This window comes from Papaver somniferum, chromosome 2, assembly GCF_003573695.1.
Source record: "Papaver somniferum cultivar HN1 chromosome 2, ASM357369v1, whole genome shotgun sequence".
Classification (NCBI taxonomy): Eukaryota; Viridiplantae; Streptophyta; class Magnoliopsida; order Ranunculales; family Papaveraceae; genus Papaver; species Papaver somniferum.
The window spans coordinates 133,087,630-133,159,718 of NC_039359.1; the positions used below are offsets into that span (position 1 = coordinate 133,087,630).

Below are 72,089 nucleotides of genomic sequence, written 5' to 3' on the forward strand. Positions count from 1 at the left end.
GCCAACAAGCAATTTGCGTGTCTAAAGTGAACCAAATAGCCACGCCAAAAAGAAATTTGCGTGTCTATGGTGAATCAAATAGCCACGCCAAAAGAAATTTGCGTGTCTATAGTGAACCAAATAGCCACGCCAAAACAATAAATCGCGTGTCTATAGAGTACCAGTACTTAAGTTTTTGGGACCCTATATAGCAACGCCTATAAGCTACCTAAAACCACGCCATGTTACCTAAAACCACGCAAGCAGAAGTCACGCCTAGTCCAAACCGAAGTGGCGTGACAAAACCCCTATGGACACGCCAATTTGGCGTGGAAAAAGGGTCTCTGTGTACTAGTGTACATAGCTAAGTCTAGGACTAAGATAGAAAAGTGTAGATGAGCTCAAGGACTTCATGGCGATTCATCATACAACGACGAAGATCTATACAAGGAACCGTGGAACTTCATCAACAAAAAGGTATGTGGAGACTTGAACTTATCTATCACTCAAAAGTCTATCTCTTCTATCTCCTACTTCTTATGAGACAAAAGTCGTATGCTATATAGACTAGATCATACACATTTGACATTTCGAGCTGAGCATTCATTGCTTATCTTTTATCTCGAAATCGTGTGTTGGTAAAGCGTTTCGCTTTGATCAAATTTATCTTCACTTAGTGATGAACTCATGAAAAGTTTCAATCTCTTTGAGAATTGCTCTGACGTGAATCGGTCTGTGAATAACGGCTACGTAGCGTCCTCTGAGAATGTCTCAATGATTGAAATGAGAGTTTAGATTACATAACCATGTATTCCTTGAACCGAAGTCTTCAACTTTGTTGATCAAGAGAAATCGGGAGGATTGTGGAATTGGCTTGCCAAATCCGCGAACTGTCGGAAGTTCTCGACCGAGAATTTCTGCTGAATTTTCCAAAACTCGTTTGTGTGCTAAGTCCGTGAACTCAGTCCGCGAACTGGCGGAAGTTTTCTTTCCGAGAATTTCTCACTTGTGGAAAACAGGCTATTTGAGACGTAATGAACCGACACACAACATGTATCGGGATACAAAAAACTGAATCAATGTCTGGAAAGTGTAGCTGACTAAAGTCAAGACGTCGTTGTGTCGGTACTTTAGTTGACTTGCATAACGACGTTTGAATAGGATAAATTCTGTGGAGAGAGAAAATATATTACCCAACCTTATCTATCCCAGAGGAAAGAGAAAACATTTTATTCTCTCATCCCCCATCACTCTCTCCTTCTTCCTCGCCTTTACTTATTTCACTGATCTCTGCTCCAACGAAAAAAAAATACGGTAAATCATTCCCACTTCCGCTATCACCAAAACACCACCACTATGAACTAAGCTTGCAGATTTTTCTCGGTGATTGAAGGTGTTTTTTACACAGGTAAGAACCCATTCTTTTTAGATCTAGGTTCTTACTAATTTTGCAGGATTTAAACCATAGTCTGATTTCTTCAATGGGTTTCATTTGTTAGTAATTTGCTAATATTTTTCGTTTTTAGATCTGATGGATTTTTTACAGGGAGGACAAGAATGAGTAGAAGTTGGTTTTAGTGGCGGTGGTGATGAAGAATACTCAATCATGGCTGAACAGGTATTGCATCTCACTATATCTATCTATCTCGTTTCATTTTGATTTTGTTTAGCTTTATAAAACCCTAATCTGTGTAGATTGATTTTGATTTAGGGCTCAAACTCAATGTTTATTTTCTATTATTGACTTTTTATTCTAATTGGGTTTGTATTTTTTGATCGATACATACATACGGAAAAGGTTTATTGGAAGGAACTTGAGGTATCCCAATGGTGAGAAGAACCAAAATATTTCATTTCAGGATGTTTGTATGTATATTTGTGTTCTTACTGATTGTATGATTTATTTTATGTAGATCGAAAGCCTCCTGGAAAGGGAGGAAACCAATAATACAAGAATGCTGGTTTGGGATTCAAGACTTCCAAAGAGGCCATTGAAGGTTTGTGTTAACCTTTGAATACTTAAAGTGCTATGCATCCGTCAAGTTTTTATTTTCATCAAAAATCAGAGTCTTAAATTGGGTTTCCAAACTTGTCTGCTACCTGTTTGATAAAATGACTAAATAGAGTTTCCTTAAACTTTCTACTTTACTTAGTTACTGATGGATTCTTGTTTGAACTGAATATAACTTCATTAGTTTCATTACCCGTTACATCATCCAGCTATAAGAGTTGTTTCAATTTGTTTTTGTTTGTCGTTAATTTATTTGGCATTATAAGCCTTGCCTATCCTAGAATGACCGACTTATTTAATGACACATTTGGAGATGTTGCCCTCGATTATCTTGAAGGATGTCTTAATGATTCATTCTAGAACTCATGTTCAATGGGGAGCTCCTAGGATCTGTGATTTTTTTTTCATGGTGAAGCAAGTCATTGACATATTTAAGGCTTAATAGTGCATAACTATCATGACACGGCATTGACAGGTCTGCTCATAGTGCTCACTCAAGCCTCTTCAGTCCTTCTATCTCCTTTACAAATTGTGTGACAATCGTATGTTAGCTGACGAGTTCTGAATTTTGCATCTCCTTTACAAATTGTGTGACAAGATTGAAGATGCTATCCTTAACTACTTTATAATCTGATAATTGTAAGTGATTCACTTACCATGAAGTACTTCTTTCTTTTTTTAGTATGCTCTTTCCGCTATAGTGATATCTTCTGTAATGGGTTTGGTAATTAGGCTTCTATATGTAGTGAGTATTGTGGTAGTTCGAAAACTTTTTTCTTGTAGTGTATGTTTTGATTCTGTTTGCTTCATAGGTGCATGAATGGCTAAGTAGATCAAGACGTTGGAATGAATTGTGTTTCTGTTATTAAAGCTCAATGATTACACTCCCTTTTCATTAAAGAACTTGTTTGCTTACAGGTCATATTGAATTCAAAGTTTCTTTCAACAATATTAAAAATGACTAATACAGATAGAAAGTCTTTCTCCTTCAATACGGCATTGCATACATATTTTAGTGTGAGCATCCTATTTTTTAACATTTTGTATATCTGTTTTATATCTATAGTTATCTGCATTTGGTACAGATTGATTCACTGATAGCAGTTACTATTCCTGTTGTGTAGGCTTCTGTTATAGTGGCCTTAGTGGATGCTCGCCTAGGTTATAGGACGCTGAACAAGGATCCAGACCCTATGGCTTCGTTTAGTCTCGCTTACTTGTTCATATTGTTTCCTTTTCAGGGTATATGCTCTCTACGTGACACAGAACAAGATGTGAGTCTTAACTTTCAATGGTTAATGAAATTCAACCTTGCTTAAACACAAGAAGAGATGCTTTATAGAGATTGATCATATTCTTCCTTTCTTGGTAATACTTCAATGCAGGATAACAAGTGGCCCCTTGTCATGACTAGTTGGAAGGTAAATTTCATATCACTGTGTACTTCCATTATGTGTTGCCTTATAAGTTGTAAGTGCTATCAAATTCAATCAGCCTCTAACTGCTCATTGTGTTTCCTAGGTAGATGGATGGTATTGATAAGTCTGGACTAGATTGTCTCTCCCTAGATTTGCAATGTTGTTCCCAAGCATTGGGAACTTGTCAATAGTTTGGGAGTATTTGGTATCCTTTTGTAGTTTATTTCTGTCATATGGATGCAAATAAAATAGCATAGCAAATTGTAATAGACTCTTAAGTGTGGTGTGTAAGGTAGTAGTTTCTGCACACTGGGGTGTTTGCAAAATTTGCCAAGGTTTAGGCTTTTATGTTCTACTTGCTGTGCAGTTTGTGTATTCACGATGATCCACTTCAGGATTTTAATACTTTGGTTTATGTTGGTAAAGTGCAGATCCTACAAGAATGTTGATTTGGGATTCAAGACTCCTGGAGAAGCTACTGAAGGTTTGTGATAACTCTTGTATTGGATAGCTTGGATTCTTAGAATGGAAGGAGATAGTGAGAGCTGCCTGTTTCCATGAACTTACTTGCTTTGTTATTATTCGAATTTCATCCTAGTATACTCACTTTTTAGTGATTTTTTCAGTATTGTTGACACCTTTTGTTGGTTTTAGGTATGTTGTTCTGAAATTGTTGGCTCAATTCATCATCCGGAAGGATCTCGTTTTGCTAGTTGCATTTGTCTTTATGAACCTTAGAACTTAAATATATGACTTGTATGAATTCAGGACTTGATCATTTATTTTCTTTTGTGATTTAGAACCCGACTGTAAGTTGAATTTAGTTATGAATTGTGTAACAAATACAATGATTTTTATATAATGGCCATTTGAGTTTATAAATCCAAGTTTCATTTCAGGGTAATTTGAGTTTAAGTTCAGATTTATTTCATCCCAGTACTGCAGTCAGCCAGATCTGATCTGGAATTCAGCTGAATTTCTAATTTTTTTAATATTATAAAATTAAATCTACGACGTTATCCAGGTGTTGTGCCTAGCGACAACGAGAAAGTATCGTAATTGAAATTTATTCTGAGTCAACTTGAAACTGTCGTTCCAGAAAGACACTGAATCTACGGCATTTTCTGGGGCATTTCGAAAGTGTCTTATATATCGGTAATATGACACTTTTCAACCATCTTAAAACGGCCATTTTCCACTAGTGTCTGCTGAGTTTGGAAAACTCAACCGGTCAACTTAAGTCGCGAACTTGTTTGTGAACTTAAGAGGTTATGATCTAAAGATGTGCTCTGAACATGAAACATTAAATTACTAAGAAATGCTTTATGCAAACCGTGGCTATAATGTTCATGAGCCGATTCAATTCAATTGTGTCTTGTGTAGTTACATAAGATCTCATAGCAATTGATCAACTCTTTAACTAGGTCATTTGAGTCAATTGAACTAGTTGTGGTGAAGAAGAACAAGGTTAATATGAAACGCTCATATGGTTAACCTTTTGGGTTACTATGTTGAACCAACATACACGTACACGTTTGGGCATGGATTTCACGAACCCAGTAAACGTCTACCCAAGTGTGTGTGACAAGCTAAGTTTTCGATCTAACGGTTGAGAAATATTAGCTTGAATCTAAATCAGGTTTTCATCTGACGGTGAATAAGGATTGCTTTGTACCTAAGGAAAAACCCTGATTTGAAGGCTATATAAAGGAGACATCTAGCATTGTGCAAAACTAATCCCCACACGTCTGTGTGCTACTAGTGCGCCCGCTAAAGTCGATCTCCATTAACCTTTGATTTACTTCTCTAAAATCAGGTTAACGACTTAAAATAATTCATAGGGATTGTGAAGCCAGACCGATACTACTTTATCGTAGTTGTGTGATCTGGTCTTGCATCTTCTATCGTACGAGTACAATCGATTGATTTGCTTGAGATCGTGAGAGTTCTCTGATAGGCAAGATAAAGAAGTCACAAACATCTTCGTCTCGCTGTTTGTGATTCCTCGACAATCCGCTTGTGTAGTCAGGAAGGATTGTAGAGAGGTGATTGATTAATCTAGGCTGTTCTTCAGGAATATAAGACCGGATTATCAATTGGTTCCTGTTCACCTTGATTTTATATCAAAAGACGGAACAAAACTTAGGGTTTATCTGTGGGAGACAGATTTATCCTTTGATAGACTTTTCTATGTGTGACAGATCTGTTTATTATCAAGTCTGTGATTTTGGGTTGCAACAACTCTTGGTTGTGGGTGAGATCATCTAAGAGAATCAAGTGCGCAGTATCCTGCTGGGATCAGAGGCGTAGGAGTACAACTGTACCTTGGATCGGTGGGAGACTGATTGGGGTTCAACTATAGTCCAGTCCGAAGTTAGTTTGCAGTAGGATAGTGTCTATAGCGGCTTAATACAATGTGTATTCAATCTGGACAAAGTCTCAGGGTTTTTCTGCATTTGCGGTTTCCTCGTTAACAAAATTTCTGGTGTCTGTGTTATTTCTTTTTCGCATTATATTTTATATAATTGAAATAATACAGGTTGTGCGTTCGTGATCATCAATTGGAAATCCAACCTTTGGTTGTTGATTGATATTGATTGATCCTTGGACATTAGTCTTTGGTACCGTCCAAGTATTCCTTGTATTTGATAAAGACTCGCTATTGTTTTTAGCTTGAGTAAAAATCAAATCAAGAGAGAGATATTAAATCCTTGAGATACTTTTATCTAGATTGATTCTAACTGTCTAGTTGATTCTCTAGCAAAGTATTTCGGAGTTAGTCCATACAGATTGCTAAGCGAAATATTGGGCGGTGTTGTTAGACCCCCGCCTTTTCAATTACTTACCTAGCCGATTCTGATCCTCAGACATATAGAGAAGCCATGACTTGTCCAGAAGCTCCTTGGTGGAAAGAAGCTTCCATTAGTGAAATGGATTCCATTCGAGAAAACGGTACTTTTGAACTTGTGGATTTACCTGTAGGGCCTAAGGCCATAGGTTGTAAATGGATTTTTAAGAGAAAACGTAATATAAATGGAACTATTGAAAAAATACAAGGCTAGGTTGGTAGCTAAAGGTTATAGACAAATAGAAGGTATAGATTTTTTTGACACATATTCACCAGTGAGTAGAATTAACTCCTGTTAGAGCATTGCTCGGTCGAACTCGCATGCGTTGCTATCTCAAGCATGTTTGTCAATGTTAGTGATCAAAACTATAAGTCTTGATTTCTAGCCAATATAGCTAAAGGTCTCGGACTAGGATAAAAAGTGTAGTTGAGCTCAAGACTCCATGGAAATCATCATATAAGACGAAGGACTACTCAAGGAACTGGTGGAACTTCATCGATTAAAAGGTATGTGGAGACTTGAACTTATATGTCACTCAAAAGTCTATTTACTCTATCTCCTACTCTTGAGACAAAAGTCATTTTGATATATAGACTTTGTTTATACACATTTGCTATTTCGAGCCGAGTTTATCTCGCCTATCTATTTCTCGAAATATGTGTTGGAAAGCTTTCGCTTTAGCCAAATTCATCTTTACCTAGTGAAGAATGTCATGTTATGTTTCAATCACTTTTAAAATTGCTCTGACGAAAAATGGCCTATGAATAACGGCTATATAACGTCCTCTGAGAATGTTTCAATGATTGAAATGATAGTTTAGATTACATAACCATTGGTAGGATATAAGCATTGTTGTGGAAACACATATATGTATAAGTCCTTATTCCTTGAACCAAAGTTTGCGAACTTTGTTGATCAAGAGAAACAGAATGTGGCGTGAGCCCAGTCCGCGAACTGGCGGAAGTTCTCGACCCGAGAATTTCTGTTGGAGTTTGTGAACTCCTTCCGTGAGCTTAAGTCCGCGAACCCAGTCCGCGAACTTGAGTAGGTTATATCTAAAATCGGTTGTTCTTGAACTCATGTTTATATAAACTAAGGAATGCTTTTGCAAACCATGGATATAAAGTTCATGAACTGACTCGAGTGAATCAAACCGTTTTTGTTTCGATTGTGTCTTGTGTAGTTACATAAGATATAAGCAATTGAACAAATCTCTAACTAGTTCATTTGAGTTATTTGAACTAGTTATGGTGAAGAAGGATATGGTGGGTATGAAAGTGATCATATGGCTAACCATTTGGTTAAATATTGTTGAACCAACAAATGTTAATGTTTGGGAACGGTTACATAAACCCAAAATTGGACATTTCATTTGTGTGTAACAAGCTAAGTTTTCGATCCAACAGTTGAGAAATATTAGCTTGAATCTAATCAATTTTTCATCTAACGGTGAATATTGAATGCTTTGTTACCAAGCTAACATTGATTGCAAACCATGATTTGAAAGGCTAGATAAGGGAAAACTCTAACAACTGGGAAACCTAATCCCCACACCTTACGTGTGATACTAGTTGCATAAGCTAGAGTGGATTCTCCTTTAACCTTGGGTTTTCTTCTCTAAACCAGGTTAACGACTTAAAGACTTCATTGGGATTGTAAAGCCAGACCGATACTACTTTTCTTGTAGTTGTATGATCTGATCTTGCCGATTCTATCGTTTTGAGTACGATCATAACGATTGGCTTGAGATTTATATCTCTGATAGGAAAGATAGAAAAGCAATCACAAACTTCTTCGTCTCATCGTTTGTGATTCCACAATATTTTTTTTCGCTGCGTCGATTAAGTCTATTTTGAGGTGATTAATAATACTAGGTTGTTCTTCGGGAATATAAATCCGTGTTATCAATTGGTTCCTGTTCACCTTGATCTATCAAAATACGGAACAAAACTCGTAAGTATATTCGTGGGATACAAATTTATCTATTACCGTAGACTTTTCTGTGTGATACATATTTGTTTATTAAAGTCTTCGACTTTGGGTCGTAGCAACTCTTAGTTGTGGGTGAGATCATCTAAGGGAATCAAGTACGTAGCATCCTGCTGGGATCAGAGGCGTGGATCATAACTGTACCTTGGATTAGTGTGATATTGATTGGGGTTCAACTACAGTACAGACCGAAGTTAGTTTGGAGTAGGCTAGTGTCTGTAGCAGCTTAATACAATGTTTGTTCAATATGGACTAGGTCCCGAGGTTTTTCTGCATTTGCGGTTTCCTCGTTAACAAAATTCTGGTGTATGTGTTATTTCTATTCCGCATTATATTTATTTATATAATTGAAATATCACAGGCTGTGCGTTGTTCAATCAATTAGAATATCCGACCTTTTGGTTGTTGATTTAAATTGATTGACACTTGGATATTGGTCTTTGGTACCATCCAAGTTATCTCTCTTTGACAAAGACTCGCAGATTTCTATTTGCTTGAGTAAAGATCAAATTGAGAGATTGAGATATAAACTTTTTGATATACTTTTTATCTAGATTGAGTCTGACTGTCTAGTTGATTCTCTAGAAAGTATATTGGAGTTTGTCCATACATATTGCTAATCGAATTGTTGGGTGTGGTTATTGTACCCCCGCTTTTTCAATTGGTATCAGAGCAGGCAAACACCTTAAACCTAACAAGTTTGTGTTTGTTCGTTCCTTAAAAATTGTCCCATGGGAAATTTCTCTGGAAAACTTGCTCTTGGCATCTGTAACGCACGCCAGAATTCCTTAAAGATTGCTCAAAGATTATTATGGTCAAAACCTCTGGTTTCTCATGATAATCTCTCTTCATCTAAAAAGGAAGATTTAGATGATAAGTATCGATCTAAAGGAAAAAATAAAAATAAAGAAAGATTAAGAAAACGTTCATCACGCTCAAGGATATGGACCCTCACTAGATAAACTCTTGATCTCTTTGAGGAATACTATTATAATGAATCAATTGATAAAGATCTATTCAGAGCGTTCAAAGGCATTTTTAAATTCTTAGAAAAACTTAAGTCTGTTAAGTCTAAGAATCATTCCGAAAAAGGTTATGTACATGTTAAACCAAATAATACTGTGCAACCTAGGAATCAGAAGAATTTTCCTTCTAACCAGGTTCAACAAAGGAGAGAAAGCTCTGACTGCCCTGATTATCATCATTATTTTGATTACACAACGGGGACTGTTCACACATATCAACCAGAAATGTTGCATGAGAATTCCTCTGCACATTATGCCTCTTGGTAACAAGCTTGACACTACCCCATTTGTATATATCTTGTAATTGGGCAAGAAATGGTTTGAACTGTGTACAATTTTTTTATTCTCTTTTAGAATACCAAATAAAGCTTTCTTCTGCATCCATCGTCTCTCACAAAGTGTGTTGTCACGGGATGCATAACCTTTGATGTGAAAACGGCTAAGAAAACCACACTTTCCTTGTGTGGGTCGCGGTTCACAAACGGGTCCAAGCCCATGTTTGGTATTATAAATAAGAAGTTCGCGCACCCTCTTCTTCTTCACCCGTCCGCGTACATAACCTCTAGGGTTTTGTGTATTTCCTACATTGAAGCCTCCTTGGAAAAATTTGAAATAAAGGGTGTTCAAGTTTCACTCCAGGTAAGTAAATTCCTCTTGTTCCTTTCAATTTCTTAGATCTCATGATGAATTCTAAAGGCTCAAAAAGAAGCTCCAAAAGCTCAAATACCTCTAGCATGGATTTTCCTTATGACCAAAATTCTCTTAGGATTAGGTTTGTGGATGATTCTTGTGCTAGAATTTTTGAAAAAATTTCATCTAAAGGTTTTATCCTAGAAAAGAAATTGGATCTCTCTAGTGGGCATGAAGAGGATTTAGCTTGCTTTAAAAAATTCAAGCTTGGAAATATCTTTGATGGTCAAGGTTTTGATTCTCTCTCACAAGAATTTTCTATGCCAACATTCATGATGTTGATCTTAATAAGATGGAATTCAAATCCATGATAAATAGAGAAAGATTTCTTGTTGATAGAAAATTAATTTCGAAGATTACCAACATTTCGTTGGGGAACGTGCGTCTTCCTAGACCAAGTGATGAACGTCCATCATGTGATGAAATCTCTCTTGGGCTTTGTGGCAAGAAGGTAGCTTGGAAACAAGGAAAGTTTCCTACTAATGATCTTAGTATCCCGTTGTTGACGGTTGGGAAACTTGGTATTTTTTTTTTTGTCCCTCCACAATTGAGAATTCTTGGTGGAGTCATGAGTTTGCGGAATTAGTCTATTTCCTTGAATCGGGTGTTCAAAGTCTCGATATTTGTGGTTTTATCATTTATCAAATGACTTCAATGACTTCACCCATCAATATGTTAGGTTAGCCTTGCTTGATTGGACAAATTTTCCGTGATCGTGGTCTTGATTCGATTGGCAACTCTCACGGGGTTCCTAAACCGGTTCGCCCGTGTACCTTTAGATGCATAAGGGAGAATGTGTGCAAAAGACAAAGAGATGCTTCACTTAAAGATTGTGACCCTACCACTTTGAGTCTTCTTAAAAAAATTCACAAGGGTGTGTGTCAAGTCGATTCAAGGGTGAAGTGTGTCCAAGAAAAATTGTCTTTAGTTTCAACGAAGTTTCCCGAGCTCAAGGAAGAATTGAACACAATTCAAGCATCTTGGAGTATCTCCGATGAGGAAGAAGATGAGTAATTTTTGTTTTTATTTTTCTAGTAAATCTTCTATTTTTTTTGCTTAGAAGAATAACTAGAGTTTGGAATAGTCATGATTGTGATTACACATAACTATGTCTAACGTTTTCATCTTCATGTTTTTAGATTTATTGGTTTAAATTCTAAATTTTTTGGGAAGATGATTTTTGCAGTATTAATCTTTATGGTTTTGTATATTTCAATTTCTTATGGGATATGTGTGTTTGCGTCCGTGAACTATGATTGTCCCATATCTTGTACGAAGTAAAGTCTTTCGTAAGTCGATATTCATATATTGATAAAGGAATGAATGGACTTTTGACATATGCAAAAGTTAAGCCTATATTGGCAATTATTGATTGAAGGCAGGTTAAAATCTTTTGTTTCCAAGGATTATGTCTATTGTATGTCATGGTGCAAATTGTGATGGAAAATAGAATGAATCCTTGTGTATTCCGCAATAATTGATCTCCCTGATCCATATTCTATGTATTACTGTGAGGCTCCGTAACGTGTCTTATGTTGAGCACTAAACAACCAAGTTGATTTTTTTATGATTAGCTTTGTTGTTGTTCAGTAAGGTACTTTATGTCGAGCATTCTTGAACTAAATTAATCATCTTATTTGGTTATTTAGTTATGACTCCGTAAGTTTTCTTGTGTTTGAGCGTTTTTGACTGGGTTGATTATTTTCATGATTAACTTAGTCATTGCTCCATAGATTCTCTTATGTCGAGTATGACCAATTAAATTGATTACTTTTTGTGATTAGTTTGGTTGTGTATTTCGATTAGATTAATTATGGGTTCTCTTGTTATTAATCTAATTGAGTGTCTTTGAGTCTCCATAAGTTCACTTATGTTGAGCATATCCGATTGAATTAATCATGAATTTCTTGTGGTTAATTTAATTGAGTATTTTGGATTCAAATTCATACTTGTACGTGATTTGTTATATCCAAAGAAATCCTTCTTTCTTTCGAAATTAGGGTCGCTCTTGTTGTTCTTTCGGTAATGACATATTATGGGAGAGAGTTCTTTTTGAACTTACGCTTAATTGCCAAATCTTTGTGGGGAGTGCGGCTGTGGAATATTATAGGGGTTATCTTGTATCTTTAAACTCCTTGATGAATGCATATAGCTTCGGCTTTATGATTGCATCTAAATAAGATGATATGTGTTTCTTTCTTTTGGTCATGAAATGTCTCTTTCGGATTTTCATTAGGATCCCATTCTTGTACCTTTGCCAATTTTATTGACAAAAAGGGGGAGAATTAATATGTAGTTCACACTACAAATACATATGGTTTTCGGATCATTATATAAGGGGGAGTGGTTTCCATGTGAGATGGAATTTTGACTAAGGGGGAGTGATACATATCACCATAGTATTGTTGTTGAAGTTGTGATATAATTGAACTTTGACGATGTATAATAATACTATGACACTGTATAACAATGATTGAGAACTATTGTTTTCTTGTTGTTATAGCTATGGATTTTCAACAACGATGATGCTAAACTTACAACCTTTGTGATCATTGGAGTACTTGGAAGTGACGAAGATTTCGAGTAATGTTGAAGATTAGACATGTGGAATAGGATCTACAAAAGTTAATTTATTTATTTTTTGTATTCCGTATGTATTAATAGTTTTGTCACTAAAATTGACAAAGGGGGAGATTGTTAGAGCATTGCTCGGTCGAACTCGCATTCGTTGCTATCTCAAGCATGTTTGTCAATGTTAGTGATCAAAACTATAAGTCTAGATTTCTAGCCTATATAGCTAAAGGTCTCGGACTAGGATATAAAGTGTAGTTGAGCTCAAGACTCCATGGAAATCATCATACAAGACGAAGGACTACTTAAGAAATTGGTGGAACTTCATCGACTAAAAGGTATGTGGAGACTTGAACTTATCTGTCACTCAAAAGTCTATTTACTTTATCTTCTACTCTTGAGACAAAAGTCGTTTTGATATATAGACTTTGTTTATACACATTTGCTATTTCGAGCCGAGTTTATCTCGCCTATCTATTTCTCGAAATATGTGTTGGTAAGCTTTCGCTTTAGCCAAATTCATCTTTACCTAGTGACGAATGTCATTTTATGTTTTAATCACTTTGAAAATTTCTCTAACGAAAAATGGTCTGTGAATAACGGCTATATAACGTCCTATGAGAATGTTTCAATGATTAAAATGAGAGTTTAGATTACATAAGCATTGGTAGGATATAAGCATGTTGTGGAAACACATATATGTATTAAGTCCTTATTCCTTGAACCGAAGTTTGCGAACTTTGTTGATCAAGAGAAACAGAATGTGACGTGAGCCAAGTCCGTGAACTCAGTCCGCGAACTGGCGGTAGTTCGCGACCTGAGAATTTCTGCTGGAGTTTGTGAACTCCTTCCGTGAGCTTAAGTCCGCGAACCCAGTCCGTGAAATTGAGTAGGTTATATCTAAAATCGGTTGTTCTTGAACTCATGTTTATAAAAACTAAGGAATGCTTTTGCAAACCGTGGCTATAAAGTTCATGAACCGATTCGAGTGAATCAAACCGTTTTTGCTTCGATTGTATCTTGTGTAGTTACATAAGATCTAAGAAATTGAACAACTCTCTAGCTAGTTCATTTGAGCCATTTGAACTAGTTATGGTGAAGAAGAATATGGTGTATATGAAATTGATCATATGGCTAACCATTTGGTTGACTATTGTTGAACCAACAAATGTTAATGTTTGGGAACGTTTACATAAACCCAAAATTGGGCATTTCATTTGTGTGTAACAAGCTAAGTTTTCGATTCAACGGTTGAGAAATATTAGCTTGAATCTAATCAGGTTTTTATCTAACGGTGAATATTGAATGCTTTGTTACCAAGCTAACATTGATTTCAAACCCTGATTTGAAATACTATATAAGGGAGAACTCTAGCAACTGGGAAACCTAATCCCCACACCTTACGTGTGATACTAGTTGCATAAGCTAGAGTCGATTCTCCTTTAACCTTGGGTTTTCTTCTCTAAAACAGGTTAACGACTTAAAGACTTCATTGGGATTGTGAAGCCATACCGATACTATTTTTCTTGTAGTTGTGTGATCTGATCTTGCTGATTCTATCATTTTGAGTACGATCATAACGATTGGCTTGAGATTTATATCTCCGACAGGCAAGATAGAAAAGTAATCACAAACATCTTCGTCTCATCGTTTGTGATTCCGCAATATCTTTTTTCGCTGCGTCGATTAAGACTATTGTGAGGTGATTGATAATACTAGGCTTTTCTTGCGAGATTGATAATACTAGGGAATCAAGTACGTAGCATCCTGCTGGGATCAGAGGCGTAGGAGCATAACTGTACCTTGGATCAGTGTGAGATTGATTGGGGTTCAACTACAGTACAGACCGATGTTAGTTTGGAGTAGGCTAGTATCTGTAGCGGCTTAATATAGTGTGTGTTCAATCTGGACTAGGTTCCGGGGTTTTTCGGCATTTGCGGTTTCCTCGTTAACAAAATTCTGGTGTCTGTGTTATTTCTATTCCGCATTATATTTATTTATATAATTGAAATATCACAGGTTGTGCATTGTTCAATCAATTAGAATATCCGACCTTTTGGTTGTTGATTTAAATTGATTGACACTTGGATATTGGTCTTTGGTACCATCCAAGTTATCTCTCTTTGACAAAGACTCGCATATTTCTATTTGCTTGAGTAAAGATCAAATTGAGAGATTGAGATATAAACTCTTTGCTATACTTTTTATCTAGATTGAGTCTGACTGTCTAGTTGATTCTCTAGAAAGTATATTGGAGTTTGTCCCACTAGTAGAAAATGGAAGTTAAACCACTGCCAGGACAGGAGGTAATATCACCAAAAACGACTGTGTTCATCATCTCTAATTTAGAAGTGGTTTTTTCCAAAACGACTGTGTCTCATAAACGTGGAATTCTTTAAAAAAACTACTTCTCCCGACAGTTACACGTAGTACTAATGAACACAGTAGTTTATTTCGATTATATTTAATAAAAAAAAGGAATTGATTCAGCCGATTCTTAAGCTGATTCAACTGAATCTAAGATGGAATAAGAAGTAACAACAAAGCTAAATTAAAAAGGAAACCAAATAAAAATTTATATTGAAAGATAGATTCAATGTACAATTTAACCACTTAAAATCACCCAAGTTTAAAATGTGAAAATTTCAATACCTAGAACAATGTTAAATCTGAGTCTCTTTGACAAACCTAACAACCAAAAACTTCAACAATCTATCTCATAGACTCATACCCAGTTTAGCATTTAAGCCACAAGACTGTGCCAACTATACCAAGTAATATGAGAGAACTAAAACAAAACATAGGTACCCAAAAGACTTGTGAAATTGGATAATGGTGTGAATTTCCACTCTGCAGCTAACCACCATGACTCTATATAGCTTGTCTTGCACCAAGCTTTGACTGATGTAGTTGTAGTTATTCTTCAACAATGGCTACTCCTCTTGTCCCTTTCTGGTTCATTCCATATAACATGCTTTGCATTATAATTTTTGAGTGATCACTGAAAATAACCATCAAACAGACATTAGGCTACATATCAGGATGCAGTTAGGTTGGCTAACAGTTTAAAGCTGGGAGAAATTTATGTTAAAATTAACATGTAGAATGTCTGCAAGAGCCTGACTCTGTTACTTAGGAGCTTGCAAGCAGCAAGATATATATTCAGAGATGAGTGAAATAGGTAAGATAATATCTATTCTTGTAAACATCATAAACAAGTCGAGAATGAGTTAAATACGTAAGCTAATACCTTTTTTATGGACTGCTAAGTTTTATAACCAAAACTACAGGAATGTAGCGTTTTCAGCTGCACCAAATCCATTGTTCTGTCTGTTATATCTCCACCAATCAAAGAATGTCACCGTGTTAATTTCAAAAAGACAAACATTAGTACACTGCTGCTCAAACTTGACTGAAAATGCAAATAACTCATGTGATCCATCTCAAATCAAGATTATCTATATTTATAGTTGGCACGATGATATATAATGATATAATTATAATTAATGGAAACAAATCAATCAGACACTACTCTGTTCTAGCAACAAATTACATCCCTACGAGAGAACTTACCCCACTCCTTTCAAACATCTATTTGCCACCAATGCATAATCAGGGATAGGCTAGTGACTAGCAGCACTAAGCTCAAGGGTTCACCATCTTCACAAAGAAAAGAAAAGACACGGTTAAATGACTTAAGGCAGACATGGTGTGATATTCGAATCCAACAAAATAAATAAAACGAATTAGTACAATCTCTTTACCGGTTACGCTGAAGGATGCAGCCATTTGTTCTTCCCCTTCAACTTCTTGTTCTCCTACACATCATCACGTAAATGAAATTAAATCCCTGACCATCATATCCTCATAAAACTGAAAACATATGTAAGCAAAACTGCATATGAGCACCTCTTCTGACTTCGCACTTTCCTGGTCTCGATGAAATGATTATGAAGCGCGGTGAGGCAGATGCTTTTAGAACCCTTTTGGGTTTGGAATATTCTGGCCATACAAACGATACTGCATGGAAATATTATCTCTATCGTTTGGGTAGTGATCTGGTGCAGATCCATTTAGGTAGGATGGACCTGCCTCAGACTGCTGCTCCTCTTTAAGTTTAGAAAATATCTGCTGAAGCCCCAGATAGGTTTGAAAAGGTGGAATCATAGTTCCATAGTCTTGTTATCATCCCTGCACAAGAAGAAAGAAAAGGAACATTTATTTCAAGTAATTCCTAATGACATTCCTTAGCTAGCTCGGGTGCAATAATCTGAACAGAGAGACTTAAAAAATAAACTCTATAAATTCCAGCTGCTTTCCAGTTTCCCATCAAGCAAGTAACAAGTCACACTTAAAAAATCAAAAGTGAAAGATGGAACAAGCATACGAAACAGATTTCCTAGATCATCAAAAAAGCCTTACTAAATTCGTGTTGCTGAACAATCTCGTCTACCTTTCTCCCAACAAGTTGTAGATAATTCCGAATCCTGGAAAGCACCTGGAGGAAATGAAAAGATGGCAATATAAAAAATTGATCATGCAACAAAAAAGAGCGAGGAAAGCTGACACACCTTCAATATACCTTTTCCTTTGGTAGATTTGCACTTGTATACTGCAACTTATCCAATCATTTGAGGATTCTCTCCACATCAATCGTTTGAGGATATACGCACTGCATTAGCCTGTAAACTGAATCATTTTATGCTACTTATTGCAGCACTGAGTACACACAACAGGGAGTTGCGGAATAGCAGCAAATGCGATCTGACGCCTTGGATACAAATCCATTTATCTCCGGAACACGGCAGTGGTTAACCCATCCATGTAACAAAGATATTTAGCTATACCATACATGTAAATCATAGATGGTTCAGTAAACTATCAATTATGAGTGCATAGTGCACAATTTATGTCCATATAGACATAAAGGTGTTATGTATTTATTGGACAACCTTTACGAAGTTCAGAGATCACATGCTAAGTTGTGATTTTGTTCCTGTGTTCATAAAGGTGTCATCATGCCTTACGTTGGTCAACACATCATGGTCTTATATATGGTCTTCCAACCAAGAAGGAGTTACAGTCCCACGTACAAGATAAAATTCAAAGATTTCTATTTTCAATGACTAACCAAAACGTAAGTGTATAACTAACTGGGGAGAGTCAAATAAGAATCACACACGTATGTCGAATATTATTAAATAACATGAAATGTAATCAACAAATAGTCTAAACAACACCCAACCCACTACAAAAGAGAGATTGTAGAATTTAAGAATGTGACTGATGTATTTTAAGTCTACTTTTCACTCAAATTACTGCTAAAGAAGAATACCAACCATGCAGAGCCAAAAGGAACACAGGTTTAGAAACCGTCATCTCTTCCGCCACCTCCATAACCACCGCCACCATTGTTCCCATAGCCACCACCACCATTATTATAGCCACCGCCACAAAAGTTCCCGGGAGGTCTCTCATTAGCATAGCTTACACGGATTTGTCTTCCACCTAGATCCTGAACAAACAACAATGTCCTTTATGCATCATTAGAGATGAACCACAGCTAATTGAATCATTGCAGATGATTTCATTCACATTTATACCTGACCGTCCATCGTAAGAGCTTGACTAGCATTTTCTTCATAGCTGTAGCTGAAAAATCCAAAGCCCCTTGACCTCCCAGTTTCTCTTCTGACTTCGCACTTTACTGGTCTCGATGAAATGATTATGAAGTGCGGTGAGGCAGATGCTTTTAGAACCCTTTTGGGTTTGGAATATTCTGGCCATACGAACGATACTGCATGGAACTATTATCTCTATCGTTTGGGTAGTGATCTGGTGCAGATCCATTTAGGTAGGATGGACCTGCCTCAGACTGCTGCTCCTCTTTAAGTTTAGAAAATATCTGCTGAAGCCCCAGATAGGTTTGAAAAGGTGGAATCATAGTTCCATAGTCTTGTTATCATCCCTGCACAAGAAGAAAGAAAATGAACATTTATTTCAAGTAATTCCTAATGACATTCCTTAGCTAGCTCGGGTGCAATAATTTGAACAGAGAGACTTAAAAATAAACTCTATAAAGTCCAGCTGCTTTCCAGTTTCCCATCAAGCAAGTAACAAGTCACACTTAAAAAATCAAAAGTGAAAGATGGAACAAGCATACGAAACAGATTTCCTAGATCATCAAAAAAGCCTTACTAAATTCGTGTTGCTGAACAATCTCGTCTACCTTTCTCCCAACAAGTTGTAGATAATTCCGAATCCTGGAAAGCACCTGGAGGAAATGAAAAGATGGCAATATAAACAATTGATCATGCAACAAAAAAGAGCGAGGAAAGCTGACACAACTTCAATTATACCTTTTCCTTTGGTAGATTTGCACTTGTATACTGCAACTTATCCAATCATTTGAGGATTCTCTTCACATCAATCGTTTGAGGATATACGCACTGCATTAGCCTGTAAACTGAATCATTTTATGCTACTTATTGCAGCACTGAGTACACACAACAGGGAGTTGCGGAATAGCAGCAAATGCGATCTGACGCCTTGGATACAAATCCATTTATCTCCGGAACACGGCAGTGGTTAGCCCATCCATGTAACAAAGATATTTAGCTATACCATACATGTAAATCATAGATGGTTCAGTAAACTATCAATTATGAGTGCACAGTGCACAATTTATGTCCATATAGACATAAAGATGTTATGTATTTATTGGACAACCTTTACGAAGTTCAGAGATCACATGCTAAGTTGTGATTTTGTTCCTGTGTTCATAAAGGTGTCATCATGCCTTACGTTGGTCAACACATCATGGTCTTATATATGGTCTTCCAACCAAGAAGGAGTTACAGTCCCACGTACAAGATAAAATTCAAAGATTTCTATTTTCAATGACTAACCAAAACGTAAGTGTATAACTAACTGGGGAGAGTCAAATAAGAATCACACACGTATGTCGACTATTATTAAATAGCATGAAATGTAATCAACAAATAGTCTAAACAACACCCAACCTACTACAAAAGAGATATTGTAGAATTTAAGAATGTGACTGATGTATTTTAAGTCTACTTTTCACTCAAATTACTGCTAAAGAAGAATACCAACCATGCAGAGCCAAAAGGAACACAGGTTTAGAAACCGTCATTTCTTCCGCCACCTCCATAACCAGCGCACACATTGTTCCCATAGCCACCACCACCATTGTTATAGCCACCGCCACAAAAGTTCCGGGGAGGTCTCTCATTAGCATAGCTTACACGGATTTGTCTTCCACCTAGATCCTGAACAAACAACAATGTCCTTTAAGCATCATTAGAGATGAACCACAGCTAATTGAATCATTGCAGATGATTTCATTCACATTTATACCTGACCGTCCATAGTAAGAGCTTGACTAGCATTTTCTTCATAGCTGTAGCTGACAAATCCAAAGCCCCTTGACCTCCCAGTTTCTCTGTCCGTGATAACTCGAGCTGCACATTATATGGTCCAATAAGTATTGAACATTTCATTTAAGTTAACACAAGCGAAAATCTCCTTATCTCGGCAATAATTCACATTTAAACCTCAGGATCTCACAATAATAATAACAATAAGAGAAGGTTCAATTTCCTATTTAGGGCTTTTATTTCTTACACTAGGAGAAGAGATCTTCAACCCACTTGAAGACTTGATTTTGCAGGCAAAAAATATATAAGGAAACACCTTTCTGCAAAATGGAGATAAAATGAAAGAGAAATTAAATCATTAATGATATTAAAAGTCTATCATATTTAGCAAATAAGGACATGATTGATAATACCTGATGATTTCAGGAGCAGAAAACTAATCTACGGTTACAATTTCTTTTTTAGATTTCTATTGATACATGCGTTTTAATTTTGAGATAGGAGTTACGAATTTGGGACAGTGAGTTTCGATCTTTGATGTGAGAGTGAGGTTCGTCTTCAATTTCAAACTTTGATTTCTAATTATTGAGAAACAAATTGGATTTTGAATCTAGGGTTCTTGGAGTTTTTGTTGAATTTGATTAATGGAAGAAAATAATAATAAATCTTGTAAAAAATCTTGTTAAGATCGAGTTGTCGATGAACAAGAAGGGAGTTTATGATTTGAGGACATATCTGTGGATGAACAAGAAGGGGATATTATCTTAGGAAGAAGGGGATCTCGTGCTCTGTGAAGGAGTTAAGAAACATAAAAATGAAAAGATATGTATGGTTATTGTCGTCTAGAACCGGGGCTATAGAAAGTAGTTGCTCTCAAAGTGGTTCTTATACTCGATAAGCGAGCCCATCTTTATTACAAAAATACCAACCAATATAACGACTGTGACCGAAAATTGTTTAATTTTTATCTGAAAAACTACTGTGTCTCACATCTCATATAAGTACTACCAGCCCAAGGAAGTTGTTTCTTTAAAGCCTAGGAAGTGGTTAAAAATCCATTTTCCACTAGTGTCCATACAGATTGCTAATCGAATTGTTGGGTGTGGTTGTTGTATTCCTGCTTTTTCAGCTCCATTAGGATGTTAATTGCTATAACTTCTGTCCATAATCTAGAGATAAATCAAATGGATGTAAAGACAATTTTTCTTAATGGTGAGTTAGATGAAGAAATTTATATGGAACAACCTGAGGGATTTGTAGTTAAAGGTTGTGAAAAGAAAGTTTGTAAACTGGTTAAATCTTTGTATGGACTGAAACAAGCACCTAAACAGTGGCATGAGAAATTTGATCATGTGATGATTTGTAGTGATTTTAGAATTAATGAATCTGACAAGTGTGTTCATACTAAACTTGTCAAGGATGCATGTGTCATTGTATGCTTGTATGTTGATGATATGCTTATACTAGGTACAAACATGGATGTTATTAATTCCACTAAGAAATTGTTGAATGAGAACTTTGATATGAAAGACATAGTCCCCCGCTGATGTCATATTAGGGATGAATATTAGAAAAACTTCTAATGGTTATAGTCTGAGTCAGTCTCATTTTGTTGAATCCATACTTAAGAAATATAATCAGTTTAACTGCAAACCTGTGTGTACTCCTTGTGATTCTAAGTGTCATCTCAAGAAGAATAAGGGTGTAAGAGTTAACCAACTTGAATACTCGAGAGTCATAGGAAGTCTGATGTATTTGATGAATTGTATGAGACCAAACATTGCTTATGTTGTGAGTAGGTTAAGCAGGTATACTTGTAATCCAGGGAAGATACATTGGGATGCACTTATTAGAGTACTAAAGTACTTGAAGTACACAATGACCTTTAGTTTGAATTACGAATGGCATCCTGCCGTCCTTGAGGGATTTTGCGATGCAAACTGGATAACAGGCTCAGAGGATTCTAAGTCTACGAGTGGATATGTATTCACTCTAGCAGGTGCGTCTGTATAGTTCCAAAAAGACATGTATAGCTCGTTCCACTATGGAATCAGAGTTTATTGCGTTAGATAAAGCAGGAGAGTAGGTTGAATAGCTAAGAAACTTTTTATAAGATAATACTCTTTGGCATAGGCCTGTGCCAGCTATATTTATGCATTGTGACAACAATACTGCGATAGGTAGAGCTAAGAATAGCTTCTACAATGGAAAGTCTATACATATGCATAGAATACATGATTCTTTGGAAACACTAATCTCAACAGGTGTTATTTCCATAGATTGAACACAGTCCAAGGAGAATATCGCAGACCCTATGACGAAAGGTTTGTCCAAGGAGATAGTTAGTAAAGCATCGAAGGGGATGGGGCTTAGGTTCAATAATTAAACTTTCCATGAAGGATACTCAACCTTGCTGATTGGAGATCCCAAGATCAAGGTTTCGAATGAGACAACTAATTTGTGGTGGGTAAAGGTAAACACTATCAGATAATTTAATTCTCTGTCCCTTCCCTATGGTGTTGATGTGATAGTGTGACTGCATGTGGAGGATGGCTTTTAAATAAGTCTTAATGAGTTCCATAGTTTCAAGTTAAGATTGAAGTAGGGTGTAGCAGTAAACATGGAACTCACCTATCTGAATGAGGAAGTGGGGCCGCTTTCTATGAGAATTGAGCCGATTCTCTAAAGCATTCTGAGAAACATGATATGTCCAGGGCCAAATTGGACAAAACGGCACAAACTTAGCAACACCAGGAGAATATCATGCGTGGTTGTTGTCGCTAATTACACCAAATGCTATAGTTCAAGACTAGGTTCACTGTTTAGCAAGTAATTCCGGTAACTTCTCACTAAGTAAGGGTTCAAGACCTCATGAACACCTTTGCCTAAATGGTATTTTCCTTACTCTGATTTTTTCGTTTTCCGAGATTTCGTTCATGTGGGGGATTGTTGGAGAATTGTTGGAGAAAATGAGTTTTAATAAAAAATATTTATGGTCTTGGTGTGGTTTGATCTAATGACCTAAGGGTTTAAGGATACTCACTCATTTTTTGAGTGAATGAAATGGAACCTTTAGTCCCACATTGTGGAAAACTAAAGAGGTGCTCCACTATATAACTATATTCTTATGGATATGTTGTACAACAATGTGGGTGGAGCGGGTGAGGCGAAATATACATTTTTCTACACATATTTGTGCGCGTAAACCATGCACCAAGTCACATATTTAATAGAATTTAATTTTGCAAGTTTTTTCTTTAAGGAATTAATTCTAAAAATATTTTCTTAAGAGTTTTATTTATGGAAAAATTATTTTTACGTATTTAACTTGTTTTTGAAGAAAACAAATACCTAACTTGATTTGCAAGTATCTTCTCCTTTAAATATAACTCGAAAATTTGTTTTTAACACACACCGAAAATTCTTCTTTCGCTCTGGGTTTCTCTATACGCTTTACTTCCATCCGTGTTGCTAAGTTCAAGTTTGGGTAGCTTGCGTTGTGCTAACACGAGCTATATCGGGCAGTCTTATCCTGGACACATCTTCGTTGTGAGGGGTTTAGCATTACTCAACTCGAGTATACCTGCGAACTAATGTGTTAAGGACAACTTGTTGAACCTGTGATTCTTCCCTCGTCAAGTTATTTCGGCAGAGTTGTTTCGCATTAGTTCTTTACATATTATTTTTGATACATCTAACGTGTTGTTCATTGTTGCAAGATTCCAACAATCTTAACACATTAGTATTCCTTATAAAAATAGGAAACAACGACGTAGAACGACCACAAAAGTTTAACGGAAGGGATTTCAAGAGATGGCTATCCAAGATGTTATTTTATCTGAGCCATCATGAACTGGACTATGTACTGGTTCCAGGTGATGAATTATACAATACTGACAATTTGACTGAGGAGGAGGTCAATATTAACACGAGGTCTAACTTTCTGTCTAACAATCATATCATGAATGGTTTGGAGGATGCGATGTATGATTGTTACAACGCTAAAGATAATTTCAATGCTTATGATTTGTGGACTGCGTTAGAGCGAAGTACCAAGCAGAGACTCCAGGAAGCAAGAAATTTCTGGTGACAAAGTTTGTGGAGTTCAAGATGACGAATGATAAGTCTGTTGTTGATCAATTCCTCGAACTTCATCAAATCATTTACGAGATTCATGCTGAAGGTATGGTCATTGATGAGACGTTTCAAGTGTCTGTGGTGATTGAGAAGTTATTATCTTCTTGGTCGGAGTACAAGAAAAAGCTGAGACATGACACTAGCGATATCAACATGGTTGAATTGGGAAAGAAGATTCAAGTGGAAGAGATGTTGTGCTCCAAAGACAAGAACGTGTCATCTGCAAGGGACATGGCTAACAAAGCTCATATGTCTGAACACAAGTCGTCTAAAGATGGAAAAGGTGACAACAACAATCGCAACTCGAAGCATGGACCTAATAAGAAAGGCATGTTTCGCAAACCGGATTATGGCATTACTAAAATTAAAGGTCCTTGTTGGGTTTGTGGAAATACTGGTCATATGGCAGTTCACTGTAGACAACGTAAGGATAAGAAGAACAATGCTAACTTAGTTGAGAAGAACAAAGATGAGTTTTTTGTTGTGGTGTCTGAAGTTAACTTGGTGACCAATGTGATGGATTGGTGGGTAGACTCTGGATCTACCAAGCATGTTTCTGGGAACAAAGACCTGTTCACCTCCTACCAGAGGGTAGGGGAAGGCGAAAAACTCTATATGGATAACTCACCTGCATCAGAGGTTGCAGGAAAAGGAAAGGTCGGTCTGAAGCTCACATATGGAAAGAATCTCACATTAAATGAAGTTCTTCATGTTCCAGACATCTGCAAAAATCTTGTTTCTTGTTCTGTTTTAGATGATAAGGGTTTTAAACTTACAATTGAGTCTGGAAAACTTATAGTAACCAAGGGAAATGATTATGTGGGTAAGGGTTAAAAGACTGGGGGTCTATATAAACTTAATGTAACCTATCCTGAATTGAAATTGAATGATTCTTCTGCTTACATGTGTGTGTCATTGAACGTTTGGCATGGTAGACTTGGTCATTTAAACTATAAATCAATGCATAAACTGGCTAGCGTAGGCTGCATAACCAAATTCACTTTAGATAAAAATTATAAGTGTGAGATTTGCGTAGAATTTAAGCATGCTAAGAAATCATTCAATAAGAATGTCCAGAGAAACTCTAAACCCTTAGATTTAATCCACTCAGACCTTGTTGATATGAAGTCAGTTCAAACAAGAGGTGGTAAGGAATGGTTTATTACTTTTATAGATGATTGTACGAAGTACTGCCTTGTTTACTTAGAGGGAAGGACGATGCCTTCGAAGCCTTTAAGACATATAAACGTGAAGTCGAAAACCAATTGAATACTACCACTAAAGCTATTAGGTATGGCAGTGGTGGTGAGTATGAAATTCCCGTATGAGATTTCTGTGAAGAACATGGCATAATACATGAGACTACATACCCTTATTCACCTCAGTCCAATGGTGTAGCTGAACGTAAGAACCGTACTTTTAAGGATATGATGAATGCCATGTTTATTAGTTCAGGATTACCTTCGAATTTGTGGGGGGAGGCTATCCTCTCCGCCAATTACATCCTGAACAGAGTACCCTTTAAAGGGTTAGATAAAACTCCATATGAGTTATGGAAAGGTAGACAACCATCTTATGATTACTTCAACGTGTGGAGGTACTCGGAAAAGGTGGGAATCCCTCCTCCAAAGAAAAATAAGATAGTACCCAAAACCGTTGATTTTGTTTTTATAGGATATCCTGAGCATTCTAGTGCTCATAGGTTTATGGTTGTGAGTTCTGAAATTTCTGACATAGGGTTGAATACTATCATAGAGTCTAGGGATGCTGAGTTTTTCGAAATTGTTTTTCCTTTGAAACGTGACTCTCGAAAGAGATGTTTAGATGATCCCCTAGATGTTCCTTCAACTAGTCAGTTATTACCTTTAGAGGAAGATGAACCAGAAGTAGAACCTAGAAGAGGTAAAAGGGTTAGAACTGAGAAAACCTATCCTGGTTGCATTACTTACCTAGCCGAGTCTGATCCTCAGACTTATAGAGAAGCCATGACTTGTCCTGAAGCTCCTTGGTGGAAACAAGCTTCCATTAGTGAAATGGATTCCATTCGAGAAAACGGTACTTTTGAACTTGTAGATTTACCTCCAGGGTCTAAGGCCATAGGTTGTAAATGGATTTTCTAGAGAAAACGTAATATAAATGGAACTATTGAAAAATGTAGAAGACATGATTCTTTGAAAATACTAATCTCAACAGGCATTATTTCCATAGATTGGACACAGTCCAAGGAGAATATCGCGGACCCTTTGACGAAATGTTTGTCCAAGGAGATAGTTAGTAAAGCATCGAGGGGGATGGGGCTTAGGCTCAAAAATTAAACTTGCCATGAAGGATACTCAACCTTGCTGATTGGAGATCCTAAGATCAAGGTTTCGAATGAGACAACTAATTTGTGGTGGGTAAAGGTAAACACTATGAGAGAATTTCATTCTCTGTCCCTTCCCTATGGTGTTGATGTGATAGTGTGACTGCATGTGGAGGATGACTTTTAAATAAGTCTTAATGAGTTCGATAGTTTCAATTAAGATTGAAGTGGGGTGTAGCAGTAAACACTCTTGATGGAACTCAAACTCAAATGTCAAAAAGGTATAAGAAGAAGTTTCTACAATAGATTCGTAAACTTACCTATTTAGGTTTGCGAACACAGTTTCCTTAATTGACTTCACCTATCTGAATGAGGAAGTGGGTGGAGCGGGTGGGGCGAAATATACATTTTTCGACCCATATTTGTACGCGTAAACCATGCACCAAGTCACATATTTAATAGAATTTATTTTTGTAAGTTCTTTCTTTAAGGAATTAATTCTAAATTTATTTTCTTAAGAGTTTTATTTATGGAAAAATTCTTTTTACGTGTTTAACTTGTTTTTGAAGAAAAAAAATACCTAACTTGATTTGCAAGTATCTTCTCCTTTAAATATAACTCGAAAATTTGTTTTTAACACACACTGAAAATTCTTCTTTCGCTCTAGGATTTCTCTATACGTTTTACTTCCATCCCTGTTGCTAAGTTCAAGTTTGGGTAGCTTGTGTTGTGCTAACACGAGCTATATCGGGCAGTCTTATCCTGGACACATCTTCGCTGTGAGGGGTTTAGCATTACTCAACCCGAGTATACCCGCGAACTAATGTGTTAAGGACAACTTGTTGAACCTGTGATTCTGCCCTTGTCAAGTTATTTCGGTAGAGTTGTTTCGCATTAGTTCTTTACTTATTATTTTTGATACATCTAACGTGTTGTTCATTATTGGAAGATTCCAACATCAACTGATGGTTTGATTGCATCCAAAGTTAGTAGGCGAAGTGTGTCTATGCAGGTTCGGAGTTGCTGGAGGTAGTCAGATGGCTCCTCGATCGCCATATCATGAACGTTCTCAGCTATCGTGTCAGAACCTCTGGAAGGTGACGGCTGTGGCCTTGGCCCCGGTAGGGAGGCAATATTAGCATCTACATCGCAACCACAATGATGTGACTTGTGAGTATACTAAAGAAAACCAAGGGAGGAAACAAAAACTCGATTATCATGCCCCTGAAATTATAGCTCTAATGAGAAGCAGAACAATGGCCACTATGCGCCTCAATGACCTAAAACTCTCATTAAGCAGGTCACCATTAGACTGGTGCAAAGAAAGAAAGTTTTGGCGACGGATATAAGTATCTTTCTTTATTTTCCTATTTTGTGCTTAAATTCTAAAGTTTGAGTAATTTTCTTACAAAAATCAAATATGAAGAGAGAAGAAACCTGGCTTATCCTCAGACGAGAACTGTCTGGTAAAACCAATAAACTTATAAACAGTTGCAAAGGTAAGCAAAAATAAAAATAAAAATAAAAATGTACTTTTAATTAGCATAAAACTTTCTGGGATATCCAATTACCATCAACAAGCAGAGGTGGGGCGATACTAGTTAGAAGCAGGTGAATGACCTGACGATGTGCAAGGAAATAAGATAATTCCTCAGCCAAAGTTCGCTGATATAGCCCCGTTCAAAAAAAATATATGCACCGAGAGCAGATTCAAATTTGAAAACAATCTCCACAGTAGAAGAAGCCCCATACGTTCTGGTGATCCTTGGGAATTTTAAGCTCAACAGCATGGACTTATGCACCACCACCTTTCCAATGGGACTCATGATTTTGACTAAAAAGTTTCTCACCATCAATACATCCAAGCGTTACCAATTTTGATGAGGTGGCATCTCCACAAGCTTTACGGCTTCAACCAAGCCCACAATTAATTTTGGGTACCGTGACAGCCATAATTATTTCTTTGACACCCATAATTATATGAAATTATTAAGAATCAATACATAACTCGTTATGCATATTATTTTTCAGGCATAACTCGTTATGCAGCCTAATTTTTCAGGGGTATAATTGGAAGCGCAACTTGGACATAACATATCTGAAAATCCGCGCCTTGGAATTTAAAAATTTTATATCGTTGGAAATCTTTTTAAGAGAGCTACACAACGAGTACAAACAACAATATCAAATTTTTGTTTTTCACGAAAAAAATCAGAGTTGATCATCATTTTAGGCAAAATTTTCGAAAACTTGATATATAACCATTATGCAGCCACCAAAAAAGATGCATAACACATTATGCAGACGCATAACGAATTATGCAACCATTTTCTCGACTGCCTAACAAAGTTATGCATCTATAACAAGTTATGTTGCCATTGTTTTGGTTGATTTTAGTGCGTACATAAAAAATTGATGCATAATGCATTACGCAACCATATTTTCCAATGCATAACAAGTTATGCATCAATTTTCTCGATGCATAATGCATTATGCAGCCATATTTTCGAATGCATAACAGGTTATGCATCGATTTTCACAACTGCATAACATGTTATGCAGATATTATTATTGGTGCATGACAAGTAATGCAGTTTTTGTTTTTGTTGGTTCAGATAGTGACAAAAAAGTTGCTGCATAACATGCTATGCAACCGTTTTCTGGACTGCATAACAAGTTATGCAAAAAGAAAACAAAAGAAAAAAACTGCAGATAGTGTTATGCAACCAATTTCGAGAATGCATAACAAGTTATGCAACATATTTGTAGATGCATAACCTGTCATGCATCACTATTCACACCTCCATTTTCTTTTAAATTCACGTCACACGCACGCCAAACCCATCATCCGTTGCCACCACATTACCGAAACCAATACATCGTCGTCTACGCTTGACCAGAAGTTTGGACGGAAAGGCATCAAATTCACAGAGACTGACAGCATTCCGACTGTTGAGCTTACCACTAGAAATGGCAGCTCACTGTCCCTACTAAACTAAACAGAACAATTTTTTTTTGAGTGTAAACGACATACAAAAACTAGTGCATAAGCACTCATTTACAACCAAAACATATCCACTAAATGTTCATTCATCCACCAACATCTCTGTAATTCAAGTTCATTATCATCCACTCTACTAACGCAAGATTATTTCAACCCACATCATTCCAGTTGCAACAACCCATTTCTATTATGTAACGCCCAATCAGATCATGCCTTTACACAACCAAAATCATCACTCATTCACATAATAACAAGCATGAACAGGCTCAAACTTCCTTCCTCTGTAATTAACAAACCACCAATCATTTCTATTTCAAATCTAACTAAAACCCACCTAAATTCTATAATCACAAAACAATTTCACAATACAATCTTAAAATCAATCAAGAGAAAACTCTCAAATTGAACTCCATATTACCTTTATGTTCTGAATTTGTATCACATCCTGAATCGACATCATCACCATGATTTGCCTACCAACCCTTGTTTTCTAAAATTCCCTTCAATTTCAGATCCACCACCAACCCTTTTTTTCTCCTCTACATCAGTTCTAATCATTGAACTCAAGAACACACCCTTCTTCATCGTAACGGCCAAAGCCCATCTCTAATTCGAATCAATACCATCTTCATATTCTCAATCTTCTCCATACCTAACTGTAGTTTCAGAACACCACTCTCCACATCTCAAACCCCATCTTCTAAATCTTGATACATCCAAAATATCTTCTGGATTGCAACACATATTCAGATTAGAATCGAAATTCCTTGCTGCTGTAAAAAAATTTCCTGTTCATCTGCAACCCTAACCATCACAGAAAACCATCAATTCATCATCTCAATCTTCATAGCAGCAACGGACTCAAAACCCCTGTCGATCTCATAGCATATCCATTACCAGCAACAACAAAATATTCTCTTCAATCATCACCAGATTCGGCAGCAGCTTCAACTATCTTTCTGCAACAACACAACCGTAGCTCCATCGACCTCAAATAATCGCTCTTCTCGATCTGATTCAAGTGTTGATGAAGAACTGCAGTTGGGAGGAAGAAGAACAACGAATTGAAGAAGTAGTTTCCTTTTGAAAAGAGTAAAACAGAATTTTATAAATTATGGGTTTTAGAATAATTTCTTCCCCAAAAATGGGGGCGTGCATGAAGTTTTCTGTCCTTGGGTTTCTCAGTGGAAAAGTCTGAGAGAATGGGTCTCACTGTAGTTTTCACTTTCCAAAAACTTTCTCCGCGAAGGCGAAGGGATTCGAACCACTGCCATCTCACTCCCGTAGCAGAATCTCCTCCGCTGAGCCAATGATTCTTTTATGCTAACCTTACATATATTCTATATATATAGTAGTTTGTATACACACATCACTTTACCCGAGCATACTTAAACTTTTCTTCCTATTGATGCATGCCGACTTTTGCGTATCGAACTCATATCCCTAAAACGAATTATACACGTACGTATGCCGTTCCGTATTACTGCCGTATCACGGACCGCTGACCGGATTCTTGACCGAAATCGACTTTAACAAATCTGTATAATACCCGTACGTATCCCCTACCGAACATTTCCCGTATCCCGAATTGCTAACTAGGGTGTGGATGTAGAGGTGAATTTAGGCATATTATCCTATCCCTTGATTCTTTAAGTTCATGCTTCATGCGGATCGCTATCAAAATAATAAATCAAAGTACATATATAAAAGGGAGAGGGTTAGATATAAATATTGTTAATCTTCAATATTCTTATCGGTAGAGAAAACGTGCGTAATAACGTATTATGATATAGAGAAGGAGGATAAAAAGACACAAAGTAAAGGGAGAAAGAAAAAGAGTTATCATTCGATGTGTATCATAAACAAACATTAGAGCCTTTATTTATAGGGATAGACACAAGGACATTCCAGTAATAAACGGATTCACCCTAGATATTCTTAACATAATTATACATCTAATAATGGCGACTATGTGCACCCGCACACATTCCTCCCCTTTGTATTGGCTGGATTTAATGGAGGTTATTGGTGTTTTAATCCTTCGGAGTAGTATTAATTTCGTTAATTTTAATTACAAAAAACAAAAACAAACTCAAGTTTCAAAACTGAATTTTGTATCTTTTTCTTCTTTTTTTCATCTTCTTCCACCGTTGATCTTTCTTTGTTGAAAATAATAATTTATTAAAACCGATATCTAATCTAGTATATTTAATCTCTGATCAATTTCTTTTTCTGATTTTTTTTTCTTCTTTGTCTCTGATCTTATTGGATTTACATCACTTTTTTTTCCTTCAAATAAACCAACAAATCAAAGTACCTAATTGCCATTAACAATCGCTTTGAACATTCAAAAGCTTGTTTTTTATGTTATGATGAAAATCATTCATGACCCATTATTCAAAACAATTTCATGTCTCGGAAACCCCTTGAATCTTCAATATTCAATAGAAACAAAAAATGAGTTGATCAAAAATCAATGATATTGATACTGTGTAAATATTTGACGGGCAAGATATAGTAGATCGAACTTGGTTTTAGTGGAAATATAATTGATAGGTTTATGTTTTGATCAGATTGACGATGTAATAATTGCCTCTATTGATTTGAAACTTTTTAACCATGTAAAATTTCTGATTATTTATATTTATGTGCTTGAATTAATGATGAAAATGAAAGGGATGTCGAAGAGATTGAAAACCAAATAGACATAGAAGGTACGTGATCATGAAAGGAGGTAATTAGTGTTGATTTCAAAAACAAAATACGACATCCAAAAAAAAAAGGAATATATGTTTCGTCGTTAAGGGAGGAAACCGGGGTGCACATAGTTGGACTCTAGTATTCGATGTGTTATTAACGCAGATGTGATCGGCTTATTCTAATTTCATACAGATCACCAATTTTAGGTAAATCAAAACTTTATCTGACTATGAGCCAATGACGTACCCTTTTCGAATTCATTAACTCGATGTTGAAATATTTTTTTATGTATATTGTTAACTAATCTAAGCAAATCTAAGCATATTTACTTATAAAATCGTCTAAATCTCAGTAATCTTTCATGAATTGACCTTGTAGATGGTGAAATTTGGATAAAGGGCTATAGTGTCATTTCAACCCTATAGACAGAATTCAACTCTCACGGGAGAGATTAAGCCCTTGATCCTCAAGACATCCTTAAACACGATTTCTAGTATACGTTCCCGCGAGACACTGCTGGTCGTGATGCCGTGACTCCTAGCATACATCCTCAACGAGATACTGCTGGTCACGTTGGTTCTATAGAGCGTAAACGTCCCCGGTAGACTTATGAACTAGAACAACCACAATTCCAGCATGTTTTCGCGAGACGCAGCTGATTCTGATGCCATGATTCCTAGTATACGTCCTCAACGAGATGCTGCTGGTCATGTAGGCTCTGTAGATGCGTAAATACGTCCTCGATGGACTTATGCCCCAGAGCGGAGATTTGCATATCTCCTGTAAGCACGACTCACCCTATTTGAGATCAAAGACTGATTCATAGTACATCATCGCGAGAACACTGGTCATGTCTGCTCTAGGCTCTGACTTGACTTACTGAGGTTTCCGGATAACTCCTAGGACATCCCCGCGAGATACGCTGGTTATTCTACCTCTGAGCCTTTTTGACAGACTTCTAGAACATCCTTTCGAGATACACTGGTCTTGTTGGCCCATCATATGGACACACAGTTGATTCCCAGCACATATCTGCAAGATACGCTGGTCAAAGACGAGTAAGCCAAAGTCTCGCAGAGACATTAATTCGGGCGTACAAAGCCTTTTCTCTCTCTAGGCCGAGTCCCAGCTGACCGCAAAGAGATACAAATCCGTTAAGAAAATCTTCAGAGAGATTTTTGAGCCGTCTGCAAAAATCACAGAGAGATTTTTGAGCTATCTGCAAAAATCTCTGAGAGATTTTTGAGCTTTCCGCAAAAATCTCGCTGCAAAAATCACAGAGAGATTTTTTTGAGAGGCGCGCGCCTTACCTAGCACTCAAAGCCTATTTCTCAGCCTCTCAAATATGCTCACGGCTAGTAAAATTGAGCCTGAATTATACATGGCTATCCAAAAACGTGGATAGGCTCTCTTGAGCGCCGCATGCTTAACCAAGATACCTATAAAAAATAATATGGTTTTCACATGACATGTGAGACCGGCAACAGAGAGAGGGAGATCAGCCTCAACTCCTCTCACACTCTACACGCGATTCCTAAGGAATTTCATTCCTTTTCACGTGACTCATCCTAGTCATTCTCACAAATCAGAGAAATATCTCTCTATCTTGGCCAACTCGGCTAAAGAGAATATTTCTCTCTCAAATACGTCATCACAAAGGTTGATTCAACTTCACACAAATGGGGGGATATCTTGACCATCCCTAATCCTTCTTCCCTGTGACTGAATCAACCTTTGAACGACCATTGTGCGTGGTTTAGGCGAAGACTGTTCGTGCTCAACCCCCCGAAACTCACTTTCAAAAACCTAGAATCCCATATCTAGCCTCTCAGGTAACTACATTTTGGCGACCACAATTCCAAATCAATCCCAGATCGTATTCATCAATCTTCATCATGGTCACAACTAGGGGAAAGGAAGTCGAGACGACAAAGAAGAACGATGTTGCTGCCAGCACTGTGGGGATTAACACCAACGTCGAACGTCTTGTGGTTACAGAACATCCTAACATTAATCCTGCTATTACCGAACGCCCTATTATTACGGAATGGCCCAATAGCGATCCTGTTGTTATTGAATGACCTGTTGTTACTGAAAGGCCTAATATTGGTACTACTGGTATTAATATTGGTAACAATCGTCCTGGTAATCCTAATATAGTTAACATAAGCACTAAGCGTCCTGTCACCAGCCTCGAGCGCCCTGTTGAAACCACCCAGTCAGATACACCGACTCTAGAAAGCTTGGCTACAAATCAGGAACAACTTTATGAAGCACAGAAGAATATGGGAGAAACTCTGGTCGTAATTTTGGATAGTTTGAAAGCTCTGATCGAGAAATCGGCGATCCTTGATTCTTCGCGAGTGCAGTTTAGTCCAGCGCAGAGAATCTGAGTCTTCCAGAAATAATGATAGTGGAAGCCCGTGTACACCGATCCCTATTCGTGATCACGTCAACTACCGAACTAGTGATACTCGTGAGCCCCAGAAACTTAAACAGTCACCTGAATATTTGACACTGACAGATTTGGAGAGGTTGTTGAAGGCTCGAGAAAGAGACAGAGAGAATGCTGATTTTCTACATAGTCATTATCCTTCTTACCCAGCTGAAATACAACGTATCCCTTTACCCAGGGGATATACGTCTCCGTCGTTCACGCTATACGATGGAATCGGAAATGCCCGTGAGCATGTGTCTCGATTTCTGGAAGCGTTAGGGGAACACGAGATAAATCATGTTGTGCGGATAAAGGAATTCTCCAAGCTTCTAACTGGAAGAGCTTATACGTGGTATAACAGTCTAGCACCAAACAGTGTCGCTAACTGGAACCAGATGGTGGATATCTTTTGCAAAAATTACTTTTTTGTCTCTGAACATACTACCCTCTGTGATCTCAGAAGAATGGTTTAGAGGGTTAATGAGCATCCCAATGATTTTGTGTTAAGATTGAGATCTCAGGCTTTGGATTTCCATGACCCGAATGCAACAGAATCTCATCTCTTCGAAGTATGGATTAACAACTTGCTCCCTGTATATCGATCCCTCCTCGAGAATCTAGGTTTACAGATCTTTTCGAAACTCCATGACGCTGCAAAGCGATCTGCTTCGTCAACACCCGCACTCCTGAAGAAACTAAGAATGAACAAAACAGAAGATGAACATCGAGTCGATCCTAGGAGGGGGAAGCGTTCGTCTGAAAAACGTGTCGATTTGCACCACTCAGCTATGGTCACTGAAGTAAGTAAGAGGAAGGGAAAGAATCAGGACACCAGCTCTTCGAAACGCCCAGCTTATGATCACAACAATGTCAAAGGCCCTCCAGACTTTCCATGCAAGTATAAAGAAGTGCTAGAGTTGTTAGATGCGTGGGTTCGGGATGAAACAATTAAACTTCCTTTTATACGAAGAGAGCCAACGGCCGAAGTTATGGACAATCCAAAGTATTGTCACTTTAATAGGTTCACTGTGTTAGAGCATAGCTCGGTCAACCTCGCATGCGTTGCTATCTCAAGCATGTTTTTCAATGTTAGTGATCAAAACTATAAGTCTTGATTTCTAGCCTACATAGATAAGTCTCGGACTAGGATAGAAAATTGTAGATGATCTCAAGGAACCGTGGAACTTCATCAACAAAAAGTTATGTGGAGACTTGAACTTATTTATCACTCAAAAGTCTATCTCTTCTATCTCCTACTTATTATGAGACAAAAGTCGTATGCTATATAGCCTAGATCATACACATTTGACATTACGAGCTGAGCATTCATTGCTTATCTTTTATCTCGAAATCGTGTGTTGGTAAAGCGTTTCGCTTTGATCAAGTTTATCTTCACCTAGTGACGAAAGTCATGAAAAGTTTCAATCACTTTGAGAATTACTCTGACGTGAATCGGTCTGTGAATAACGGCTACATAGCGTCCTCTGAGAATGTCTCAATGATTGAAATGAGAGTTTAGATTACATAACCATGTATTCCTTGAAACAAAGTTTTCGAACTTTGTTGATCAAGAGAAATCTGGAGGATTGTGGAATTGGCTTTCCAAGTCCGCGAACCCATACCGCAGACTCAGTCCGCTAACTGACGGAAGTTCTCGGCCGAGAATTTTTGCTGGATTTTGCAAAACTCGTTTGTGTGCTAAGTCTGCGAACTCAGTCCGCGAACTGGCAGAAGTTCTCTTTCCGAGAATTTCTTCTAAGTTTGGAAAACTCAACCGATTAACTTAAGTCCGCGAACTTGTTTGTGAACTTAAGAGGTTATGATCTAAAGATGTGCTCTGAACACGAAACTTAAATTACTAAGGAATGCTTTATGCAAACCGTGGCTATAAAGTTCATGAGACGATTCAATCGAATCGAATCATCTTTGTTTCAATTGTGTCTTGTGTAGTTACATAAGATCTCATAGCAATTGAAAAACTCTTTAACTAGTTCATTTGAGTCAATTGAACTAGTTATGGTGGAGAAGAACAAGGTTAATATGAAATGCTCATATGGTTGACCTTTTTGGGTTACTATGTTGAACCAACATACACGTACACATTTGGGCATGGTTTTCACGAACCCAGTAAACGTTTACCAAAATGTGTATGACAATCTAGGTTTTTCGATCTAACGGTTGAGAAATATTAGCTTGAATCTAAATCAGGTTTTCATCTAACGGTAAATAAGGATTGCTTTGTAACTAAGGCAAAACCCTGATTTGAAGGCTATATAAAGGAGACATCTAGCATTGTGCAAAACTAATCCCCACACGTATGTGTGCTACTAGTGCACCCGCTAGAGTCGGTCTCCATTAACCTTTGATTTTCTTCTCTAAAATCAGGTTAACGACTTAAATACTTCATTGGGATTGTGAAGCCAGACCGATACTACTTTATCGTAGTTGTGTGATCTGATCTTGCATCTTCTATCATACGAGTACAATCGATTGATTGGCTTGAGATCGTGAGAGTTCTCCGATAAGCAAGATAAAGAAGTCACAAACATATTCGTCTCACTGTTTGTGATTCCTCGACAATCCGCTTGTGTAGTCAGGAAGGATTGTAGAGAGGTGATTGATTAATCTAGGATGTTCTTCGGGAATATAAGACCGGATTATCAATTGGTTCCTGTTCACCTTGATTTTATATCAAAAGACGGAACAAAACCTAGGGTTTATCTGTGGGAGACAAATTTATCCTTTGATAGACTTTTCTGTGTGAGACAAATCTGTTTATTATCAAGTCTGTGATTTTGGGTTACATCAACTCTTGATTGTGGGTGAGATCAGCTACGGCAATCAAGTGCGCAGTATCCTGCTGGGATCAGAGGCGCATGAGTACAACTGTACCTTGGATCGGTGGGAGACTGATTGGGGTTCAACTATAGTCCAGTCTGAAGTTAGTTTGTTGTAGGCTAGTGTCTGTAGCGGATTAATACAGTGTGTATTCAATCTGGACTAGGTCCCAGGGTTTTCTGCATTTGCGGTTTCCTCGTTAACAAAACTTCTGGTGTCTGTGTTATTTCTTTTCCGCATTATATTTTATATAATTGAAATAATACAGGTTGTGCGTTAAGATCATCAACTTCTCTAATCCAACCTTTGGTTGTTGATTGTAGTTGATTGATCCTTGGACATTGGTCTTTGGTACCGTCCAAGTTATCTCTCTTTGATAAAGACTCGCAGATTTCTATTTGCTTGAGTAAAGATCAAATCGAGAGATTGAGATAATAACTCCTTGAGATACTTTATATCTAGATTGAGTCTGACTTTTTAGTAGATTCTCTAGCAAAGTATTTCGAAGTTAGTCCATACAGATTGCTAATCGAAATATTGGGTGGTGTTGTTAGACCCCCGATTTTTAATTGGTATCAGAGCAGGAAAACACATTTAAGACCTAACAAGTCCGTGTTTGTAGAAATCTGACTCTATGGATTATAAATTCTCAATTAACGTTTCACCAGGTTTGAAAAATAACTGCAAGAAAAGGTCTGACAAACTGACATCTCTTCAAAAAGGGTTGGATGAACAAATCCGGATCAACTATGGTCTTGTTGCTGAAATTGCAATTCTTAAGGATTTGATATCCGAAAATACTTCCCTTGAAAGGTTGAAAAAACTCAGTTGTTCCCCTCTCATGAAAATTCATAAGTCTGATAGTAATCAACGACAGGATGTTGAGAAAACTGATATGACAAGGAACCAGTCAGACAATCTTCAAAGCATAGGATCATGTTGTGGTCCATCCGATCATATACAACAAGTTTGTATGTCCTTTCAAAAGAGTCTTAATGTTGCAAGTAATCTTTGTAAGAAAGCTAAACAACTGTATGACTCCCTAAAAGTTCATACAACACTACCAGGAAACTCTAAATCGAGAAGTACTAGTAGTATGGGTGCCTTTGCTTTAAGATATACATCTCCTTTTCAATGGTTTCTTGATAGTGGATGTAGTCGACATATGACAGGAGATCTCACTTGGTTTGTATCATCGGTTGACTACGAAGGAGGTCCTGTAACGTTCGGAGATGGAAGTTGTTGCTACATTAGCAAAAATGGAACGATCAAGGTACGAGGTGTTCCAGAAATCCATGATGTGGTATACGTTAAAGGTATGACTGCTAATCTTCTTTCTATTAGTCAAATTTGCGACAAGGGCCATCGAGTTATCTTCAATGCGAATGGATGTGACATTGTTGACAAATCCGGGAAGGTAATCTTTCAAGGAACTCGTGGTAAAAACAACTGTTAGCTTCTTGATACTCAGTTTAGCAACCGCTGCAATTTGACTAAGGTGGAATCTACACATCTTTGGCATGTGCGTTTTGGTCACATCAATTATAGCCTTTTAATTAAGATCATTAACAAAGAACTTGTTAGAGGCATTCCCAAAATCAATGCAAAGATTGAAGGTGTATGTGGTTCCTGTCAAAAGGGTAAGCAAACGAAAGTTCACCACAAATCATCACGAGATATTCTCACTAAAGCTCCACTTGATTTAATTCATATGGATCTCTTCGGACCAATTCAACAACCTACTATTGCCGATAAGAAGTATGCTTTAGTTATGGTAGATGATTACACCAGATTCACTTGGGTTGCACTCCTATCTCATAAGAATGAAAGTGAATTCAAGATTATTGTTAAAAGGATCCAGAACAAACAAGGTCGCAAACTAAAGAAAATTAGGAGCGATCGTGGAACTGAATTCAAAGAGACCAAGGTATTCGAATTCTGTGATAAACTTGGGATCATTCAACAATACTCACCACCAATTACTCCTCAAGCTAATGGAGTTGCTGAAAGAAAGAATAGGAACATTAAGGAAATGGCCAGGGTAATGCTCCACAACAAAAACTTACCTTTAATATTTTGGGGAGAAGCTGTCTTCACAGCATGCTACTTGATCAACCGTGTGTATTTGCAGTCTAAAACCCTTAACACTCCTTATGAGTTATGGTATGGAAGAAAACCCAATCTATACTATCTCAGGGTTTTTGGAAGTAAGTGTTATATTCTGAAAGATCGAGAACAGAAAGGGAAATTCGACACCAAAAGTGACGAAGGAATATTTCTTGGCTACGCTTCTGATAGTCGTGGTTTTCGAGTTTTTAATCTCAGAACTCAAGTCATGATGGAATCTGCTAATGTTATCATCGATGACATTAGTAACTCTCGTCAAGATAGTTCTCCCACTGAATTTCCTCCAACAGAGACAATTAAGAAAGTCAAAGAAATTCCAGAATCAGTTGAAGTTATCCCAATTGTTACTGATCCTGACATTTCTAGTGACGAGGAGAAGAGCACTGATCAAGCCATTCCTGATGAACAAGTACGTGTTCCTCCACGACATCTTTGGGTTCAAAGGGATCACGACCCCAACAACATTATTGGGGGAAGGGATTCTACAACCAAAACAAGATGTCAACTTCAAAATATATGCAATTTTAGTTGTTATCTTTCTCAGGTGGAACCAAGGAATATTGATGAATCTCTGAAAGATCCCTTTTGGGTGAATGCAATGCATGAAGAGTTAAATCAATTTGAAAGACAAGATGTCTGGGAATGTGTACCTTGTCCTCCAAATGTCAATATTGTTGGTACCAAATGGATATTCAACAAAAAGTCTGATGATTATGACACAATTGTCAGAAATAAAGCTAGACTTGTCACTCAAGGATATTCACAGATTGAAGGAATTGATTTTGTCGAAACCTTTTCTCCTGTGGCACGTCTTGAGTCCATTCGACTTTTATTGGCCCATGCTTGCTTTCTCAAGATTAATTTGTTTCAGATGGACATAAAATCAGCGTTTCTGAATGGAATTTTAAAAGAGGAAGTCTATGTTGCTCAACCTAAAGGGTTCGAAGACCCTGATTTCCCTGATCATATGATGAAGCTCAAAAAGGCGTTATATGGATTAAAACAAGCACCAAGAGCCTGGTTTGAGAAACTCACTACCTCTCTTATTAGAAAAGGATTTTCAAGAGGACGAGCTGATAAAACATTGTTTACCAAATGGAGTGAGAAAGATGTTGTCATTGCTCCAATCTATGTAGATGATATCATCTATGGATCAACCTCTGAAAAAATTTGCAAAGACTTTCAAGTCTCCCTTGCTAAAGAATTCAAAATGAGCAATGTTGGTGAGTTAAAAATTTTCTTAGGATTACAGATTCAACAACATAAGGAGGGTATTTACTTATCCCAATAGAAGTACGCACGTAATCTTGTTCAAGATTTGGTCTGGATAAGTCACCTCCTAAGCTGACTCCTATGCCTACTACTGGTAAATTGCACAGGGATGAGAAAGGAGCAAAAGTTGATCAAAAATTATATCGATTCATTATAGGTAGTCTTTTGTATCTTACAGCTACTAGACCTGATATTTCTTTCAGTGTTGGTTGTTGTGCCAGGTTTCAGGCGGATCCAAAAAATCTCATCTTGGCTGCAAGAGAATCATACGATATATAAATCACACTGCTGGGTATGGTCTCTCGTATTTTGATACTAATGCTGATCTTTCTGCTTATTCTGATGCTGATTGGGCAGGTTGTGTAGAAGACAGAAAAAGTACATCAGGGGGCTTCTACTATGTAGGTCTCAATCTTGTAGCATGGCATAGCAAGAAGCAAAATTCTCAATCCCTGTCTACATGTGAAGCAGAATATATTGCTGCCGGATCATGTTGTACTCAACTCCTATGGATGAAACAGATGCTTGCTGATTATGGAATTGATACTGGGATAATGAAAATCTTTTGTGATAACTCCAGTGCGATTCGAATTACTGAGAATCCTGTTGAGCACTCAAGAACAAAACATCGACATAAGGTACCATTTTATTCGTGATCTTTATGAAAATGGTATCATCAGTATGGAATTTGTGCCTTCCGAACAACAATTGGCTGATATTCTCACCAAACCCTTAGACACTGCAACTTTTCAACACTTGCGGCAGTCTATTGGTGTTGTTTTGGTTCATTAAAACGTTTCATTGACTCTTGCCCCTATGCTTATCCTTATCTTTTGGGCAATTGAGTCTGAAACCCCAGTAGGTACTTTCCAGTTCAGTTTCTGTAGGATTGTTGTTGTTATCTTTTAGTATCTCTTTAGTGTTTCAAAATCCTTTTTTCTTTCGAAATTAAGGTCGCTCTTGTTGTTCTCTCGGGAATGACATCAAATGGGGGAGAGTTCTTTTGAACTTGTGCTTAATGGTAATATCTTGCGGGGAGTGCGGCTGTGGAATTTTATAGGGGTTATCTTGTATCTTAAAACTCCTTGATGAATGTGTTAGCTTCGGCTATTAGATTGCATCTAAATTAAGTTGGTATGTATTTTTCTTTTGGTCATGAAATATCTCTTGTGAAAATTTCATTATGATCCCATTCTTGTACCTTCGCCAATTTTATTGACAAAAAGGGGGAGAAATATTGTAGTTCACACTACAAATACATATGGTTTTCGGATCATTGTGTAAGGGGGAGTGGTTTCCATGATCGAGATGGAGTATTGACTAGGGGGAGTGATACATATCACCGTAGTATTATTGTTAAAGTCGTGATACAATTGGACTTTGATGTTACATAATAGTACTATGACATTGTATAATAATGATCGAGAATCTCGATTTGTCTCATTGTTATAGCTACGGATCTTCAACAATGATGGTGCAAAACTTACAACCTTTGGGATCATTGGAGTACTTGGAAGGACGAAGATTTCAAGGAACGTTGAAGATTATACTATGAAATAGGAGCCGCTAAAGTTTATCTTTTTTATATTCCATATGTATTAATAGTTTTGTCACTAAAATTGACAAAGGGGGAGATTGTTAGAGCATACCTCGGTCAACCTCGCATGCGTTTCTATCTCAATTATGTTTGTCAATGTTAGTGATCAAAACTATAAGTCTTGATTTCTAGCCTACATAGCTAAGTCTCAGACTAGGATAGAAAAGTGTAGTTAAGCTCAAGGACTTCATGGCGATTCATCATACAACAACGAAGATCTATAAAAGGAATCGTGGAACTTCATCAACAAAAAGGTATGTGGAGACTTGAACTTATCTATCACTCAAAATTCTATCTCTTCTATCTCCTGCTTCTTATGAGACAAAAGTCGTATGCTATATAGACTAAATCATACACATTTGATATTTTGAGTCGAGTATATCTCGCCTATCTATATATCGAAATCATGTGTTGGTAAAGCGTTTCTCTTTGATCAAGTTTATCTTCATCTAGTGACGAAAGTTATGAAAAGTTTCAATCACTTTGAGAATTTTTCTGACATGAATCGGTCTGTGAATAACGACTACATAGCTTCCTCTGAGAATGTCTCAATCATTGAAATGAGAGTTTAGATTACATAACCATGTATTCCTTGAACCGAAGTTTTCGAACTTTGTTGATCAAGAGAAATCGGGTGGATTGTGGAATTGGTTTGCCAAGTCCGCGAACCGTCAGAAGTTCTCGACTGAGAATTTCCGCTAGATTTTCACAAACCTGTTTGTGTGCTAAGTTCGCGAACCTAGTCCGCGAACCTAGTCCGCGAACTGGCGGAAGTTCTCTTTCCGAGAATTTCTATTGAGTTTGGAAAACTCAACCGATTAACTTAAGTCCGTGAACTTGTTTGTGAACTTAAGAGGTTATGATCTAAATACGTGCTCTGAACATGAAAACCGTGGCTATAAGGAATGTTTTATGCAAACCGTGGCTATAATGTTCATGATCAGATTCAATCAAATCGAATCATCTTTGTTTCAATTGTGTCTTGTGTAGTTACATAAGATCTCATAGAAATTGAACAACTCTTTAAGTAGTTCATTTGAGTCAATTGAACTAGTTATGGTGAAGAAGAACAAGGTTAATATGACATGCTCATATGGTTAACCTTTTGGGTTACTATGTTGAACCAACATACACGTACACGTTTGGGCATGGTTTTCACGAACCCAGTAAACGTCTACCTAAGTGTGTGTGACAATCTAAGTTTTCGATATAACGGTTGAGAAATATTAGCTTGAATCTAAATCAGGTTTTCATCTAACGGTGAATAAGGATTGCTTTGTAACTAAGTCAAAACCCTGATTTGAAGGCTATATAAAGGAGACATCTAGCATTGTGCAAAACTAATCCCCGCAGGTCTGTGTGCTACTAGTGCTCCCGCTAGAGTCGGTCTCCATTAACCTTTGATTTTCTTCTCTAAAATCAGGTTAACGACTTAAAGACTTCATTGGGATTGTGAAGCCAGACCGATACTACTTTATCGTAGTTGTGTGATCTGATCTTGCATATTCTATCGTACGAGTACAATCTATTGATTGGCTTGAGATCGTGAGAGTTCTACGATAGGCAAGATAAAGAAGTCACAAACATCATCGTCTCACTGTTTGTGATTCCTCGACAATCCGCTTGTGTAGTTAGGAAGGATTGTAGAGAGGTGATTGATTAATCTAGGTTGTTCTTCGGGAATATAAGACCGGATTATCAATTGGTTCATGTTCACCTTGATTTTATATCAAAATACGGAACAAAACCTAGGTTTTATATGTGGGAGACAGATTTATCCTTTGATAGACTTTTCTGTGTGAGACAGATCTGTTTATTATCAAGTCTGTGATTTTGGGTTACAACAACTCTTGGTTGTGGGTGAGATCAGCTAAGGGAATCAAGTGCGCAGTATCCTGCTAGGATCAGAGGCGTAGGAGTACAACTGTACCTTGGATTGGTGGGAGACTGATTGGGGTTCAACTATAGTCCAGTCCGAAGTTAGTTTGCAGTAGTCTAGTGTTTGTAGCGGCTTAATACAATGTGTATTCAATCTGGAAGTAGGCTAGTGTCTGTAGCGGCTTAATACAGTGTGTATTCAATCTGGACTAGGTCCCGGGGTTTTTCTGCATTTGCGGTTTCCTCGTTAACAAAACTTCTGGTGTTAGTGTTATTTCTTTTCCGCATTATATTTTATATAATTGAAATAATACAGGTTGTGCGTTAAGATCATCAAATTCTCTAATCCAACCTTTGGTTGTTGATTGTAGTTGATTGATCCTTGGACATTGGTCTTTGGTACCGTCCAAGTTATCTCTCTTTGATAAAGACTCTCAGATTTCTATTTGCTTGAGTAAAGATCAAATCGAGAGATTGAGATAATAACCCCTTGAGATACTTTTTATATAGATTGAGTCTGACTGTCTAGTTGATTCTCTAGCAAAGTATTTCGAGGTTAGTCCATACAGATTGCTAATCGAAATATTGGTTGGTGTTGTCAGACCCCCGCTTTTTCACATTGGTCATCCAACTAGAGAGTGCAAGGCGTTGAAATGGATTTTCAAAGAAAATATTGAGGCTGGAGAACTTATACTGGATGACAGAGAGGGTGTGCATAAGCATCCTCTACCTCAGCACCAAATTAGAAGTATTTTTTCTGATGAGAAACCATTCGGAGAAGTAGATGCCTCACTAATACATGGTTTATGCGAACTCCTTCACTTCTCCAAGAAACAACGAAAAGAGGTTTTTGATATGGTGAGTTGTATTTCACTGGGGACTCTCGCTTCACCGCCTGAAGATGTTCAAGTTTCATTTGCAATGACAGCTGTTGAACGAGACATTACTTTCACGGCCAAAGATATGACGATGAAGGAAGGGCATAACCGTGCTCTGTATGTCCCAGCATTCCTTGAAGGAAAAGAATTTAAACTTTCCCTTGTAGACACTGGAGCCTCGAATAATATTATCCCTTTACAAATATTGCAGGAGGCTGGAATCTCTAGGAATATGATTGATCCTCGCTCAACCGTGATTAGCGATTTTGAAGGGAATACTAGCAACTCGTACTTGATCTCCAAGTCGGGCCGATCCAGTCCAAGGTGAAATTTTATGTTATCGAAAAGACTCCGGGATACCACATGATTCTGGGACGTCCTTGGCTTCATGAAAACCAGGTGATACCCTCAACCTATCATCAGTGTATCAAATCAGTTCATCAAGGGAGAAGATTGTTCCAATTGCGGCGTCGCCTTCACCTTATGTTCTGGACAACACACCGGTTGATGGAACTCTGAGTCATTCAGGTTACAAAAAGGGTTTCACGCAGGAATATGATTCTAAGGGAAGGATTCTTTACTTACGTCGTTACTGAACACAGTTGGATATATGGTGAGTCTCTCTTTTGGAAATAGTCAAGATGTTCAACTCAGAGGATGAGGCTTGTTAAACTCCATAGATGAAATATCCCGACCGGGGACTAAACGGAATTTAGGCTACATACTATTTAGTAGGACGTTTTTTGTTAGGTATTTTGTTAGTGGTTGGTTAGATTTCTTTGAGATATGTATTTCTTTCTTTCAATCAATAAATTGTGTGCCAAACCCTGTGCACTCAAATCTTTTAGAAAAATCTTATATCCATAATTCAAAACCTAAAGGAATAACAGTAGGAAATCCGAACCACTATTAGAAAACTTATCTCTCAAATAACTCAAAAAAAAAACAAAAAAAAAACTAGTCAACTTAAAGAAATCCGTCCAAAACCAGCTTTTCTCCTCGGGAAAGGATTTCCTTCTTCTTGCTCAGTTCCTGCACCTTGATTTTAGCATCTCACGTCATTTTCTTTGCTCGCTCCAGTTCCTCGCCTACTAGTTTCTCCTCAAGGGTAAGAGCATCTCTCGAAAAGTAAGGGCCAGAGTGCAACAACTTTTCAAATTCGGCTTGGGTATTATTGAGCCATTCTAAGAGCCATTTCACGTTAAAGCGAAGATTTTCACAAGTGGTCACGAGCTTTTCAAGGTCTATGAAGTAGCCAAAAGGGATGTTGTTCAGAGTCAAGTTCCATACCCCATCGAGGGTCTCCAACAAGTCATTAACTATTTCGATCATGGGATGAATGACATAAGTTATTATCCCCATTATAGCAATATGGCCATATCTTCGCCAAATCGACCGGTACACTTCGACATGTTTGGTAGCAACACCAAATCCCCCTACGAGTATTTCATTTGAGTCCAGGGTTGCACTGAGGCCGACAAAATCCAGGCCAACAGTAGGATATTCGGCGACAGTCGATGGATGTGCTTCATCTCTTCGGGTTTCTTCGACACGAGAATCACCAGAACCTATAGACTGATGGGTAGCTGAGGCATTGTCAAGAGAGGATATTTCTATTGTATTTCCAATAATTACATCTTGATTCATTCCCACGTCACGAGTCTACAAAAGAAGATGGAATCAAACAAGGTATATTGAGATATGGAGGTAAAAAAAAAAGGAAATTTAGCTTCGACGACTAAATTTACTTTCGTAGGTGGGATTAGTGTTCATGAAGACAAAGGCCACGTCTTATGCTAATATAAAGAAGCTAATAAATTCATAATACTCTAGGAGACATATTCAAGGTGTCATGACGTGCAACGGATCAAGGAATATGAGAATCCTCTTACGATTAGGATTGATGTACACTGCCATGATAAAACGCATTAACAGACAAAAATTTGTAAGGCATTTTGGGGTACTTTCTTGAGCGAATATGTTTTTCTATGTCTCTTATACAACATATCCAAAGTGCGTCTCAAACAAATAAGCGATCTGGGAGACGTGATCCCAACATCGAAGTAAGCGCGATCTGAAACGCTCCTGAAAATTCTATACGGGATTTCTGATGACAGAAGTATGTGCTTGGTTGACTGACCTAAACAATTCGGAATTAGGATATTCTTTTTGTGTTGAATATATATTCCTTTTATCTTTTCAAATTGGGGATGGGAGCTCAAATCCGATATCGTATGAAGATTCTACAGTCTATTCTATACGGGTATACTGAATCTGAAAATTTCTGACAAATACTCGAGTAAAAGTATATTCCTAGGTATGATCATCACGGTACTAACCAAGAATGGGAATATTTGTGGAGTTTTAAAAAAAGGGGTGTTCTTACCGGTGGCATTCCTAAAGAAGGAGGAGAAGGGTCTTCCGTCATGATAAAATCGAGGCAGTCTATGTCAGTTTCTATGTCGTCCACCTGAGAATCAATTTCTCTTCGAGCACGAACGGAACGTCCAATCTGAAAGGGCTCATCCAGTTAAAATTCTAGAAGAATATGATTAGTTCATGGAAAATAGTTAAACAGAAAAATACTTACTTGGTTTGCGCAAGGGGATGAATGTTTGGAACTTGTTTCGTGAGACGTGAGGATTGCACCATCCTCAGGAATATCTTGTATGAAATTACTTATGCTCATCATTTGTTCCATCCAACAAGTACGACCTCTTGAGGATACGCGGCCAGTCCTTTGAGCATGAAAGAAGGTAAAGTTTCGTTACAAACCACTTACAGTACCGAGATTCCGTTGGATCCTAGAAAGCGTGGATGGTCTTTTGCGAAAAGGGATATCCTGGTCAAATCCCATCTGGCGAGCAACTCTGTCGATATTGTAAGATTGTATGAAATCACCACGGCTATCCAAACTCATGACACGACTAGGAGAACTGCTGAATACATATGTAGCCTCTGCCTCAGATAAGTGATCATGACCTTCGGGAAGTAATACAGCGTCTTTCATTAAGGAAAACGATTGCAACTGAGCCACACCCTCAGGAATTTGTGTCCAAGGGAGAAAGATGACATATTTTTCATTATTCATTAATACAAATAGAGGTTGCTGAATCGAATATTTATTGCACCAATGACAAATTCTGGCTATCAGAGGATCACTAGTTTTCAGTGAACGAGGGACAGGGGAATATTTCTCAAAGTGTTCCCATAGCCACGCCTGAAGGAAGCACACGTTCACCCAGGTATCCATTCTTTTACCATTCGAAGATGACATATCCAATACAAAATTGTCCAAGTCGAGTACATAGTTCCTAAAATAAATTCCCAATAGGAAAAGTTATTTCCCGAGCCAGTTTTATCGCCATAGGAATCAATGAAGACTTTAGCTCTTCGCCATTTGAGTTCTCAAAAACATCTTTAGATCGCCATATTAATATGAAAGCAGCAAATCCAGGAAGTCCCTCATTACTACGCCAACGGCTAATCCAAAATTTATATGTGTTCTTCTTAATAACTGCTTGAGCGTGAGTTTGATTAATGGCTTCGGATAGAGCTAGTGATACTTCTTTTTCACTATCATCTAACGTTAAAGAGAAGATACATTTAACTGGAAGATGAAGAAGTGCGGCTACGTCTTCGAGAGTAATTTTGAGTTCTCCCTAAGCGAAGAAGAAGGTGTGAGTATGTTTACACCAACGACATAGCAGGGCTATCAAATCAGCAACGACTTTCTATAATTTTACGGACCCTGAAGCTAAAACCGCATGGTAGATGCCGGCTCTCTTCAAGATTTATTGGATTTCGTTACTTCTGAACATAAATTCTACCCAATCCGGCCAAGAATCCATGGGTTCCTGACGAGCCTTGAGTTTCACTGCTGAGGGTTTCACAGTTTTTCTTTCCATGGAAAATCGTAGTACTGCAGAGGGAATGAGTGGTTGATTTTGAGAAGTAATTCTATTGCAGAAAACGAGATCGTCACTCACCTGGGGACTAGGATAACTTTCAATCAGTTCAGTAAAGTGATGGAATTCGTCGTTGAAGTTAGGAATCTATTTACTATTAACGGCTACATTGCTCGTTGCGGAATCGCCCATATTGTTGTAATCTTCATCACACATATCGGGAGATTTACGAACCATTCTCAAAGCAAGATCAAAGAAAATAAGGGGCTGGTTTATTTTCTAAGAAAGAAATATTATACAAGAAGAAAATTCACGCACAAGAGTTATAGATATGTGTGTGTAGATGTACATATATATATATATATATATATACAAAACTAGTGACAAAACCCCTAGGTGAACAAACTAGTGATAAGAAAAAACCGGTCATATTATTTCTACCAAATAAAAACCGTTTCAAATAAAACTGGGACAAAAACCCCAAGTCAAATGATAATGAGCAAATTTAACTTTTTTTATTTAAAAAAACCCAAATGTACCCTTTCATCTTTTCTTCTTCTTCTTCTTCTTCTTCTCTGATTTCTTTTTTCTTTTTTGTTCCTACTCCTTATCCCACCACCATCATCACCAGCAGCAACAATGGATCTCCACGAACACCAACAACAATTTTATTCTCCCCCGACACACCACTTCCCTGTAATTCCCTGTAAATTTAGTTTGTTGATTGAGAAACGGTTGTTGTTATTAAAGACGAGATATCTAAATCGAGAAATTCTTTTCTCAATCGTTCATTTCAAGTCCCTAAAACTGAGAAAGGAAGAAGCAGCAGCTGCCGCTGTTATCACCTGAAATTAGATCGAGACACAGATGAAGAAGCAGAAAAGAACGGCGCTGATTCAAGAGATGGAGAATTCGAGAGACGTTTTCTCTCAATCATTAGTTCATTCATTTCCCTAAAACTGAGAAAAGAAGAAGCAGCAGATGCCGCTGTTTTATCACCTGAAATTGAGAGTAAATCTCGTTGCTGTTGATCGAGAAATAGATCGAGAATTGGGAGATGTGAAAAGGGTAAGATAGAGATGATGGATTTGAAACAAATTTAAGATGGGTTGAATCTGAGATTGCAAGAAATTGGATCTGCATCTCGTCTGGGGTTGATTCAGAAATTGAAACTCAGAGTTGAGTTAGATTGATGTGAAGATGTGAATTAGGTTGTTGCTGGTGAAATTGAGGTTCTGACGATGGAAATTGGTTAGGGTTTGGTTTCTGCTGCTCTTGTAGATATCTGAGATGAATGGAGAAAAAGATGGGGATTGGAGGAATTTATGGTTGAGAGAAGGCTCACAAGGAAGAAGTAGAAGAACTGAAGTTGTAGCTGGTGGTGATGATGAAGTTGCAGAACCAGTTGCTGCTACCACGAAGAATTTGATATGAAATCGAGGTCTTGTTGTGATGAATTTATTAACAGGTTTTTCCTGAAATCGAAGTATGGAAGAAGATGATGATTGAATTGAAGTGGGATTTCTATAACTGAAGAATTATGTGATGTATGTGAACTGATGGTGCTATGGGTTAGGCTCTTGGATAGAGTTTGTCATAGAGAAGATTCAGTTGATGGAGGATTTAGAGATGGTTTTGGTTCAATGTAGTTGGAGAATAGCAGAAGCTTGAATATGAGATGTTGCAATGAGTAAGTTGTGGATGTTGTGCAATGAGTTTGTGGTTGCTGTGTGATTGTTAACAGGTTTTTGAGGCAGCAAAGAGATGCAGGTGGAAGTGGTCTGAGTTTGAAATGAAATTGGTGTTGTATATGAATGAATTGCAGGTTACCTGAGCAGCTGCAGGTGGTATATGCAAATGGGGTTGTGCAGGCGACTAAAATGGTGTTGGTCTGTGTTGCAGACAAGGAAATGGAACAGAAGATGGCAGTGTTGGTTTGATGGACAAAGGCTGTGACTGAAGAAAGAAATAAATTGAATTGATGGCCTGGTGGTTGAAAGAATAGAATGAGGTTGTTGATACAATGATGTTGGCTTGAATGAATGATTGAGAAGATTCACAAATAGATGAATTCTAGGAAAATCAGGAAAGTATTGTGGAGTTGTGGATTATAGGGTTGGAATTGGAAGTGCAGGTTAAGATGCAAACAATAGGGCCTGGTGGATAGTGCAGCTGGAGTTGAAGCAATTGAAGGTGGAGTGCAGCTGGGTTTTGCCTGAAAGTAGAGCTGTTTTTATGTAGAGCTGTGTTACAAGAGATGATGCTGTAAACTAGAGAAGAAATGAAGCTTAAATGAAGTGCAGCTACTGATGAATTCTGATGAAACCAATTATGGTTTCATCGTATTTATGATGAAACCATAATCGGTTTCATCATATTAATGATGAAACCAAAATTGGTTTCATCTAATTTTTGGTCAGTGGTGGTGGTGGTCGTCGGCGGGTGTTGGCGATGTTGTTGGTTTTAGTCGGTGGTGGTCGGCAGTGGTGGTGCTGGCAGTTGATAATATGTGTTTGTAGCATAGAGCATGGATCTGTGTTGTTGTGATGTTGTTGTATCCAAGACAACTGCAACATAAGATCCTTGTTGAATTTTTCTTGTAGTTGAATTCTGATGAAACCAATTAGGGTTTCATCTTATTTTATGATGAAACCAAAATCGGTTTCGTCGGATTTGTGATGTAACCAAAATCGGTTTCATCAAAATTTTGGTCAGTAGTGGTGGCGGTGGTGGTCAGAGGTGGCAGTGGGGGTCGGTGGCGGCGGTGGTGGTCGGAGGCGGTGGTGGTGGTCGGCGGCGGCGGTGACGGTGACGGTCGGAGGTGGCGGTGACGGTTGGAGGCGGCGGTGGCGGTCGGAGGCGGCGGCAGCGGTCGGAGGTGGTGGCGGCGATGGTTGGCGGTGGTGGTCGGTGGAGGAGACGACGGTGGTGGTCGGTGGCGGTGGTAGAAGGTGGCGTTGCTTGTTGGTGGTGACAATATAATAATAATTAAAGTGGGGTTGATTTTTGTTTTTGTTGGGGTGATTTAAACTAAGAGGGTAATATAGACCAATTATATTAAATGGGGTTTTTGTGAAAAATTTGTTTTGTTGGAGTTTTTTTGTATGGATAGTGACACCTTTGGGGTTTTAACTCGCGGACCAATATATATATGCATGAAATGAGCAAAAAGGGATTGAGAAATGCTTAGAGAACCGTCCAAGGTAATGGGAGAGGCTCGGTCCTCTCTCTTTTAGAATAAACCCCTTTTCACAAAATTCTTGAAATTAGGCCTCTTCGACAATTTTCTTCGACTTTCGATCCCTGTGAAAATAATTCCGAGAGAATATATCACGTCCCACTGGCCTAGGAGAGTATCCTCACACGTGAAAAGGGTCACAGACACGACTTGGAAGAGTTTTGGAAGTAGAAAATACTTGGTTTCCTTATTTGAGACAAACTCCTTTGATTTCTTATTTTAGCTCTAACTCTTCAACAAAAACGAGCTCATAAGGGATTTTGACCAAAATACCCTTATATTGCAATTTTGAGTATTTTCGAAGAAGAAAGCCTAGATATGGCTAGAGATTGACCAAGCTCTCATCTACTCCTTACAAAGGCCTCATGCACGTGAATATTGAGTTCTCTAAGTGTTCAAAGAAGAATGGGGTTGAAACGAAATCCAGAAAAGCAGAATTATAGAGAAAATGAAGGGAATCTAGCTCAAAAAAGGGAATTCGGGTTCATGATTTCCAAAACCAGGATCAGAGGCGTGCCAATTCCTCTTTAAAGACGTGACTATTCTTAGGGAGGCTCTATATCTATTTCATGCCAAAGGAAATCAGGCTCATATTATTTTTTTTTTGACGAAAACACCCTTTGTTTCAAAAAGGCATTTTCTCTTAGAGAAGGGGTGTCTGATTTGTACAAGGAATTGAACAAGTTCTCAACATGCAAGGTGCTGATCCCACAACAAATATGCACTCTTACCAAGTCTCTTCGAGCATGTCCAGAGTGTCTGAAGGAGTTAGACGCAGACGAAAGAGAAAATTAGGGTTTTGGCCGAGTAAATCCTAATTAACGAATTCTATCCTTCCAAGACAGAAATTTTGTCCCAATCAAGACTTCATTATTCTTTCATTAACGTTCAACACAAAGTCCCAGGGAATTCCAAGGTCCAGAACCGATTTCAAGATCAAATTCGCAACGATCGAAGGCTAAACATCAATTCGGGGATTCTGCACGTCTAAAAGGATGAATGAATTGTAATTGCGTACGAATAGTTTGTTACCATCTATATACTCATCATATAAAAATCAAGATTCTACTATGAGCAGGGGACTTAATGTAGATGGTTAATTTGGATAAAGGGCTAAAGTGCCATTTCAACCCTATAGACAGAATTCAACTCTCACGGGAGAGATTAAACCCTTGATCCTCAAGGAATCCTTAGCCACAATTTCTAGTATACGTCCCCACGAGACACTGCTGGTCGTGATGCCGTGACTCCTAGCATACATCCTCAACGAGATATTGTTGGTCACGTAGGTTCTGTAGAGCGTAAAACGTCCCCGGTAGACTTATGAACCAGAACAACCACAATTCCAGCATGTTTAATAGAGACGCATCTGATTGTGATGCCATGACTCCTAGTATACATCCTCAAAGAGATGTTGCTGGTCATGTAGGCTATGTAGATGCGTAAATACGTCCTCGATGGACTTATGACCCAGAGCGAAGATTTGCATATATCTCATGTAAGCATGACTCACCCTATTTGAGATCAAAGACTGATTCCTAGTACATCATCGCGAGATACACTGGTCATGTCTTCTCTAGGCTCTGACTTGACTTACTGAGGTTTCCAGATAACTCCTAGGACATCCCCGCGAGATACGCTGGTTATTCTACCTCTGAGCCTTTTTGACAGACTCCTAGAACATCCTTTCGAGATACAATGGTCTTGTTGGCTCATCATGTGGACACACAGTTGATTCCTGGAACATCTCTACAAGATACGCTGGTTAAAGACGAGTAAGCCAAATTCTCGCAGAGACATTAAGTCGGGCGTACAAAGCCTTTTCTCTCTCTAGGCCGAGTCCCAGCTGACCGCAAAGAGATACGGATCCGTTAAGAAAATCTTCGGAGAGATTTTTGAGCCGTCTGCAAAAATCTCAGTGAGATTCAAATCTCTCTGCAAAAATAACAGAGTGATTTTTGAGTTGTCTGCAAAAATCACAGAGAGATTTTTAAGCTGTCCACAAAAATCTCTGAGAGATTTTTGAGCTGTCTGCAAAAATTTCTGAGAGATTTTATAGCTGTCTGCAAAAATCACAGAGATATGTTTTTGAGAGGCGCACGCCTTACCTAACACTCAAAGTCTATTTCTGAGCCTCTCAAATACGCTCACGGCTAGTAAATTTGAGCATGAATTAGACATGGCTATCCAAAAACGTGGATAAGCTCCCTTGAGCACCGCATGCTTAACAAAGACACCTATAAACAATAATATGGTTTTCACATGACATGTGTGACCGGCCACAGAGAGAGGGAGATCAGCCTCAGCTCTTCTCACACTCTGCACACGATTCCTAAGGAATTTCATTCCTTTTCACGTGACTCATCCTAGTCATTCTCACAAATCAGATAAATATCCCTCTATCTTGGCCAATTCGGCTAAAGAGAATATTTTTCTCTCAAATACGTCATTACAAAGGCTGATTCAGCTTCACACAAATGAGGGGATATCAATTAGGGTTTTGGTCTGGCGGTCTACGGCATGTGTGAGAAATATCCGTCTTATTTCTCACCGCATAAGAGAATAAAGGAGGTGGAATAATGAGATAAGCTCAACTTAGTTTATCCTTATTCCTGAAAAAACGGGAGAATTGTTCCACACGGCATGGAAAGCAATCCCTATCTTCACCAACTTGAGATTAGAGAATCCAGCTATAAATAGGTCATCTATATATTTTCCAAGCTACGATGATCTTTCTCATAACCTCTCAGAGCAATAACTTGTTCTCTGATCTCTCTCTTCACCTGCTTGCCTCCCTAAGACCAGCCTTAATCCTTCTTCCCTGTGACTGAAGCAGCCTTTGAGCGGCCATTGTGCGAGGTTTAGGCGAAGACTATTCGTGCTCAACCTCCCGAAACTGACTTTCAAAACCCTAGAATCCCATATCTAGCCTCTCACCGATTTTAGGTAACTACATTTTGGCGACCACAATGGGAGGTTGTCCACTCAGTCACAGTTCCAAATCAATCCCAGATCGTATTCATGAATCTTCATCATGGTCACAACTAGGAGAAAATATGTCGAGACGACAAAGAAGAACGATGTTGCTGCCAACACTGTGGGGATAAACACCAACGTCGAACGTCCTGTGGTTAATCCTGCTATTACCCAACCCCCTGTTATTACAGAACAACCCAATACTGGTCCTGTTGTTACTGAACGACCTGTTTTTACTGGAAGGCTTAATATTGGTACTACTGGTATTAATATTGGTAACAAACATCCTGGTAATCCTAATATGGTTAACACAAGCACTAAGCGTCCTGTCACCAGCCTCGAGCGCCCTGTTGAAACCACCCTGTCAGATCCACCGACTCTGGAAAGCTTGGCTACAAATCAGGAACAACTTTATGAAGCATAGAAGAATATGAGAGAAACTTAGATCGCAATTTTGGATAGTTTGAAAGCTCTGATCGAGAAATCGGCAATCCTTGATTCTTCGCGAGGGAATTTTCGTCCTTATCATCACAGAGAACCTGAGTCTTCCATAAATAATGATAGCGGAAGCCCGTGTACATTGATCCCTATTCGTGATCATGTCAACTACCAAACTAGTGATACTCGTGAGCCCCAGAAAGATAAACAATCACCTGAATATTTGACACTGGCAGATCTGGAGAGGTTGCTGAACGCTCGAGAAAGAGACAGAGACAGAGAGAATGCTGATTTGCTACATAGTCATCGTCCTCCTTACCCAGGGGATATACGTCCCCGTCGTTCACGTTATACGATGGAATCGGAAATTCCCGTGAGCATGTGTCTCGATTTCTGGAAGCGTTAGGGGAACACGAGATAAATCATGTTGTGCGGATAAAGGAATTCTCCAAGTCTCTAACTGGAAGATCTTATACATGGTATAATAATCTAGCACCAGACAGTGTCGCTAACTGGAACCAGATGGTGGATGTCTTTCACAAAAATTACTTTTTTGTCTCTGAATATACTAACCTCTGTGATCTCAGAAGAATGGTTCAAAGGGTTAGTGAGCATCCCAATGATTTTGTATTAAGATTTAGATCTCATGCTTTGGATTGCCATGACCCGATTGCAACAGAATCTCATCTCGTCAAAGTATGCATTAACAACTTGCTCCCTATGTATCAAGCCCTCCTCGAGAATCTCGGTTTACAGACCTTTTCGAAACTCCATGCGCTGCAAAGCGATCTGCTTTGTCAGCGCCCACACTCCTGGAGAAACTAAGAATGAACAAAACATAATATGAACATCGAGTAGATCCTAGGAGGGGGAAGCGTTCGTCTGAAAAACATGTCGATTTGCACCACTCAGTTGTGGTCACTGAAGTAAGTAAGAGGAAGGGACAAAATCAGGACACCAGCTCTTCGAAACGCCCAACTTATGATCACATCAATGTCAAAGTCCCTCCAGATTTCCCATGCAAGTATGAAGAAGTGTTAGAGTTGTTAGATGCGTGGGTTCGGGATGAAACAATTAAACTTCCTTTTATACGAAGAGATCCAAAGTATTGTCACTTTCATAGGTTCATTGGCCATCCAACCAGAGAGTGCAAGGCGTTGAAATGGATTTTCAAAGAAAAGATTGAGGCTGTAGAACTTATACTGGATGACAAAGAGGGTGTGCATAAGAATCCTCTACCTCAGCACCAAATTAGAAGTATTTCTGCTGATGAGAAACCATTCGAAGAAGTAGCTGCCTCACTAATACAAGGTTTATGCGAACTCCTTTACTTCTCCAAGAAACAACGAAAATAGGTTTTTGATATGGTGATTCTTATTTCACTGGGGACTCTCGCTTCACCGCCTGAAGATGTTCAAGTTTCATTTGCAATGACAGCTGTTGTACGAGACATTACTTTCACGGCCAAAGATATGATGATGGAGGAAGGGCATAACCGTGCTCTGTATGTCCCAGCATTCCTTGGAGGAAAAGAATTTAAACGTGCCCTTTTAAACACTGGATCCTCGGTTAATATTATCCCGTTACAAATATTGCAGGAGGCTGGAATCCCTAGGAATCTGATTGATCCTCGCTCAACCGTGATTAGCAATTTTGAAGGGAATACTAGCAACACCTATGGAAATGTCGTACTTGATCTCCAAGTCGGGCCGATCCAGTCCAAGGTGAAATTCTATGTTATCGAAAAGACTACGGGTTACCACATGATTCTGGGACGTCCTTGGCTTCATGAAAACCAGGTGATACACTCGACCTATCATCAGTGCATCAAAGCAGTTCATCAAGGGAAGATTGTTCGGATTGCGGCATCGCCTTCACCTTATGTTCTGGCCAGCGAAATAATCATCACCAGGAGGATCTCAGGCTCTCCTAGCAGGATTTACAGTACTCCTCTCCCTACGTGGGCATCTATTCAAGAAGCTGATTGTCTTCCATCTTCGACACCTCTCAAAGAAGTTTCTAAGAATTAGAAGAAAATGGTTTCGTTCAAGAGGATCAACACACCGGTTGATGGAACTCTGAGTCATTCAGGTTACAAAAAGGGAAGTTTCACGCTGGAATATGATCCTAAGGGAAGGATTCTTTACTTACGTCGTTACTGAACAAAATTGGATATATGGTGAGTCTCTCTTTGGGAAATAGTCAAGATGTTCAACTCAGAGGATGAGGCTTGTTAAAATCCATAGATGAAATATCCCGACCGGGGACTAAACGGAATTTAGGCTACAAATTATTTAGTAGGACGTGTTTTCTTAGGTATTTTGTTAGTGGTTGGTTAGATTTCTTTGAGATATGTATTTCTTTCTTTCAATTAATAAATTGTGTGTCAGACCCTGTGGACTCAAATCTTTTAGAAAAATCTTATATCCAAAATTCAAAACCTAAAGGAATAACAGTAGGAAATCCGACCCACTATTAAAAATCTTATATTCCAAATAACTCAAAAAAAAAAAAAAACTAGTCAACCTAAAGAAAACTGTCTACAACCAGCTTTTCTCCTCGGGAAAAGATTTCCTTCTTCTTGTTCAGTTCTTGCACCTTGATTTCAGCATCTCGCGTCATTTTCTTTGCCCGCTCAACTTCCTCGCCTACCAGTTTCTCCTCAAGGGAAAGAACATCTCTCGAAAAGCGAAATCCAGAGTGCAACAACTTTTCAAATTCGTCTTGGATATTATTGAGCCATTCTCGGAGCCATTTCACGTTAAAGCGAAGATTTTCACAAGTGGCCACGAGCTTTTCAAGGTCTATGAAGTAGCCAGAAGGGATGTTGTTCAGATTCAAGTCCCGTACCACATCGAGGGTCTCCAACAAGTCATTAACTATTTCGATCATGGGATGAACGGCATAAGTTATTATCCCCATTGTAGCAATATGGCCATATCTTCGCCAAATCGACCGGTACAGTTCGGCATGTTTGGTAGAAACACCAAATCCCCCTACGAGTATTTCATTTGAGCCCACGGTTGCACTAGGGTCGAAAAAATCCAAGCCAGCAGTAGGATATTCGGCGACAGTCGATGGATCATGGATGTGCTTCATCTCTTCGGGTTTCTTCGACACGAGAATCACCAGAACCTGGAGACTGATGGGTAGCTGAGGCATTGTCAAGAGAGGATATTTCTGTTGTATTTCCAATAAATACATCTTGAGTCATTCCCACGTCATGAGTCTACAAAAGAAGATGGAATCAAACAAGGTATATTGAGATATAGAGGTAAAAAAAAAGAAGGAAATTTAGCTTCAGCGACTAAATTTACTTTGGTAGGTGGGATTAGTGTTCATGAAGACAAAGGCCACGTATTATGCTAATATAAGGAAGCTAATAAATTCATAATACTCTAGGAGACATATTCAAGGCGTCATGACGTGCAACGGATCAAGGAATATGAGAATCCTCTTACGATTAGGATTGATGTACACTGCCATGATAAAACGCATTAACAGACAAAAATTTGTAAGGCATTTTGGGGTACTTTCTTGAGCGAATATGTTTTTCTATGTCTCTTATACAACATATCCAAAGTGCGTCTCAAACAAATAAGCGATCTGGGAGACGTGGTCCCAACATCGAAGTAAGCGCGATCTGAAACGCTCCTGAAAATTCTATACGGAATTTCTGATGACAGAAGTATGTGCTTGGTTGACTGACCTAAACAATTCGGAATTAGGATATTCTTTTTGTGTTGAATATATATTCCTTTTATATTTTCAAATTGGGGATGGGAGCTCAAATACGATATTGTATGAAGATTCTACAGTCTATTCTATACGGGTATACTGAATCTGAAAATTTCTGACAAATACTATATTCCTAGGTATGATCATCACGGTACTAACCAAGAATGGGAATATTTGTGGAGTTTTAAAAAAAGGGTTGATCTTACTGGTGGCATTCTTAAATAAGGAGGAGAAGGGTGTTCCGTCTGTTAAATAGTACCACATCACCTAGGGCAACCTAGGATCCATGCTTAATAAGCCATGGGCAACCCTAACCTTGCAAGCCAGTTTTCGAGGTTAGTTAGGCCCATGGATTTATAACATGGTATCAGAGCCAGACCCCTATCAACCCTACCCGTGTGTCCGTGGTTTCCGTACCACTCTATATCCCCGCCAGTGTATGACCGTGGTTTCCGTACCACTCAGTATCCCCGCCAGTGTGCATCCGTGGCTTCCGTGCCACTCCGTCTGTGTAGCCCTAGTCGTTGAGGGGGGGTGTTAAATAGTACCACATCGCTTAGGGTAACCTAGGATCCATGCTTAATAAGCCATGGGAAACCCTAACCTTGCAAGCCGATTTTCGAGGTTAGTTAGGCCCATGGATTTCGAGCATGAATGAAACGTCCAATCTGAAAGGGCTCATCCAGTTAAAACTCTAGAAGAAGATGATTAGTTCATGGAAAATAGTTAAACAAAAAAATACTTACTTGGTTTGCGCAAGGGGATGAATGTTTGGAACTTGTTTCGTGAGACGCGAGGATTACACCATCCTCAGGAATATCTTGTATGAAATTACTTATGCTCATCAGTTGTCCATCCAATAAGTCCGACATCTTTGAGGATATGCGGTCGGTCCTTTGAGCATGAAAGAATGGGAAATTTCTTTGCAAACCACTTACAGTACCGAGATTCCGCTGGATCCTAGAAAGCGTGGATGGTCTTTTGCGAAAAGGGATATCCTGGTCAAATTCCATCTGGCGAGCAGCTCTGTCGATATTGTAAGATTGTATACTGAAATCACCACGACTATCCAAACTCAAGACACGACCAGGAGAACTGTTGAATACATATGTAGCCTCTGCCTCAGATAAGTGATCATGGTCTCCAAGAAGTAATACGGCGTCTTTCATTAAGGAAAACGATTGCAACTGAGTCACACCCTCAGGAATTTGTGTCCAATGACGAAAGATGACATATTTTTCATTATCCATTAATGCAAATAGAGGTTGCTGAATCGGATATTTATTGCACCAATGACAAATTTTGGCTATCGGAGGATCACTAGATTTTAGTGAACGAGGGACATGGGCATATTTCTCAAAGTGTTTCCATAGCCACGCCTGAAGGAAGTACACATTCACCCAGGTATCCATTCTTTTACCATTCGAAGATGCCATATCCAATACAAAATTGTATAATTCGAGTACGTAGTTCCTAAAAATAAATTCCCAATAGGAAAAGTTATTCCCAAATCCAGTTTTATCGCCATAGGAATCAATGCAGATTTTAGCTCTTCGATATTCGAGTTCTCAAAAACATCTTTAGATAGCCATAATAATATGAAAGCAGCAATCTGTATAGTGGAATAAGATATAAATCCGGGAAGGCCCTCATTACTACGCCAACGGCTAATCCAAAATTTATATTTGTTCTTCTTAATAACTGCTTGAGCATGAGTTTGATTAATGGCTTCGGATAGAGTTAGTGATACTTCTTTTTCACTATCATCTAACGTTAAAGAGAAGATACCTGTAACTGGAAGATGAAGAAGTGCGGCTACGTCTTCGAGAGTAATTGTGGGTTCTCCCCAAGCGAAGACGAAGGTGTGAGTATGTTTACTCCAACGACATAGCAGGGCTATCAAATCAGCAACGACTTTCTTTATTTTTACGGACCTTGAAGCTAAAACCGCATGGTAGATGTCGGATCTCTTCAAGATTTGTTGGATTTCGTTACTTCTGAGCATAGATTCTACCCAATCTGTCCAAGAATCCATGGGTTCCTGACGAGCCTTGAATTTCACTGTTGAGGGTTTCACAGTTTTTCTTTCCATGGAAAATCGTAGTACGGCAGAGGGAACGAGTAGTTGATTTTGAGAAGTAATTCTATTGCAGAAAACGAGATCGTCACTCACCTGGGGAATAAGATAACTGTCAATCAGTTCAGTAAAGTGATGGAATTCGCCGTTGAAGTTAGGAATCTCTTTACTGTTAACGGCTCCATTGCTCGTTGCGGAATCGCCCATATTGTTGTCATCTTCATCACACATATTGGGAGATTTACGAACCATTCTCAAAGCAAGATCAAAGCAAATAAGGGGCTGGTTTATTTTCTAAGAAAGAATATTAGACAAGAAGAAAATTCACGCACAAGAGTTATAGGTATGTGCGTCTAGATGTACATATATATATGCATGAAATGAGCAAAAAGGGATTGAGAGAGGCTTAGAGAACCGTCCAAGGTAATGGGAGAGGCTCGGTCCTCTCTATTTTAGAATAAACCCCTTTTCATAAAATTCTTGAAATTAGGCTTCTTCGACAATTTTCTTCGACTTTCGATCCCTGTGAAAATAATTCCGAGAGAATATATCACGTCCCACTGGCCTAGGAGAGTATCCTCACACGTGAAAAGGGTCATAGACACGACTTGGAAGAGTTTTGGAAGTAGAAAATACTTGGTTTCCTTATTTGAGACAAACTCCTTTGATTTCTTATTTTAGCTCTAACTCTTCAACAAAAACGAGCTCATAAGGGATTTTGACCAAAATACCCTTATATTGCAATTTTGAGTATTTTCGAAGAAGAAAGCCTAGATACGGCTAGAGATTGACCAAGCTTTCATCTACTCCTTCCAAAGGCCTCATTCAAGTGAATATTGAGTTCTCTAAGTGTTCAAGGAAGAATTGGGTTGAAACGAAATCCAGAAAAGCAGAATTACAGAGAAAACGAAGGGAATCTAGCTCAAAAAAGGGAATTCGGGTTCATGATTTCCAAAACCAGGATCAGAGGCGTGCCAATTCCTCTTTAAAGACGTGACTATTCTTAGGGAGGCTCTATATCTATTTCATGCCAAAGGAAATCAGGCTCATATTATTTTTTTTGACGAAAATACCCTTTGTTTCAAAAAGGCATTTTCTCTTAGAGAAGGGGTGTCTGATTTGTACAAGGAATTGAACAAGTTCTCAACATGCAAGGTGCTGATCCCACAACAAATATGCACTCTTACCAAGTCTCTTCGAGCATGTCCAGAGTGTCTGAAGGAGTTAGACGCAGACGAAAGAGAAAATTAGGGTTTTGGCCGAGTAAATCCTAATTAACGAATTCTATCCTTCCAAGACGTAAATTTTGTCCCACTCAAGACTTCATTATTCTTTCATTAACGTTCAACACAAAGTCCCAGGGAATTCCAAGGTCCAGAACCGATTTCAAGATCAAAGTCGCACGATCGAAGGCTCAACATCAATTCGGGGATTCTGCACGTCTAAAAGGATGAATGAATTGTAGTTGCGTACGAATGGTTTGTTACCATATATATACTCATCATAGAACAATCAAGGTTCTACTCTGAGCATGGGAATTAATGTAGATGGTGAATTTGGATAAAGGGCTAAAGTGTCATTTCAACCCTATAGACAGAATTCAACTCTCACGGGAGAGATTAAGCTCTTTATCCTCAAGGCATCCTTAGCTACGATTTCTAGTATACGTCCCCGCGAGACACTATTGGTCGTGATTTCGTGACTCCTAGCGTACATCCTCAACGAGATACTGCTAGTCACGTAGGTTCTGTAGAGCGTAAAACGTCCCCGGTAGACTTATGAACCAGAACAACCACAATTCCAGCATGTTTTCGCGAGACACAACTGATTTTGATGCCATGATTCCTAGTGTACGTACTCAACGAAATGCTGTTGGTCATGTAGGCTCTGTAGATGCGTAAATACGTCCTCGATGGACTTATGACCCAGAGCGGAGATTTGCATATCTCTTGTAAGCACGACTCACCCTATTTGAGATCAAAGAATGATTCCTAGTAAATCATCGCGAGATACACTGGTCATGTCTGCTCTAGGCTCTGACTTGACTTACTGAGATTTCCGGATAACTCCTAGGACATCCCCGCGAGATACGCTGGTTATTATACCTCTGAGCCTTTTTGACAGACTCCTAGAACATCCTTTCGAGATACACTGGTCTTGTTGACTCATCATATGGACACACAGTTGATTCCTAACACATCTATGCAAGATACGCTGGTCAAAGACGAGTAAGCCAAAGTCTCGCAGAGACATTAAGTCGGGCGTACAAAGCCTTTTCTCTCTCTAGGCCGAGTCCCAGCTGACCGCAAAAAGATACGGATCCATTAAGAAAATCTTTGGAGAGATTTTTGAGCCGTCTGCAAAAATCTCAGAGAGATATAAATATCTCTGCAAAAATTACAGAAAGATTTTTGAGCTGTCTGCAAAATTCTCAGAGAGATTCAAATCTCTCTTCAAAAATGACAGAGAGATTTTTGATCATTCCACAATAATCTCTGAGAGATTTTTGAGCTGTCTGCAAAAATCTCTGAGAGATTCAAAATCTCTCTGCAAAAATCACAGAGAGATTTTTGAGCTGTCTGCAAAAATTTCTGAGAGATTTTTGATCTGTCCGCAAAAATCTCTGAGAGATTCAAAATCGATTTTTTTGAGAGGCGCACGTCTTACCTAGCACTCAAATCCTATTTCTCAGACTCTCAAATACGCTCACGACTAGTAAAATTGAGCCTGAATTATACATGGCTATCCAAAACCGTGGATAGGCTCTCTTGAGCACCGCATGCTTAACAAAGAGACCTATAAACAATAATATGTTTTTCACATAACATGTGTGACCGGACACGGAAATAGGGAGATCATCCTCAGCTCCTCTCACACTCTGCGCACGATTCCTAAGGAATTTCATTCCTTTTCACGTGTGAGAAATATCCGGCTTATTTCTCACTGCAGAAGAGAATAAAGGCGGTGGAATAATGAGATAAACTCAACTTAGTTTATCCTTATTCCTGAAGAAACGGGAGAATTGTTCCGCACAGCACGTAAAACAATCCTTATCTTCACCGACTTGAGATTAGAGAATCCAGCTATAAATAGGTCATCTATTTTCCAAGCTACGATGATCTTTCTCATAACATCTCAGAGCAATAACTTTTTCTTTGATCTCTCTTTTTATCTGCTTCCCTCCCTAAGACCAGCCATAATCCTTCTTCACTGTGACTGAAGTAGCCTTTGAACGACCATTGTGCGTGGTTTAGGCGAAGACTGTTCGTGCTCAACCTCCCGAAACTCACTTTCAAAACCCTAGAATCTCATTTCTATCCTCTTACGATTTTAGGTAACTACAGAGCTACATAAATCTCAATGTATATTCATGTAATTATCTGTGATGTTATAAAGACAATGATAGATATATAACTGGTAAACGAAGTCGCCTCAGTACCGCTGTACTGCCTCATATCTTCTATTTTTCTGATAAACTCTCAATGCATGTACAAGCATATTAAAAGAGAAGAAGACCTAATACTGAACCATAATACATCACTGACCCTACACGTGGTCGAGCTACCAATGTTCAACTTAACAGACTTTAAGTAACATAAAACAGGGTTAACTGCTAATGAAACAGTTAATTAATCAAACTGAAAAGATAAACACATCTTCCTGATGGTTACAGGGCACCACAGGACCATGACCATGCACTACAAGACCATGACAATACTCCCCTCTTCAAAATATCCTTGTCCCCAAGGATGATATTTAGGAAAGTGAGCCTTAACATTAGTCAAATCCTCCCATGTAGCATAAGCTGGGGTGGTGCGTGAACATTGAATCAAAATTTGTTGTATTTCCTTTCCTTGACGAAAAACTTGACGTGAATCCAAGGTAGCTATGTGATGCAGGACATCCCTTATCATTCACAGGCTAATCTCGAAAACTTCTAGTCTTTGTTATGTTTCCTAGTTTTCTCACAACTCTTTTTAGATTATTCTATGTTTAGGAATTCTATTTTTGAAAAGACGAGGGTACCCAAATACACCACAATATTTTTGTTTCAACCTATAAGTCCTCTTACCAAGTGTGATTGTCTATGGACAAAGTCGAGACAATACAACAACTTCGGTATTCACACTTTGTGTGATCATCTATGGATACGAGATCGAGACAATATGACAACAAGATAACTTGTGTGATTGACTATGGATACAAGGTCGAGACGATAAGATAATCAAAGTGTGCTACTTGATAATAGGTTCGTTAATAACCAAACTCTATAGGATCACTATCAAGTATAACAGAGTTGACGTTTGTGTATTTTACTTTATTATAATAGAAAACTATAATGCAAAAATCAAAGTAAAAGACTCTGCAAGATTATGTTAACGAGGAAACCGCAAATGCAGAAAAACCCCGGGACCTAGTCCAGTTTTGAATACTCTCAGAATTAAGCCGATATACAAAATCTAAATCAACTTCGTATAGTTGAGACCAAGCAGACTACCCCTAGCTACTTAGTTCCCTTACTATCCTTGCGCCTTCGACTTTTAGAATCACACACGTGAATAGCAAGTCCTTTGGATCGTATTCCAAACAAAAAAGGAAGAATCTATTTGGTAACCACTCTAATAAATCTTTGCTATAAGATAAGATGAGTCGTTGACAAAGTCTCTTCCGTATAATATAATAAACTCATTTGTCTGGTTAGATCAATCTAAGTTCAACTACCGAAATAGTCAAGTCTAGATTTGCAAACAATCAATATAGATCTCAAAGAGAAACTATAAAGTGATGCCGATCTCATGCAACTAATCAATCGAATAAATAAGAAATGGATTATAGTTGGATCGCAGCCGATCAAGGTTTGTGCACACAAATTCACAATATACGAAAACTAATAAGAAATCTTTTTCGTCTTCAATCTTCTTTAATCTTCAATAACCTGCACAACACCAATTGAATTTCTTGTGATCAATCACGCACAGACTGTTAACAATGGATTATCACAAGATATCTTTAGATCTAACAACAGTTCTAAAGATCCCGTCGATACTTCGATCTAGTTTGAGTGAATCTTATATCAGAAGAGAAGATTTTCAAGAATAAACAAACTAGGTGTAATCAAAGCTTCAACAATGGTTAGTCAATCAAGTCAATCGAAAACTAATAACACTGTAATTATCTAGTTTCCCGCCAACGGTACTCGTGGAGCTTCTTGATCCCACAAAAGTCTTTAAACGAGCGGTCGTAAGAGATTTCACCTAATTAGGATACTTTCCAAGTAGACGGCTCCACCAGAAGCAACAAGAAATGAAGTTTTCCTGACTCTTAAGATAATTTGCAAGAAATGTAAACTTAGGTATTTATAGACAAGGATGTTTGGACATCAAGGAATTTCCAAAACCGAAAATATTCTCAAGATTTGCAATGAATGGAAAAATTCAGTTTTCCTAATTCCAATAAATGCTTGTCCAATATTTTTGAAATATCTCAATAGAAAATCTCCAATTAGTAAATGCACATTACTAATTTTTATTTTCTAGAGCTACACATTAATTGTTGGTAATTAATGTATATAAAACCAAAAATCTTAACTAAAAGATTCTTAATTTATTTAGGCATAGAATCACCTTGAGTAACAAGGAATATCTTTAAACAATAAATGATAAGAGTTACTGCTCATGTTCAAAGTATGTCAACATTTTTCCACTGTAAATCCTTATTTCATATATACAAGGATTTACATTCTTGGAATCGGTCATACCACACTTTCAAACAAGTTTAGAATTGGTTTCCCTGTATTCCAAGATTACTATGTGATTGATCAAATACCAACTCACATACATGGGTTCAATCGGTTTTACCTGAAAAAGCAGGGTATAACAACCACACCCAATAATTCGTTCGGCAATCTGTATGGACTAAACTCCAATATAGTTCCGGAATACCAACTTAAAAGCGAGCTCAACCAAGAAGAATATTAAAGAGCTTTATCTCTTTTTCTCAATATAATCAGCAAATCAACAAATATAAATCCGTGAGCCTGATTGATATGAGAAATAACTTGGACGGTACCAAAGTCCAATGTCTAAGAGTCAATCAATTTTTATCCAACAACCAAAATTTGGATTTTGAAAAGACGAGGGTACCCAAATATACCTCAATCTAAAACTTTTCCACCTATTAGTCTTTTCTCCGAAATTGATTGTCTATGGAGTGAGTCGAGACAATACAACTAATCGGTTTCACACTTTGTGTGATCGTCTATAGATACGAGATCGAGACAATAGAACAACGAAGTATGTTTACTTGATAAATGGTTCGGACTTAATCAAACACAATAGGATTACTATCAAGTAAATAGGAATTAACGTTTTTGTAATTTACTTTAAATTATAATAACAACAATTATAATTGCGGAAAATAAAAGTAAATGACACAGCAAGATTTTGTTAACGAGGAAACCGCAAATGCAGAAAAACCCCGAGACCTTGTCCATAATTGAATACTCTCAGTATTAAGCCGTTATACAAAATCAAACCAACTTCGTATAGTTGAGACCAAGCAACTAAACCGATAGTTCACCTAGTTCCGTCTGTATTCCCGCGCCTCCAACTTGTAATAATTCACGTACTTGGAACAATTCCTTTGGTTCGTATTCCAAACAGTAAAGGAATAAAAAATCTGTTTGGTATCAACTCTTTTCAACCAAGTGATATGAGTTTGAGAAAAGTCTCTTCCATTTATCACAATATACTGCTTTGTCAGGTCCTTAGATCTATCTAATAACAACTACCAAAGTAATTGTCTAGATTTTGCAATCAATACTGTGAATCACAAAGAATTGTATTGATGCCGATCTACTCAACTAATCAATCAATCTACCACAAGGATAAACCTATTATAGTTGGGTCCTCTTTAACCGAAACAAGTATTGTGCACACCAAAGATTATGAACCCAAATCAGAAATCTTCTTCGTCTTTAAATCTTCTTAGATCTTCAATAAACACCTGCACACAATCAACTTGAATTTCTTGTGATCAATCACGCACAGAACGGAGTCTGTCAACAATGGATTATCACAAGACGTCTTTAGATCTACAAATAGTCTGAAGATCCCCGTCAAAACTTCGATCTAGTTTGAGTGAATCTTATATCAGAACAGAAGATTCCCAAGCATAAAAAAACAGGTGCAATCGAAGTTCAACAACCGTTAGTCAATCAAATCAATTGAAAACTAATAATAAACCCCAATTTTCTAGTTTCCCACTAACGGTACTAATAGAGCTTCTCAATCCCAAAAAAGTCTTTAAACCGAGCGGCCGTAAGAGATTTCTTCTAATTAGGTTACTTTCCTCTCCGAATAGGCGGCTCCACCAGTAACAACACAACTAGGTAGTTTTGCTGGCTTTGAGGATTAGTTTGCTCGAAATGCAAACTTTGATATTTATAGATAAGGAAGTTTGGACACCAAGGAATTTCCAAAACCGAAAATATTCTCAAGATATGCAATATATTCCAAATTCGGTTTCCATAATTCCTGGAATTGCTCTGTCCAAACATTGACCGAAAATCTCTTAGAAAATCTCCAACTAGTAAATGCATATTACTAATTTTCATTTTCCAAAAATAAAACTAAAAACCTTAATTAAAAGATTCTCAACTTATTTTTTCGATCCGGGATTTTTTTTCCTTTAGCTATATTAAGGAATATCTTTGAACAATAAAAGATAAGCGTTACTGCACATGTTCAAAGTATGTCGACATCTTAACTTTGTAAGTCCCCTTTCATAATTACAATCTTGAAACCGATTTGCCACACTTCCAAACAAGTATAGAATTGGTTCATATGACTTTCAAGAACTATGTGATTGATCAAGAACACTGAATCACCGATCATACGGTTTTACCAAAACAAGTTTCGGTTCTACCTCCATGTGAGTACTGGATTTAGTCACACTAGCTTTCCAAAAATTCGATTGACTAGGTACTAGAATCGGTTCCCACATATATATGGTATCTAACTTGTATTTGTTGCACATGTGCATAAGATCGGTTCCCCATATCTAAAAACGTGTTGCACATGTTCATAGGATCGGTTCCCCATATCTAAAAACGTGTTGCACCTCTTATAAGGATCAATTCCCCTCTTTTGATCGGTTGCACCTCTTAATAGGATCGGTTCCCCTTTGGCTAGAGTTGGTCATACCAATAACACTAAATCGATCATACCATCTCAGGTGATTACTTAAGATCGGTTCCACTAATAAAAGTCATACCAATACAAAAGTCAGGCCTTTGTGAATAGTTTTACCAAGAACATAAACAAGTCATGAGCGGTTATACTAATCACACATATTGGTAGTTAAAAATATATGCAATGAATAACATTACCAATAAGCCTGGCGATTTCCCTTTTGATTCACAAAACAAGTTCATGAACTTACTTCCTTTAAACGAATGTAAAACATTGTTTCCTAGGATGAAATATTCACCTTATACCCATACATAATCACAGTAGCATTCATAAGATTATGTCGATGTCTTATAAACAAAGTTTAATGGTTAAGTAATAAACCTCTATTGTATTCCTTAATACTACGTCTAACTAGATTATAATCATTCATGCTTCACAGTTATGTTTTCAATATGCACGACTAGAAAGATATGTTAGGGAATGAAACAGTTCAAGTCAAATATCACTAACCTCAAGTGGAAGGATGATGTTGTCTTTGTAGCTCCTTACTTCTTCACTTCTTCAAGTCTTTATATTACTTGTAATGTCTCATGTCATAATACTTTCAAGGTAACCTATACGAAGTTGACTCTAGTACATAATCAAGCGACTCTTTAAATGCGTTTTGGTTCACTAAAATATGACAACCAAACTTGACATACCAACACTTGGTGGGTTCAACCGAGGTATGCTCTAACAGATTTACTAATTGATTGAACTATGCACAACCTGTGGTATTTCAATTATATAAACAAGTTAACTTCGGACTGGAATGTAGTTGATCCCTAACCAAGTATCACACAGATTAAGGTACAGTCGTGTTTCTTACGCCTCTAGAACTACTCCGGATTCTGCGCACTTGATACCCTTAGCTCTCACACTCTTATACTCCCGAAGAGCAGCCTAAAAATATTAGTCACCTCATAATAACCTAACTGATTAACTGAAGATGTTATTGCGGAATCACAAGAGTTTGAGACGAAGAACTGTTGTAATTATTTTTTATATCTTACCTGTCGGAGATAAATCTCGAGTGAATCTTAGAGAAGATAAAACTCAATACGATAGAACAAGTAAGATCAAAATACGCAACTACAGAGAAAATAATAGGATCTGGCTTCACAAATCTCAAATAAAGTCTTCAAGTCGTTAATCTATAATGGTTTTGGAAAAGCCTAGGTTAAAGGAGAATCGACTCTAGTTTACAAATAGGACACATGAAAGTGCCGGGATTAGTTTTTCCAGTTGCTAGAGTTCTCCCTTATGTAGTCCTTCAAATCAAGGTTGGTTACAATCAAAGCTAAGATAACTTAGTAACAAAGCATTCAATATTCACTGTTAAATGAAATCCTGATTTAAGATTCAAGCTAAGCCTGCTTAGAAATTAAGCAATCATTCTCCACCGTTAGATGATCTTATCTTGTTACACAAAAATGAAATATACTTTTATTTAGATATGGGTAACTGTACCTAAATGTGTATATTAAGTTGTCTCAGTAATAATTAATCGAAGTTAGCCATATGAACACTATTGTCTTAATTGTATTCATCTAACACTTCTAGATAAAATATGATGATGAATCAATCATGATAGATAATCTAATGAATCTAATTGTGTTTCAAAATAGAGTTGTTCAATTGTTCACTATCTCATATATATATATCAACTCAGTTCGTAACACATCGTGACCTTTCATAGTATCAACAAGATGCAATTTTGCTTCCTCAAAGTATTTAAGAAAATCATGAACAACTTCAGCAGAAATCATCTCATCATGCTCTTCATCTTGATGAGTATATGTGTCCTCAGAGTTTTGAGATTTGACACGGTCATCTTCTACTAGTGTTCTTTTCTTCTTCCCTTTGGATCCGTAACCAACACCCTTATCAAGAAACCCTTTCATAAAATCACAAGTGTGAGAAGGAGAAGACATTCTTGATATAGGAAAAATAACCTAAAGTGAGATAAATTAACTCAATAGGAAGGGTATGTAAACGGTTTTAGGAAATATGTTTTTAGGGTTTTAGAGTCGGTTCGTCACTTCCTTATTTGGGTACCCGAACGAACATCCTATCTTAACCCAAAGAAAAACTTTAGAGACGTTCATTTGCAACTTGAAATGGTTATACAACAATTTTTGCTAAGTGAAAGTTTTGTTTCACAAATCTTAGCTCAATAAATTAATGTTCTCAACATAGAAAATTTAGCGCACAAGAGTAGCACAAAAACTATTTGTAATCATTTTAATGATACAAACCATAAAAAATTAGACACTTTGAAGTGATTCTCAACAAGGAAAATACTTACGTAATGTTGTCTGTAGACAATAGATAAACTAAAGAGGAAAAAATCTTGACTAAACAGAGCACACATTTCCATC

At 37.9% G+C, this 72,089-nt stretch overlaps 1 protein-coding gene and 2 long non-coding RNA genes across 20 annotated transcripts; 1 reads left to right on the forward strand and 2 right to left on the reverse strand.

Annotated features, from left to right (window-relative positions):
- Positions 1-1,207: 1,207 nt before the first annotated feature.
- On the forward strand, positions 1,208-4,296 carry LOC113349158. Of its 12 annotated transcripts, none has more exons than XR_003359967.1 (10): positions 1,208-1,387; positions 1,506-1,597; positions 1,778-1,809; positions 1,893-1,976; positions 2,466-2,629; positions 2,909-3,007; positions 3,115-3,264; positions 3,376-3,411; positions 3,840-3,892; positions 4,063-4,296. XR_003359967.1 is itself a non-coding variant. In XM_026593083.1 (9 exons), exons 3-8 carry the CDS (start codon positions 1,807-1,809, stop codon positions 3,855-3,857), a joined length of 390 nt encoding a protein of 129 aa, XP_026448868.1. In that variant the 5' UTR covers positions 1,208-1,387; positions 1,506-1,597; positions 1,778-1,806; the 3' UTR covers positions 3,858-3,892; positions 4,063-4,296. The 12 variants fall into 12 exon arrangements, 2 of the variants coding, with proteins under 2 accessions (XP_026448868.1, XP_026448870.1); XR_003359972.1 differs by having other exon boundaries at positions 3,232-3,264; XR_003359971.1 differs by having other exon boundaries at positions 1,526-1,597.
- Positions 4,297-15,083: 10,787 nt separating this feature from the next.
- Positions 15,084-19,785, reverse strand: LOC113349159. 7 transcript variants are annotated; one of them, XR_003359979.1, is made up of 10 exons: positions 19,649-19,785; positions 18,892-18,991; positions 18,731-18,806; positions 18,136-18,500; positions 17,115-18,047; positions 16,955-17,030; positions 16,442-16,723; positions 16,297-16,350; positions 15,783-16,192; positions 15,084-15,533 (listed from the first exon to the last, which is right to left on the reverse strand). It is a non-coding gene; the product is annotated as an uncharacterized LOC113349159 (long non-coding RNA). The 7 variants fall into 7 exon arrangements; XR_003359980.1 differs by lacking the exon at positions 19,649-19,785 and having other exon boundaries at positions 17,115-17,214; positions 17,872-18,047; positions 18,892-19,145; XR_003359978.1 differs by lacking the exon at positions 19,649-19,785 and having other exon boundaries at positions 17,115-17,373; positions 17,872-18,047; positions 18,892-19,145.
- A 3-nt stretch (positions 19,786-19,788) lies between these two features.
- On the reverse strand, positions 19,789-20,770 carry LOC113349160. The gene is made up of 4 exons (XR_003359983.1): positions 20,346-20,770; positions 20,180-20,252; positions 19,913-20,016; positions 19,789-19,824 (listed from the first exon to the last, which is right to left on the reverse strand). It is a non-coding gene; the product is annotated as an uncharacterized LOC113349160 (long non-coding RNA).
- Positions 20,771-72,089: the final 51,319 nt, after the last annotated feature.

Excerpts from the sequence above, each read along its gene's own strand:
- LOC113349158 (XM_026593083.1), top strand. Across the intron at positions 1,977-2,908 it reads TTCCAAAGAGGCCATTGAAG|GTCATATTGAATTCAAAGTT; the intron begins GTTTGTGTTAAC and ends GTTTGCTTACAG. Across the intron at positions 3,008-3,114 it reads CATTGCATACATATTTTAGT|GCTTCTGTTATAGTGGCCTT; the intron begins GTGAGCATCCTA and ends CCTGTTGTGTAG.